This window comes from Anser brachyrhynchus, assembly GCF_964034855.1.
Source record: "Anser brachyrhynchus genome assembly, chromosome: Z".
NCBI lineage: Eukaryota > Metazoa > Chordata > Aves > Anseriformes > Anatidae > Anser > Anser brachyrhynchus.
The window spans coordinates 74,386,923-74,459,011 of NC_137697.1; the positions used below are offsets into that span (position 1 = coordinate 74,386,923).

Genomic DNA, 72,089 nt, shown 5'->3' on the forward strand with positions numbered 1-72,089 from the left:
AATTCAAGCCTATCAAATCATTGGGAGAGACATTAAGGCACATCCTTTTATTTATTTTTAATTATGATTCAACGAGGGTGGGTGCATTCTCTCCCACTCCTTCGAGCAAAGACAACCTGAGGCCAAAAATCAAAGTGTTATGAAACCAAGAGAGGACCCACCACCACTCAGTAGGTGAGGAATTGGCTGGATGGTCATCCTTAAAGAGTTGTGGTCAAGAGCTCAATATTCAAGTGGAGATCAGTAACAAATGGTGTTCCTAAGGGACTGGTACTGGAACCAGTGCTGCTTAACATCTCTGTCAGTGACATGGACAGTGGGGTTGAGTGCACACTCAGCAAGTCTGCTGATGGCACCGATCTGTGTGGTGCAGCCAACACGCTGGAGGGGAGGGATGCCATCCAGAGGGACCTGGGCAGGCCTGATAGGTGGGCCTGTGAGAACCTCATGGAGTTCAACAAGGCCATGTGAAAGGTCCTGAACCTGGGCCAGGGCAATCCCAAGCCCAAATACAGGCTGAGTGATGAGTAGCTTGGGAGCAGCCCTGCAGTGAAGGGCCTAGGGGTGTTGGTTGACAAGAAGCTCAACATGAGCCGGCAATGTATGCTTGCAGACCAGCAAGTCAACCATATCATGGACTGAACCAACAGCAGTGTGGGCAGCAGGGCAAGAGAGGGGATTTTTCCCCTTTGCTTTGCTCTTGTGAGACTCCACCTGAGTTCAGGTCTGAGTTCAGCACAAGGACGGGGACCTGCCAGAGTGAATCCAGAGGAGACCACGAGGATGACCAGAGGGCTGGAGCACCTCTCCTATGGAGACAGTCTGAGGGAGTTGGGGCTGTTCAGCCTCTGGGGAGACCTTATAGCTGCCTTCCTAAAGGGGGCTACATAAAAGCTGTAGGGACTCTTTGTCAGTTAGTGTAGGGATAGGACAAGGAGTTACAATTTTAAACTAAACAAGGGCAGATTTTGATTAGATATTCGGAAGAAATTCTTCCCTCTGAGGGCAGTGAGGCCCAGGCCCAGGCCCAGGCTGCCCGGAGAAGCTGTGGCTGCCCCATCCCTGGCAGTGCCCAAGGCCAGACTGGATGGGGCTGGGGGCAGCCTGGGCTGCTGGGAGGTGTCCCTGCCCATGGCAGGGGGTGGCGCTGGGTGGGCTTTAAGGTCCCTTCCAACCCAAACCATTCTATGATTCAAATAAAAACAAGCTGTACTGCAGCCCTGTAATTCACCTGGAAGAGGGACACTCTTTGTCCTGGCCATTGCCCATCATTATGAAATCCCCTTAAACGATTATAATCTCAATACACCTGCATATCCTCAGCATGAACTGCCTCTGTACAGTCTCTGTCTCCTGCAAGTCTAAACTTAAATAAGTGCACGTGTTCACAACATACATACACAAGAGCAGAAGCTGACATCTGATCATTAGGAGTGTTATTGCTATTTCAGTGACAGCAGCCAAAGGGTGTCACAAACTTCTGAGATGAGGGAATATTATCTAGCACAAAATTACCAAAGTAGTTCTTTGACACCTCTTTCATGTACCAAAAGCTGAAGCAATGATTTATTTATGTATTTATTAACAGAGAATATAAGATTTGTTTACTAATGTGTACGGAACTTTCCTCAAAGATAACCTGCAGCTACTGATGTCATACAAGGAAAAACATGTAAGTCTTTTTTATTCTCTTCCTTTGTCTCTTCACTTTACAACAGGGGAAAAACAAAACAAACAAACCAAAAAAAAAAAAAAAAGGAAAGAAACAAAAAAACACCACCATTCTGTAGCAGACTTCACCTCCCTTTCATTTCATTGCTTCTTTAATATCCAGTGGAGATTATGCATACCCAGCTTGGTAATTTTTAGCTTTTGGGAGCATAAACATAAGACAGCTCTATACCCTGTTTCTGATTTATACAGGCAAATGCTATACATTTCCTCAGTACACATTAAAGGGTACGCAAGCTTCTTTGATAGGCAAGTTCAAAAGAAAAATAAGTTTAATATATCTTCTTTACCTGATAGACTACTATATGTACTTGGGTTAAATGGTTTAAATATACTGATTTGTCAGAAGATTTAAAATTGAGCAGAAAATTCAACCATATTATGAGAATATAACCAGGTTTTATATATAGTACTCTCCAATGTTAGGCAGCTGTAAAATAATGAATCATCTTTGGTGCCTTATAACTAATTAGCAAGCAGCAGCAGGGAGGCTTTTACAAGTCAGTAAGGTCCTTGCATCAGTTCTCAAGCAAATATGTAAGTAAACCTTTAAAATCTTTTAGACCTATTTAGATACTATTTATATGTGCATCAAGTTTGCTGGAGGTTTGCTTATTTCTTGGATTTTTTTCTGTTTTCAACAGTCCTTGAAGCAAATATCCTAACAAATAAATAAATAAATAAATAAGGGTTAAAAATTTACCTGATTTATTTTGTTGTTATTAAATATATTGTTGCACAACTCATTTAATCAGCAGTCAGATGAGCATGCAGGATGTCTGCTGGCTTTCACAAGACATTTAAAGTCTGTCAGCACCTCTGCTAGTTTACAAATTAACACAAGATTTTCAGTTTCTCAGGATACACCCATTTTGACATTTATTTATAAAGTTAACCTTAAAACCTGTCACCAAAGCGCAGTCCCTACGATTACATTTCACTGCAGAGATCCTCCTGACTGTTAAAGAACGAAGTAGCACTCTCCCCAAATGGTGGGGCAGTCACACATCTGTACCGTGGTCAGGACATCTCAGGTAAATAGTCCTGCAACTTCTACAGACTGAAGCAACAGGACACCTGCGGATGGTCATTGAATTACACTTGAACAGAAGCATTACTGACTTTCCCTGTATTGTACATGCCTGTCTCCTGGATGGAGCTTTGGGTCCATCATGTAACCACCTCTCCAGTTCTGTCTCTAGGCCTGGTTACTTGAGCTCCTGGCCAGAACCCATGCATGACCTTCAGGCCTGGTTCACCACCTTGCCTCATCTGGGACTGCTGATGGACCTTCTAACTTGCACCTGGCTCTGTGTGTTGTGCTCAGACACTGCAGATCTGTGCCGACGGCCCCAGCCCTTGGTGCTTCCTAGCTAAAAACAGCAGTCCAAACTGCTGCACAGTTATGTGCCACTATGCCAACAAAGTGCCTGTACTTAAGAACACAGCCCAAAGCATTAGATAGGCCAAATAAAAAATGTTGTTCAGGGTCTGTTTCTTTATATTAAAGCCATAGATGCTGATATTTAGCAATTGTAAATCTCTTCAAATATCTGTTTCACCCTGCAGCCTGAGAGGTCTGTGCAATATAAACACCTTTAGGATACCATTCATTTGTTTCACTGACATCTACAACAGATGGTAGACTTCACCCTGCAGAAATGCTCAGTGACCACAAAGGGAATCCACTGATATCTCAGAGTTAGGCATCTCCAGAGCTCTCACCTTTGGTGCATGTTAACTCAGTGTATGGGAGAATCAGTAGGAAATGCCTGGCTGGGCATAACGTTACACCACAGCTATGAACGTATTGGCTTCCCCAGGCATACAGGTCACATACAGAAATAATAGAGCAGTCCATATGTTCTGCTTTGAACATCAGATAAACTTTGTGCCATTGTTCTGATACATTCTAAAGAAACATGAAAAAAGTAATGATGGGAAGATATGATCACAAAGAAATGTCTGAGATGTTAGAAGCTCATAATCTATTATGCTTATAAAATCAAGCCCAGCTGCACATTTTCAAAGTCCTGCTCCTCCATGCCTTCCTGTCTGGAATTTTAAAGTGCTGTGAAAACACAGCCAGTTACACAATTCTGTTGATCAAGTAGCATAGACTTCGTCAAATCTGGCACTTTCAATATATTTCAGCCAAACTCAAATCTCTTTACTCCTTTATAAAAATGACTCAGATTTTTTTTTTCTTTTGTCTCTGTTAATGCATTGGGCAAGTGGTGGCCAGAGAAGAGAACGAACTGAATATTTCAGTGGAGGCTCTGTTCTAATGACTGTAATTGCCCAACCAAATTTAATGAAAGCTTTAATATGCTCTAAGTTGTATCTGGAAATGTATGCTGTACCCAGTGCTGTGTGCATGGGAACTGCATGTGCTGTGATCTATAGCTCCTTCCTCCTATCTTAATCATGACTGAAGCTAACGTACCTAAGAAACATTAAAAAGTGCTTGTCTGGTCAACAGGATGGTTTACAAAACCCTACTCTACAGATTCTTCACAGTCTTCTGCTTTCTTTAAAAAGTCAGCCATTGGGTCATGCTTTGAATGAATATGACAGAAGTAATATTCACCCTTAAAAACATATGACTTGACAATCTATTAAGCCACCATTGTATGCCCTGTTAAAATAAAGTGACACAAATATAGTGTTTTACCATAAAACTGTAAATATATATAGAGAAAGAAATTGTTGACAAAAATAATTGGTACATGTATTTCTGTAAAACATGGTTCTAATTAATGAAGACTTTGTTACAGAATTTTTACTCAGCTGGAATCAGATGCTTTTTTAATGGAAATTAGATGCAAATATAATGATTCAACTCTGAAAAATAAAATGTTCACCATCAAGACAGCAGGATACACAATGAAACTGTTCTGAAAAATAACCTACCACAGCCCTGTTCTCAATAAGAATCAATAATTTCATATTAACTTTATATGTACTATGGAAGTCCATGCACAAAGCACTGGAATTATTGAGTTGGTTGTATTATTAGGCACTTACTCATTATCAGGTAATTCGATGTGTTGTGGAACTAAATAATCTAACATGTTTGTGCAAACGCCTAAGCACAGGAATCAGGACAGATGGTTTATTTATTTTTTTTTATCTTCATTGAAATCTGGGGAACTTATAAACAACGAGATAAATAAAATGAAAATAAAATAAAACAAAATAAAATAAAATAAAATAAAAATATAATAAAAGTATAATATAAAATAAAAATATAATAAAATATAATATAAAATAAAATAAAAATATAAAATAAAATATAATATAAAATAAAATAAATCCCTTATAAAGATACTAGTTTCATTAGAAAAAAAAATGTGTATGTGCATATATATATATATATATATATACACAGAAGCATATATAAAAGTGTGTGCATGCTAGGGAGAGCACACTGTTAGAATACAGCACTCTTACAGACTCTCCAGATATCTCTAACATTCAGAATGTCAACAGCTGTAAAATGAAGATGTAAATCCATATAATCCACATAGCTGCGCATAAGTTGTAAAAAGGCTATAAACAAGACTCAGGAGACTGTTTAAAATTACAAAGCATCAACTCGAACATATGGATGGTGTTAAACATTGTTTTTCTTTCTTTTACTCATACTAGAGAAAGTGAAATAATGTAATAAGATGTACAGTGCTGACCATGAAAACTAAGACATAAGTTTCTTAGCCAAACTAGACACGACTTTATTTAGAAAAAGTAATTTATAACACAATTAAAGAACAAATTTATGTATCATGATAGATAAATAAAAGGGTAGCAATATTAAAATGTCTTACATTAAAATTTATTTTTGTTTTGTAGGTAAAGTTTATGAAACAGTTTCAGACATTCTTGAGTAAACTAAGAACAAATGTTATTAAGCCATTGAAATCATTTAAAGGTCAGTGTACAGACTGAAATTCATATTTACATTCAAGTTCTAAATTCAGGCACACAGGTACCTAGTCTCCCAACAGGGAAATGTTACACTATTGTTCTCCTTTGAATTGGACTCAAAAGTATTTGTGCTAAGCACTGCTGTTTCCAAATCCATTTGATGATTTATATGGTCTTACACAACTCTTGATGAAACATGAGAGCAGAACAATTTTCATTAAATTAAAGTTTTCAAAGCAATTTGGTTGTATAGCAGAAAGATAAAGGATGCAAAAAAAAAAAACCCCTTTTGTATGGAAAAATCCTGGCTTTCAAAAGCATTAATAGAGGCTGGGTGCTGTACAAATGAACACCTAAATCTGGTACTGTTCAGGGGAAAATGTAGGATTTTTTTTCTTTCCCATAAAATTATTTTGGAAATACATGGCTTTGTCTTGAAATAGTATATGCCAAAAGAAACTAAAGAGTAGGCTTAATTTGTGGAGAGGACATCCCTGGTAAAAGGTCTGCAAAAGTGTGAAGTACCTCTGTGTGGCCAGGAAGTCTCACTCTGAAGACACTAAGAGGTTGTGCTCTGATAACTTGCTAGCTAACAAGGTGAGGTTAGATGTACACCATTTTCTCAACTTCAGATGTCATGGCATGTGTTATTAAGAGATCAAGAATACAGAAACTGTAGTCACTTTCAACTGGGGCACCTATGGCTATGAAAATTACCCCAGGAGTAATGCACAGTCTAAGTGCGCTTTAGAGTATAAGTGTTGTTTAAAATTGTGTTAAACCATCCACCACAAGACTGAAATCTTGTGCTTCCCTTCTAAAGAAATGTTCTGCCTCAACATCTGGAGAACTTGCAGCAGTGGGGGTTTGTCTACTCTGATCCTTCTTCCAGTGCCATTCAGGAATGGCCAACAATCAGAGCAGTGGCATTAACACAATCCCACAAGCAAGCAGGGAAAACACAATACTGCGAATTAAGTTATCTTGTCTTTATATTCTTTTTTTTTCCCTTCCCTTCCCTTCCCTTCCCTTCCCTTCCCTTCCCTTCCCTTCCCTTCCCTTCCCTTCCCTTCCCTTCCCTTCCCTTCCCTTCCCTTCCCTTCCCTTCCCTTCCCTTCCCTTCCCTTCCCTTCCCTTCCCTTCCCTTCCCTTCCCTTCCCTTCCCTTCCCTTCCCTTCCCTTCCCTTCCCTTCCCTTCCCTTCCCTTCCCTTCCCTTCCCTTCCCTTCCCTTCCCTTCCCTTCCCTTCCCTTCCCTTCCCTTCCCTTCCCTTCCCTTCCCTTCCCTTCCCTTCCCTTCCCTTCCCTTCCCTTCCCCTCCCCTCCCTTCCCTTCCCTTCCCTTCCCTTCCCTTCCCTTCCCTTCCCTTCCCTCTCCAGTCCTTTTAATTTCATTTCATACCTGTTTTTGCCACTTCTGTATTATCTAGTTATTTTCATCATTGTGTTCATATCCAAATCCTAAACATGTGTTCATGAAGCTATACTTTCACCTGAATGGCCAACCTGAAATATTAAGATTTTTTGTTGGTAATAAGACTTTTTGGACATCTTACAGGAAAAATGTTTGTTCTAGTGAGAGTCTCAGACCACAATAATTCTGCTACATTAAGATATACATCCATCTAAATGTCACTTCTGAATGGTTTGAAATTATCACCATCCATCATTTTTGTACACTTACAGCAATTTCAAGTAAGTATTTTCATAGCAAATAATTTCTTGTATCATAAAAAAAATCTGTGTATTATACAATATTTTAAAATCAAGCTTACTGTTAAGTTCTGGAATGCATGAGAAAAAAAAAAACACTTTCTGGTCAACTTCAATTAATATCTTACTTAGAGAACACTTTTGAGGATCATTCTCTTTTACATTTTAATTCCTCCACTGGTCATTACCAGGTCATGAATTAAACTGTAATGAACAGAAAACATTGAATTCACTGATTCATATGTTCTATGCAAATTTTTGTGCAACAGACAACAATAAAGTTACATTTGATTGTTGAATAGCAGTAGTATATTGTTATCAAAGCATAAAGTGATAGATCACAAAAAATCTTCTAAAAATACTGTTTTTGCCCCATGGCTGATACAGCGTTCTCACTGTGATTGATCAAAAACTGAATATGTAGTGTTTTTTTCTTTCTCTAGTGACGGACTTGTTAATTTTTTTGAATAATTTCTTCACCAATCATAATCTACTGGTATCCTTATCATATACAGACACCTCAAACAGTATACAGCATACTTATATCACATTAAGTAAGTAAAGATACCTTTGCATGCTGTACAATGCGTTATAGAACATCTACGTTATAGAATATATGGACCCACCTACGTGGGTATTCATTGGTACGAAGGTTGACTCAATTTTGGACAAAGCCTTTTTTAAGTCAGAAGGCAGTTTAATTGGCAAAATGTATCCACTTCAAAAAATACAAGTTGGCAGAGAGAAGTTCATCTGTGCACATGTGAATGTGCATGTGTGTGTGTGCATAGGTGTGAGATTTCTTGCAAATGTGTTTTTCAGAAAAATGCCCATTAAAAGAATATAACTGTAGGTTTAAAGAAAACGAACGTAGCAACTTATAATGGAGGTTAATCCAAACCAGTATATTCTTTGTTGTTGCTGTTGTTTAGTTATTTTGTTGTTTTTTTGTTTGTTTGTTTTCCCCAAAAACATACTCTTTGATTAACTATGTCATAAAAGCATAAAACACTTAGCTACCGCACAACTGAGATTTCTAAGGGCATTCAAATTTAACTTCTCGGTTTACATATATCTATTGATAGTACTTAATTTTCCAAGTAGATTTAGCATCAGATTCCTCTTATCTATGTTTAACTATTTTGGCAAAGGTAGCTTACTGCTTCCTGCTTTCACTTGAGGTCTGAACTGGAATATATTTATGCACACTGAGTGGATGCAGGGGATAGGAAGATATCTATATAGAATCACAGAATCATAGAAAATCCTGAATTGAAAGGGACCCCCAAGCATCATCAAGTCCAACTTCCTGGCTCCATATAGGACCACCCAAAATCAGACCAGGTGTCTGCGAGCATGGTCCAAACGTTTCTTGACCACGTGCCTGGGGAGCCTGTCCCAGTGCCCGACCACCTCTGGGTGCAGAACCTTTCCCTGACACCCAGCCTGACCCTCCCCTGTCCCAGCTCCATGCCGTCCCCTCGGGTCCTGTCGCTGTCCCCAGAGAGCAGAGCTCAGCGCCTGCCCCTCCGCTCCCCTCGTGAGGGAGCTGCAGGCCGCCATGAGGCCTCCCCTCAGCCTCATTTTCTCCAGGTGAAGAAACCCAGGGACCTTAGCCACTCTTCATATGTCTTGACCTTTAGACCCTTTACCGTTTTGAAGCCCTCTTTAGGACATTCTCTAACTAATAGTTTCATGTCTTTTTTATATTGCGGTGCCCAAAACTGCACACAGTGCTCAAGGTGAGGCCTCACCAGCACAGAGCAGCACGGAACAATCCCTTCCCCTGACCGGCTAGCGATGCCTTTCCTGATGCACCCCAGGGTACAGCTGGCCTTCCTGGCTGTCAGGGCACAAGGTTGACTCACGTTAAGCTTGCTGTCAAGCAAACCCCCCAGACCCTTGTCTACTGGGTTGCTCTCCAGCCTCTCATCTCCAAGTCTGTACATATAACCAGTTGCTTTGTTAACTATACAGGTGAGTATAAAGAACAAGAGGGTTGTGATAGCACTAGTCTGCAACACTTCTCTAATGGCTCTACAATAAAAACAGGATTCTTCTATTAAAGGGCATCCATATTCTATATAATGAAGAAGAAGAAAAAAAAAAAAGGCTGGAAAAGAAGACAAGTTTAAAAGTTTCTCAGAAAATTTGGCTTTGAAAATACAGTTGCGCAATTTGAAAAAAAAAAAAAATCTTAGAATTTCCGTGTGAAAGTACAATGCTATTCTTAAAAATAAAAGAGGTGAAAAAGACCTTTACAAAACAGGATACCATAATCAGATGTGCTCAGAAGTAATTAGAAATAGTTAGAACTAGAAAATTACAAATAATTCCTGCTTTTTCAAACAGCAAAAATGAGCAAGATAAGCATAGAACACATCTTACTTCTCCTTCAGTCTTTTTTTGAAACTGTTGTCAAAACTTGGAAATCTTTATGTGCTGAAGTGTGAGAACAGCAGCCCCAATTCAAAGCACATACATGTAGTAACGTGCTAATTAACCATAATGGGATCTTGATGTACAGGAGTGCAATTAGTGATGCTTGATGTTGAAAAGCCCTTTAGAGATGCTTTTCACTGAAGTCAGGTGAAGCTGCCTCTGCCCTAATGATGGGCTTTGACTGCAGAATGTACTTTTGGGTCCTCACCTGATTAACTGCAGAATGTAGGTGGAAAGTTGTGGCAAACAGAAAAAAGGAACTGATTTTCCCCCAGAATGGAGCAAAATGCTTTTTATTCAAATCCAGTATTATAGGAAGGGCTTTATATTATCCTTACATGATGCTAGAAGTGAAAAACAGAGAATATTTATAGTATTAACATAAAGTATTATTTTGGTGACACTATTAAATGGCATACATATTCCACTATTTCAACGGATTTTCTATGGTGATAATTTCTAAGTAATCTGTAAGACTATATATTAATTCATATTGATTTATATCAATGTATCACTTAACATTTAACCATGAAGATTTATTTTAAAAAACTAAATGCTGATTACATAGATGTTATTTATTGCTATCAGTTTAATTTGAAAAGGAAAATATATGAAAAAATATGAGATACAACTTGCAAAAATTTTGCAAGCATCTTTAAAAAAATCATATTTTTACGTACATGTATAAGAATGTAAACACTTCAAGTACTATAAAATTCATAATCCTTAAAAAATTGACTTCGAGTTTATAAATCAAGCATTACAATTTTACCAATTTTTGTCTTCTTACAAGTACTGAAATAAATAATCCTAACCCTCTTTACCTTGATTCTAAGTATCTTCATGTTATGAAGATTTAATGGTTTTACTTTTATTAAATCCTTATTGCTTATCTCTCACCTAATCATTTTATTTCTCATAACTGCTTTTCACTAGAGATTATTATTTGTATGGTTTTCATACCATTTTAAGCTTTATAACAGGTTTACAATTAACTCTTCCCTTTATATATTATCTCTAGTAAATATGTCTATGTGCTTTTCTTACTGTTATTGATAATTTCATAAGCATTTCTTATTTTATTGAAAATTTCTTTCACTCAGCTTCATTTTTCTTTATTCTAAAAATTAGACACATAATATGGCACATATAATCTATTTTAAGCTGAAAATCTGTGAACCATTGCTTTGTGTTTTGCATTGCTTAAATCAGGCAGCTTTCACTTTAAAGGGGATTAAATTATTGCTAGTCCTATCAAAACACTGTTTCATGGGAATACCTAAATGGGTGTTATTTCTTGAGTATATTTCCAGGATATTTTCAACATATCTGTTTCTGATTGCCTGTTTACTTCAAAAGTTTCAAAGGCAAAACTAGATTATATTTTTTCTTCTCTGCCCATTGTTCCCATGAATCTATTTCAATGAATTTTTACCCTCTGCTTTTGCAGATATTTGGGGTTCAGAAGGACAAAGAACATCCCTTTTTGCATTCCAGATTATAGGTGGAAAAATTAGGAACAGTCAAAGGTTAAAAAGACTTTAAGATGATTGAGGCCACAGTAACTAAGCAGACATCCTAAATATTCAGGAACACAAAAAAAAAAAAAAAAAAGAAAATTAAAAAAAAAAGTATTTTAAAAATCATCCTAACTTCTGCTTTTTTTCTTTCTTTCTTTTAAAAATTGTGGGACTAGATCACATCTTAGTCTATGTGGCTTTCAATCTTTTCTGTTTTAATAAGTGAAATAATCTTTTCTCACAGAGGAGGATTAAGAAACTTTTCAATTTTTTATTTCTTTTTATTAAACTTTTCTAATCACTGCAAGAATAGTAAAGGGAACTTCAAATTCTCTGTCATTAGGGGAACTTTAATACTTCATAGTACAGAATAGTGATAGTTACTCCCACTAAGTAAACAGGCACTTATTAAGTACAAAATAGATAAGCAAACACTGAGAGCTGTTTTGCTGTTTCCCAGGGGTAAGTCTGGTTTTATGTTTCAAAAATTTCTCCACATAAAGAAAAACAAGACTTGCATTGATTTTGTATGCTCAAAACTGGGCTTTAAAGTAAGCAGGCAGCAAAGTTTGGATCTGAGAGTCTCGACAGCCTTTGTTCAAAAGAATAATGTCCTTAGTGCCAGCAAATAACAATATTTTAAGTAGAAAGCTGCTATATTTGACATTGCCTATCTCCACAAACACATTCTTCTAAAATAATTCTGCAGGCAATCTGGGAAATGCCACCACACTAAAGGTTAATTAAGCAGTAAGACACGACAAATCATGCTGTATTGCAAATCTGTATATACCTCGAGAAGACAATGAGGCAGAAGGTAAAGCAAAATGCCTCTGGTGTTCTAAAGCTATCTGTTTATTAAAACGAATACAAGCTGAATTTAAAAAAAAAAAAAAAAAAAGGTTTGAAATACCCATTTGCAGTTTTTAAATACATAAGTAAAATGCTGGATGAAAATTTGACCAAACATATCCAAAGGGTTAGAGTTCAATTCTGAGCCAAAATACCAAGGGCTATACAAGCAACAGGATGTTACTCAAAAGGACAATATATTATGGTGCAGAAATGCTTCTGCTAGTGGATAATGAACTTCAAAGTAATGACAAGTTTCAGTGGTTTTCCTTTCTCTAACAGCAGAGAAAGCTATCAGGTCTACCCATGGTCATATTAACTAGAGGTATTCACTGTAATAAACATTGGTTGAAGTCCCTAGAGGGGCTGAGACGTCACTGTCAAATCTAACTACAGGAAAGAAAAAAAAACACGGAAAACAAAACCACTTTCTGTATTTCAGACTGTATGTTCTATCTAGAAAATGTAGAACTACTAACCAGGACACAAAGTCTTCTGACACTTTACATCAAAAGTTTGTGTCACATTGATTTCATCCTTTCTCTTAACAGAGAATTTGTTTGCAATACTCGAAATATGCTTCTCTTTCTCCACTCTAAACAACTTTGTGTGATGTTTTAATTTTTATTATATATTCAATTACAATCATAGTCCACCACCTGAGGTTTCACACTAAGAAAAAAAAAAAAAAAAATTTATCAGTCAGAAAGAGCATGCTTCATCAGAAGTCCTGTGGTGAAGTTGCCAGATGCAGTTATTCTTAACGATTCTAAATTATTTCACTTTGCTTGTAACTAATTTAAAACTCTTTCTCAGTGTTAAGTCTATTTTATATGATTATACCACAACAAATCAATATATATTAAACGTTTCTTAATTCCAAAAGAGCTAAGCTGGTGTTTGCTCACCAATGTATGAATGTAGAGAAATAAATTTATCATTTTAAATATGAATACATGGGAAGCTCTTTGGAATGATGGACAAGTGTTGAAGACACCAGACAAAGGCTGCAAAAATTATGAATTTGTATTCATATATGAATATGTTGCCTCTGTCAATGGCTTTTTGTTTGAACTAGTGCAAATGATAAAACATATTTCCCCATCAGTGCACCATGAGTATAAACACATTTTTTAAAAAAATACCCTTTCATTATCTAGGTATCTGGACACTACTCAGAGAAGGAAATGGAAAGTATTTTTAGAGGGCATGCAGCACCACTCTTCACTGGGAGTTCTGATATCCAAAGTTTCTCCATTAATATTCGTGCTGTAGAAATTATCTTTTTGCCTTTCCATATCATCTCTCTCTAACTTTCCCCTTCCTTAATCGATTGACGTTAGGCTGCACCCTGTGAACCATCCTGGTTTCTGTGGATCTCCTTGGGGCTGCTCAACTTTCCCTAGGTCTTGCATGGGAATCCCAGTTGTCCAGGTTACAATTTCTGGATTCCATATTCCCCAAAATTAGATTCCACAGAGTTCCCTTCTAGGTCCAAGCATCTAATTTCTATTGAAGTCAAGAGCAATGGCAAAGTCCCATGTACCTTTTCAAGGCATGTCAGTTCAGGAGGTCATAGCCAGAGCAGCCTGCTACATCAACATGCTCCTCTGAACAAAGATAGCAGCATGGACAGTGCAGAGGCATGACAACTAGGAGACAGAAGCATTCATTAAACTGCTGTCAGTTTCGGTTTATGGTTTATAGCCAGAGCTGGCTAGTTAGAAAAGAGATCTCTGATTCAAAACTCCTTTCTGTTTTTTACTGCACTAGTTGAAGAGTTTACTGTATCAGAGCAAGGTCTGAACCCTATTCAGCTTTCCAAGTCAGATTAGAAAAATATGAGATATCAGGTTCATAAGTACATACAACTTGCTTATAGTCATTTAGAATAACTAAAAGCTAAGAAATTTAAATGTAGATATTCTGTAGTATAAATCGTTTGGTTTGTTTTTGTTTGTCTGCTAGTTTGTTTCCTTTAGTCGTAAATTTCAAAGTCTTTCAGCTTCTTCCTATTAAGAAACTGACCAAAAAAATAAGAAATCACATTCTTTAACAAAATAAAATATTTTTTTATGTTCACTGAATCTTTGTGTTTCTGTAAAACTCCAATGTTTAGTTGCAATTCAATAGTTCTACTTTTTGGAATATTAAAATATGTTTTGAGGAAGAAAAACTGTTCAAAACCAACCACAGATCTCCAATCTAATAACGTCAGCTGGGATGATACAGCATAAACCAAAAAAGGTCAGTTACAGGAAGGCCTGGAAGTTACTTTAAACAGAACTTAGAAAATAGATACTTTTCAAAATATATGCAACTGCAAGAATACTATTATATATGCACTTTAGAGGTATCCTAGATACCTCTAGGCTTGTAGTCTTATTTATTGCTTGCTTATTGTTGTTTCTCTTAGGCTAGTTTCCACAACATCATATAAATGCATAAAAATGTATGCTTATGAGTTAGTTGATGGGAGGAAATGAAAAGGGCTTGTGATCAAGAGGGTGATGAATGGAAATTGGAATACAAAAAAAAATGGGAAAACAGGAAAAGTATGCTGTGGCGGTGGCACAAGTACTAAGCAATAACTTCCAGTAGTAAACAGTTAGCAGCTGTCTTTATGCCTGCTCTTGATTGTTCCCAAGTAATACTAAACTCTTAAAATTTTCTTAGAAATCTGTGATGACAGAAAAGACTGAGAAGCCAGTATTCAGTGCTATGATTGTTAGTAAAAGGAAAGGCTGAGCTACTTTTGGATGAACGTCCCTGGCAGTTCTAGCCTTTAAAACCTTCCCAGTTCCTACCTGCACTTTTCTGAAAGTCTTCATTACACTTGTGTTTCCTTAGTCATTCATCTGCCTGGGCTAAATAAATAAATAAATAAATAAAAATAAGAATATTCTACAATACTTTGCTTGAACTTCTTAAAGTTCATTTTCAAAGACTGTGTCATCTTTAAACAAGTGGCAAGATGCTTGTTGGATTGTGTCTTTGTGCCTTTTATTAGTGCTTCTCACATAGTTAGCTTTCTTGCAGGTATTATCAATTAAGAAATTCTCATCAGCTAACTTACCCTTTGCAACCAGCAAGACTATTTCTTCTCATTTCAGTATATTCTAAGTAGTTGCTGAAGACAGTCACAGATGCATAGCTTATTACAATTTCTTTTCCACCATCTGTCATTTATTGTTTCCAAGTCTTAGAGTTTCCCTGAAGAGAACCACCTTCTACCTCCTCCTGCACTTTGCAACAATTTTTAGTAATGCTGATCATCTTTAATTTCATCCAGAAAATCTGCATCCTCTTCTACACATAACTGCAGTTTCCAGCCATCACCATTGTAGGATTCCTGATGCCCTTTGTGAGACACAGAGCAAGAATCTTCTTACTTCACAATGGGTCTTTAATATGATATCTTCACACACAAAAAACAGCTATGTGTTCAGTAAAAGAAGACATCCTACAACAGTATGAGTGAAAACAGTGCAAGAGGATTACTGTTCAATTTGCATACACTGTTTTTATAGTAAAACCAATGGTTATCTGTACACACACACACACACACACAACCACACTTTCTCTGATTCAATTTCCCTTTAATGTTAAACATTCATATTTAAGTTTGTAATCTGACACTCACTGGCATTGCTACACAATTTCTTATACCATTAAAATGGCTTAATTTTCAGGGATTGTGTCCTTTACTTCGGGAGAAAAAAAAAAAAAAAAAAAAAAAACAAGAAAAAAAGTTGTTTAAAAGAGAGAAAAGACTGCCCTAAGAAATTATTTACTAAAATTTGAATACACTTTTGGGGGATGTCAGGCAGGAGATGTCTTAAAAAGTAGTAAGCTGTATTCTCAAAATAAATGGGGAACAAGAAATAATTCTTAAACTTTCACCACACAAATATGTGCAATATCTGAGTTGTCTCCTTTGGCTATTGAAAAATATAGCAAATTACTTCCAGAGAAAGTGATCCAGTCTACTGGTATGAATCATTTTTTGGGAATACTACTTGATATTTCTGTAGGACCCTTGAATCAGAAGTTAGGTGCCCTAGTTTTACAAGTAGAATTAATCTTTATCACACAACCAGCCTGTGTGACAGATGAACATCATTGTCATTCTTACATTTCAGAGCAGGAATTTACACATATGCAAGTGAGAAAAGGAAGGTTAGAAGAGAAAAAAAAACAAGACAACCAAGATTAACATTTACTATAAGCTCTGATGCAGACACAAACCATTGAGTCTCCACACTGAAGTTTATTGCACAGGGTTCAGTTTTGATCCAAGCTAACAGAACTTGTGCCTATCGATATTTTCCGTGTGCCATTTCCAAGCATTTCAGAGACAGAAAGCTCTTGTAAACTAGTTTGATCTGCTTTACAGCATATGTCCTTGGACTCCCTCGTTGTTGTTCTTGTGTCATCTGGAGAATATCTTAGCTCCCGCCCATGCTCCCCCTTCTCCCCCCCACAAAAAATGAAATGCTTGAGAATATAGGACATAGAAGAGAAAAAGGATTTATACCTCTGATCTCCGTTCCTTTTCATTGCAAGGAATGTATAACATAAATAATTTCCTGAAAATATCAAGATTTAATATAATATAAAGATTTAATGTAATATAAAAAATATCTTGAACTGCTATTTCTTATTTCAAGTCAAATTTAAAAAGAACAGCTCCATTCTCCTACTAATCTTGGTTTTAGACTGAGACAAACCAAGATCTGTAAGTCCTTTTCTGTAAACTCCTTTCCTGTTCTGATTGCTCTAATACTTCCTCTCTCTAAGTGTTCCCCTCTGAACTTTTATTTCTGGGGTACATCATAAAAAGTTCCTAATCTGTTATTTTAAAACACAAACTAAACATATTTTAAGATATAAATTAAATTTTAACAATTAGGCCATGAAAACTGTGTACCATGATGAAGATGGTACATCTCTATAGCAAGAAAATTATTCAGAAATAACAAGAAAAAAAATATATATATATTGTTTTTAAGGAAGAGAAAAAGTTAGAAGACTTTATGACAAGCAGATGTATATGCCTCACAGGTATTCTGAAAATAGGATTTCACTGTTATCCAGAAACTCATTATAAAAACTGATGTGGAGAAGAAATTGTCAGTTGTCATCATCAACATTATACAAGCTGACTACAAAATTTGCAAAGGGATTTTAAGATTCTTGTTGGGTGATAAACAGAAAATTATATTCAATCTTGATAATACAAAATGAATTGCATAGGCAAAAAGCAAACTTCATACACATAGTGATTGGATCTGAACTACTTATTACTACTAATGAAGTAGATCTTGGATTTTAAGTAAATAATTCCATGAAAAATTCACCTCAATGCTCAGTAGATATTAAACGTGGAAACTGAGCATTAAGAATTAAGAATCAGAGAACAGGACAGAAATCAGAAATCTTTTTTCCCATTCCAGGTGGGACGTACATAAAATGAAGGCAGGAACTTGCTGAATGTCACTGAAGCGTGTGGTGGAATAGGGCAGCAATAAACTGATATAACGCAGATATATGCAGGTGGTGGTAACACGGTGCATCACATAGGGTAATTTATCTGCATCTTGTGCCTCAATAATAACTTTGCTGCTTGAAGTGAGTTAATACTCACTAGCCTATGGTTTCTTTCCAAACACAACTTTGTTGTTTATATTATACTTCTCAAACATGCATCATTACCTCTTCAGCTGCAGTATTGTCCTCCTTCCAAGTTATTTATGGAAAATAAAGACCAACAATCTGGAAGACTTTTTTCCTCTCATCATTAGGAAATATATACCTCCTTTTGAGTGGGAAAAACAAATTCTCCTTTGTGATTAACAAGTCTTATTTCTTTTTATGTGTTCACATTTTGTCTTGGAAACAGTTCTTACAGCTTTTGCTCAGCTATTTTGTCTGTTTGGAGTCAGAAGAAACTGTTGGTCTTTCTGTTAGATCAGGTTACGGTCAGAAAAAAAAAAAGTTTGTGTAGATCAAGAAGCATAAAAACATTTCTTTGTCCATGTGGTGTTGCATGAAGCACATACCATTAAATCATTAAAATGTATGAGGAAAGAAAAACATAAAACCTATTGTATACTCTTATTAATTGAAAATAAACAGAGTGAACAACTATTTGATGCTTCAGCCAGAATGGGCTAAAATCCTGTTTTCCTTAAGAGTATACAATAATAGATTGAAAGACAAACCAAAGAACAGGTGGGCTGGTGATTTGTCAAAAACAGCCAGCAGCAGAGTCACGAACAAGATCAAGACTCCTGATCCTCTGAAGAAATATTCTTGGATTACAACAGCTCCACTACCAGCCACAACGTGAGCCGGAGTTACTGCAGATAGATTTAAACTAACCAAAGCTCAGTGAGCAGGTTGTTTGTGCTTTCAGATCGGTATGCAACAACCAGCAACAACTGTGGAACACAGTTGTGGAGTCACAACTCCCTACTGTACCTGTATAATTGAGATTACAGGTAGGCCTTTTGTCTTTTCCATATAAGCTATGATGTTTTCTACGGGAAATAATACTTTCTGAAACTAAATGTTCAAATAAACTGCCTGCATATTTAAAATAAAAATAATTCACATTGCACTCTCTTCACTGTACACTGGGCACAGGAGGATTCATTACCCATGAGCAAATATATTTTTTCATTATGTATTCCCTTGGTAGTCTTAATGCGTAATCACACAGGATCACAGAATGTTCGGGATTGGAAGGGACCTTGAAAGATCATCTGGTTCAATCCCCAATGCTAACGTTAATGTTCTTTTAAATAGAATAATAGAATCATGGAATGGCTTGGGTTGGAAAGGACCCAAAAGACCATTTAGTGCCAATCCCCTCAGGTCTAGACACCTCCCAGCAGCCCAGGCTGCCCCCAGCCCCATCCAGCCTGGCCTTGGGCACTGCCAGGGATGGGGCAGCCACAGCTCCTCGGGGCAGCCTGGGCCTGGGCCTCACCGCCCTCTGAGGGAAGAATTTCTTCGGAATACCTAATCTAAATCTCCCCTCTTTCTGTTTAAAGCCATTCCCCCTTGCCCTATCCCTACACCCCCTGACACAGAGTCCCTCCCCAGCTTTCCTGCAGCCCCCTTTAGGCACTGGCAGGCCGCTGTGAGGTCTCCCCTGGGCCTTCTCTTCTCCAGGCTGAACAACCCCAGCTCCCTCAGCCTGGCTCCACAGGAGAGGTGCTCCAGCTCTCTGATCATTCTTATGGCCCTCCTCTGGACTCACTCTAACAGGTCCATGTCCTTCATGTGCTGGGGGCCCCAGAGCTGAGCGCAGGGCTCCAGGTGGGGTCTGACGAGAGCAGAGCAGAGGGGGACAATCCCCTCCCTCGCCCTGCTGCCCACGCTGCTGTTGGTGCAGCCCAGGGTACGGGTGGCTTTCTGGGCTGCAAGCACACATTGCTGGCTCACGTCGAGCTTCTCATCAACCACCACCCCCAAGAGTGATACTAGAGTGTTCTGAAATTCAGACAAAACATAAACACAACAGAGAAAGATGTTGCTTTCTTCCTAAGCAATTACAGGGTATTAGGTAATCTTATTTTCTAAAGGTAAGGGGTTCAACCGATGTTTCCAGCACTCCAGCAAAAACAAACAAGCAAGCTTGATACTGATATTTTCTTGTTCAATGAAACTCTAAATGTTAAGTTTGCTGCTGTTTGATCTGTTAAGAAAAGTAAATGTTTGTTCAAGGATAAATTTTAAGTTATGCTTTCTTAATACCCTATGGTTTTGTCCTCATGCTGTAGATAAAACTCAGCCAAAGGTTCCCTGAGATTTTTCACAAGATATCTCACAGATCATGGGGAAGATTTACAAAGAAGGTCTTTGCTAAGCAGGGGACTATATTCTGGGCAAAGGGAAAAAAGTCATGTTATTAGTGTTTTACTTTTCTGCTTAAAATAAATCCACTCTGCAAGTTTTCAAAAGAAACTAAAAACCTCTGAGATAATATAAATTAAATTGCTTTTCAAGATTAAGCTCTTAGGTGCCTATACTAACAGCAGAATTCTGCCACTTGCAGGGCTGATGTGCTAAGCAAAGTGTAATATTTTATTTTAATGCAGCTATTCTTAGCTTCATCCTACTGTAGAGTGACTCAAAAAAAAAAAAAAAACAAAAAACTCCACAATCAGAACCTACTTTTGATGTGAACATCTTTGACTAATCATTGTAAACGTATTTTACTTCTGAAAGATACCTGAAATGTATCTTATTTTCACATTTAAATCTATTATACTGTCTACAAAACAATGTGACAATGTATTCATGGAATCACTGTGGGGAAACCAATGACAGGACAAGGGGGAATGGCTTTAAACTAAAAGAGGAGGGATTTAGATTAGAGGTTAGGAGGAAAGTTTTCAATCAGAGGGTGGTGAAACACTGGAACAGGTTGCCCAGAGAGGCTGTGGATGCCCCATCCCTGGAGGTGTTCAAGGCCAGGCTGGATGGGGCCCTGAGCATTCTGATCTAGTGGGTGGCATCCCTTCCTACGGCAGGGGGATTGGGACTAGATGGTCTTTAAGGTCCCTTCCAAAGAATCACAGAATCACAGTCTGCTTTTGTTTGCCTTTAGGTATGACAGAGCTAAATTAGCTTTAAGACTTTTGGTCTGATACATTTCAAAATTCTTACTTGAGCTTTATGTCCCCAAAGTCAGGTTGTATCTCTCAGATTTTCATAGATTAACTTGAATTTATTTACTCAAATTAAAAAAAAAAAAAAAGCTGTTCAAAATCAACATTTAAAAAAATTCTTATAATTTATAATGTGTAACTTATAAAAAAATACAATTAAAAATAAAAAGAAATTAAAACAGAGTTAGAAGATTTGAAATTGCAAGCTAAATACAATATAGTAATCTGTCCATCTTTTCAAGGTTACTTGCTGCACAAAATCTATCTTCAATGTGGTGAAAGGTGAGAATGGCTTCCTCAGGTGCCATGGAAATACTACTGCAATACCTATACATGCTATAAAAGAACGGAAAGGAAAAAAAAAAGAAAAAAGCCTGATTATGAATTGGTCCTGCAGTCCTTTAAAGACCTAATGCTGCACAGAAATCACAGTGTTACTGTAAATTAGATCAGTAATACTAGATGAGATGACTGCCTAGTGCCCATGGTTAGGATTTCCCAGACTAGCCTCTCTTCTGCTGCTTCCCTGCTACCTTAGAGTGATTAAACAGATGATTAAACAGCAATACTTGTCATAAACAACATATGGGGGGAATTCACAATGAGAGTTTTGAGGGAGCTTTTAGAGTCATCATTGTTGTCTCTAACTAGACCAGTGCAGAAGGTGCTGCACCACGCAAAGTACTGTTAGCCTTATAATTATGACCTATGTGATAGTGTTGGTAAAAAGATGAAAACTTTCATTAGAATTGGTAACTGTTTACCATTGAAGATAAGCGCAGGGAAAACAGAGCAGCCAAATGATTTATAAAAAAAGAAATACAGCCTTGCCTTTCAGTTCTTCAATTCCTACACTTTTGCCACCTGTAAAAGTCTGAACAATGGAATGGTTTATCCTGGTTCTCAAAGCCTGAATGGATCAAGATCTGAAGTCTGGAAGAAGAACAAAACAGTAACACACAAAACTTAACTATTCTTTTAACTCATTAACAATGTGTTGGGTGGTTTTAGACATAAATAATATGGACTTGGTACTAATGAAGATGCTAAATATGAAAATATCAATATGTATCTTACAGAATCATTTATCCAGCTGTCATAAAAATGAAAAATTTACTTTAATTTCTCTTGTTGGTAAGGAAAATCTAAATGCTCTGTTCACATAGTATCAAACAGATTCAAAGTCCAAATCTTCATAGATTCTTTTTTGGCTGCTATTATTTTTTTTGGAGTGTAGTCCTTCCCACTGATATAATCAGGCTGAATAATTTGGCTACATTCACAATGTTGCCATGTGTTAGATCCAACTTCCTAATTCCTCCTTTTGTCACCTCTTGAACAAGCATTCACTCTTTTGACCTTAAGCTAAGTATGAAAATGCAAAACGAACTTCAACACCTAAATTGGATTTGAGTGGATTTGGGATACCCAGGACTAAACTTACAATTTTTAAAATCCCTGTTCAGCTCTAACACTAGCCATCTTTATTTTTTGACATGGAATTCTGTATGCAAATAAACATACAAATAAGCCACCTCTAAGCTAAACCTTGCATATATCCAGAAAGCAGGCAGCACCAGGTTGCCTGAAGGCTTAACCTACAAAGCCTGATATGCATAACAGCAATGAATTTAAAATAAAAAAAAAAAAGTACAGACTTCATGACCTCTATTGTTAAAAAAACTGTGGCGATGACTGTTTGATAGACTCATGAACAGAACACTCTCCTATGTAATACACTTTTTGATTCTAGGCTTGTAGCAGCCTGACATTACCTGTGCTCCTATCATTCAGAAAAGTCTTTAACCACTGAGTTACAGGCTACATTATATGTTAGGCACAGCCCTGTTATCTGGGTGAATTAACCCTGCCCCCTAAAAAACAGGGAATATTATCTTAATTTTAGAAAAGGAAGATTGAATACCAGAGAACTTAATGGCTTGTATGAATCAAACAGAAAATCTATAAATGGTGGAGAACTGAAGCCATATTTCCGGGGCTGTAGTCATAAGAATAGTCCTCATAATTGTCCAATGAGTCTAGGCTGAGACAACTCTTAAAATGGAAAGTCAGAAACTATCAGTGCACAATGGAGGGCAAGCAAACAAGCAAATAGTGTCTGTTGGCATGGTTAACACTAATACATTATCACGTCTAAAATGAAGCATGAGTCTAAAATTAAACTATGTTTTCTTATAGCTTAAAAGAAACCCACTGAAACTTTCCTATCCTTTCATTTTAACAAAACCAGCCACAGGAGATTTTGTGCTAGGCTATAAGAAGCTAACATACATTTCCTTGTATACTGGGTCTATAAATACTCCCTGAAGACCCATTTCTAAATGCTCACTAAATAGGTCCTGCATCTAGAAATACAGAAAATATTTCAAGCTTAAAAATAAAAATTAACAAGCTTGTAAAAGTCGACAAAGGTACACAGTACAGCAGCAAAATATGACTTTGTCTTATCACATTTCAAAATTAACTGCTTATCCAAAAATGTCTCCAAGATACCTACTGTATTATGGAGATCAATGTAAGCACAGACACAACCTGAAAGAGATAGCTGGGTTAATGTACAATTCTTCAATACATGCCAACACTAAAAGCAGAGATGATTTCTGATTTTATTTTTAAAAAGTTGTAAAGTTTTTGTTGTTGGGCCTCCTAGAAACAGTTTCCCACGTATAGAGACTGCACAGTCTGGTCCCTAGACCATGGGACCTACAGGAACATATCATGGTTCCCACTCCTTAGAGAAGAACTGGGACATGCAGGAAACAGCTCCACACCCATATCTCCTTCAGGACACATCCTGTAGATGTCAAGGCCAAGCCTGTGATGGCCTTATTCCCATTGTATAGTCACTGAGGACCCAGAATATTGATTCCAGTCCTGACTAAATGTCCCAGAACAACGAGTGTCCCGTAATAAAGGAGTTACAAATACCAAAAGCTTCAACAATTATAGTGTACTAGGGGCTCAAAAATAATAATATATTGTCAGTTGCTTCAATGTCTGTAGTAACATATAATTTGTTAGTGTTTTAGTATGATCATTCGATATTAACTTCAAGAAGCCTTGAATATCCTGACGTCATCTTAATTCATTGCTAAATATGTAGTGATTATTTACCATTCATATCAATGATATGTTTCTCAATTATTTCAGCACCAAATGTTACAGTGAGTGTGTTCAGTGTTTTCAAAATCATCCTAACAATTGAGATCTATACAACTGATCTGAGCAACAGCTCCAGGAGCTGTGAATTTTACTTACATATGGTTTACTTACATACTGTTTTTCACATCCCCAGCATCCTGAAATATGACAAAAACAGGAAAAAAATTGGACTTCAAATTATAGAGAATCTAGCATGATACTCATACTCAAAAGAAAACAGCAAATGAAACAAATTCAGGGATGTAAGTGTTACTTTTTGTAGTTAAGGTCTCTGTGTCAAAGTGGGGAAGAAAAAAAAAGATACACACTAACTAGAAAACTGATGTGAATTTGCAAAGAGAAATCACATTTAATGAGTGGGATGAAAATAACTCAAGAATAATGAAAGTTGACAGCAGTGATACTGACAAGTTTACTTAAGCTTCAGGAAGGTTCTGGGTGCACATTCTCCTAGAAGACTATTGCACATGGTTAAGAAGTGCTGCGTGACTGGTGATATATCCTACTGATAATAAAAAGATAAATAAAAATGGTGTGCTACTATCAGAATAAAGCTGACAGTGAAAGGAAGAACCAACTCTGAGGTACACTGCAAGAGGGGATGCAGGGTATCCAGCTTGCATCTTTTTCACAAGGCTTGATGTTGCAAAAGCACGTGGCAGGTTTCTCCTAAAACGTAAGTCTCTGTGTAGCTCTAAATCATGCCAGCAAATGAACTCAGGTAAAAAATGCTACTTGCAATTGTGTGATAGAGTTGGACAAAGAGATATACTTAAACAGCACTACTGACCTTTCCTTTCATATCAGCACTGATCATTCCTTGGCCACAGCTGAGAATTTTGGTCGTGAATATATGGCTTTCAAGCACAAATTTGGAAGTCTAATGTTCATTTTGAAACCAGGATTGCTACAGCTTGTTTGAGTCAAAATTGCTTTGTCGTATGGATGGAGAGCTCAAAGGAATATGTAGGTGTTCAAAAACAGGAAAGGAAACAAATCAAGGGGAAGAGTGATCATTAGGGAAGTAGACCTATTTCACAAGTATCTGTCCTAAACTAATTTCCCAAGCTGTGCATAGTTCAATCTTTACAATTATATATATAGTATATGTCTTGAATTCTTAAGTATTCCACGAGACAATTTCTTATGAAATGTGTTAGCTTAGTTCTTCTGGTCAAGTAACTTTGCCCTGAGGTTTTGGTGAAATGATCACTATATTCCACCCAAAATATCACATAATGTTTATATGTGGCATTAAAATAAAATATTTTGGAGACAAAACTTTCCATTTTGGTTGCACTGATCTCTGCATTCAGTCTATAAAGCTCTGGAGGCACTTTCCTGATGTAGAAGCTATATAAATGTAAATCACTTTAATCAATTCTGTTACAATATGAGCTTTTCACAATGCTCATAATAAACATTTTGGAATTATTTAGGTCTTACTTCCAACTTTATTCAGCAAAAGAATTTCCTAGTTTAACCTCAGGGTCAGAGTCTATCAAACAAACATGATGCAAGTAACTGATAAATTCTACAATGTTATTTGCAAGACATTTTTCACTCATATTAAAGTCGGAAAATGTTTTCATTTTCCAACCATTTATTCATTTCATAATATCACATATAGATTCATTCTTTGGTTTCCATTTGCCAGAAGAAACTCATATTTTAAATGCATTAATTCTACAACATTTCATTTGTAAAAATCATACACATGTTAAGACAAATGGCCTAGAGACTGAATCTCCATTTCAAATAGAAATACAAATGCTTTTTTTCAAAGAACAGCAGTTTCCACCAGATTCTTTATGTTTCTTTATCTATACAGCTCATAAAAAATCCATTTCCGAACAGTAGATATGGTGCTGAAAAAAAAGTCATCAGCCTCATTTAAGAATGCAGAGACATATCCTGAAATCTACTTTGCTATTTATCTGTACAACTTAACATCCGAAAGAGTAAGACAAATTTAAATTGCTCTTGTATCAAAGTAAGCATTACAAACAAGACTTGCATACAGGAATAGGTTGCTTCATGAGTACAGCACTGAATTTATATATGGCATGTATATGTTATTACCAATATGTAAGCTTTCAGCTGGGTCTAACTTTGTTTTTAATGGACTTTTCCTTAGAAGTAACCAATAAGATGACAGATAAGGCAATGGTTTCTTATGCAGAACAGAGAAAACTGGGAATGCCAGGAGCCTAGTAAGTAAAAGAATGACAGCAAAGTGAGTGGATGGGGAAGGGGAATCCTATGGGAAGAATTACCACAGTGGAGAAATTATTCTTTTCCTTCTTCTGAAGTAAGTCATCCCCTCCAATAATCTCGCAAGTTCCAGCCACTGCACTCCAAAGCAAACTTTGTATCTGAACTCACCATTACACTCAAAAGTAAACCTTACTTCTCAACTCCTTCAGTTCAGAAAACATGATGGATTTTTTATTTCTCTGCTGAGCCCCTTATGCTGACCATTAACAACGCTGTTAGCTAATTAGCACAGTCAAATACATCTGATTGTACTAGCCCAACATCTCCTGCTAAGCTTGTGGATGATGTCTTAGAAACAGCAGATCAGGAAGAGCTATAGTTATTGCTATGTTAGTGGAAGAGCTGCTCTGCTTGAGAGAAATGCTAACACATGAGAGACACCAGGGATAAAGTTGTTATAGTACAAACACTTCAGGGAAAGTGACATTATTTACAGCTGTTTACTAAATCATTCTAATAATGCCAAAAACGTGCAACCCTGAAGACTAAGCAGGGCTTGAAATATAGCATTTAACTGTAAATTCAACAAACTATTGCCAATTTGATTAAGAAAATAACATCTCCATAAGTCTCTTACATACACTAGTGAATTCTGATTCACTGTTTTGTGGGCTTTTTTGTTTTGTTTTGTTTTTTAATGCCACATATATGTAACCAAATTGCACAAGAACAACCAACATATCAGAAATTGTCACTGATAGATCTAAATAATTTATTAGTGTCATGTGCATCGTGTATACTAGAATACATAGGCATTTTCATTTGAAAAAATAAAAAAGAAAAAAGCAAGGGTAGGTAGTTCATTTTCCGTACTCTAAAATTCTAGAGGCGTCTTTTATGCTGTAATTTATCAATAGACCAAACGAGTTTAAGTTTATGTTATCCCATTGATTAATCAGACAAGGATAAAATGGATAGCATGACATTGGAAGAACACTGTAGGAAATCAGACCTACAGCATTTATTATGTAATTATTAGCATTCATTAAACCAGGCCTGTTAAGATACAACGTGTGAAACTCTGCTCAGCATGGAATGAAGCTTACTGCTTTGCTACATGACAATTTTTTCACACATTTGCTATATTTATGATCCCTTATTCAAGGAACCACTTGCCATTCTACCAGTTGTTCTCATGTGAAAACAAAATTTGGCCAAAAATTTGCAACAGATGTCGGACTGTGCTAGTAGCCCACAGAAAAGAATCAAGAACTTTTATCCAGAAAGGCATGTCTTAAAAAAAAACAAATGCAGAGAAAGAAAAAAAACTATAGTTTTCTGTAGTAGCTGTCAGCTTAGATCTGTTGACATTTTGCTGCTTGCATGCAGCTAACAAAAAAGTGACTATGGGCACTCAGTACTTTAATTTTCTAATTAAATATGGGTTGCTAACAACACCTACATACTCATGTTAGACAAGTTTTTGCCCACACACTTTGCTAATCATTTTTAAATCTTCACAACGTGCTGTAAGAATGTTGTAAGTGAAGAAAATTATACCCTGGATAGATTAACTTTAAAATAATTGAAATTTTGAGCTCACTTGGACTAGCTAGATTCTTTTTTCTCCTTCCCCTTTACAGTCATTGCTACCTTACTAATTAGGTATGTGGATTCTCTAATTAGTACAGTATCCACGATTCATTAAAATTACCTCCAATATTTCCCAGTGCCAGTTTAAAATATTCTTTATATTTTTTAATATAATATTTGACCCATTCTTGATGCTTATCAGTAATGATAAGCATCGGCTTACTAGCATAGCAGTAACTGGACCAAACCAATATATTTACTAGCAATAACCTACTGTTTAATTGTATTGATATTAAGGATTGTTATTGTTATCCAGTCATTCAAGAACCATATTCAAATACAAAGTAGCATTAGAAAATGCAATGTGGTTGTCAGTTTGCTTTTGTTTGTTTGTTCATTTGTTTCAAAATATATGAAAATTCATTATATTCATTCATTTTGTAAAGCATATGCTGCACATTTTGCACAAGGTTACCAAAAGGAAGAATGGATTTCCTGCTAAGGTAAACTGTTATAGTAACAATGAATTAATGATCTATGGCAAGCTAAAAATCTGACCCCAGGTGTCAAAAATGAAGTACTTCAATCTGCAATTAAGTCAAAGAAATCAATGGATTTGGTCTATATCCTTGTAACATAAGTCAGTGATTCTAGGTATTAAAGAAACTTTGGAAAATTACATCGTTAATGTACACATAAATACAGCTGGTTGAAAAATATTTTCTCATTCAGAAAATTTCCAAAATTTAAATGCATACATTCTGATTTTCACACAATTCTGTCTTTTCATCCCCAAAACTGCCCCACTCTATATGCTTCTTTGGATTTAATATCAACAACAATCCCCAAATAGTAATGATACATTTCACAAAAGAAGAAAAATCAAACAAGATTGCATTTGATTGAAATTTACCAGTGTAAGAAATAATATATTAAAAAAAAAAAAAAATCTATTAGACCTTTCTGATCTCTTGATCTTTTCTGGTTTGTTTTGTTTTGTTTTTTAGTGGAAACAACTTCTTTTTAGCATATGCAGCACAAGTAAGCTTAAAATACTTTTATACAGCATGGCATATGTAGGTAGCCAGAATCAGTATATTAGAGTCAACACAAATCTTTTGGTGGAAATGATAAACACTATTGTACAGTTAGATTCCACAAGAGCACTGGTCAGGAAGTATTGTTCATAAATAATGAACTTCATGATTTTGACAAGAAAATAGAATCATAAAATGGTTTGGATTAGAAGGGACCTTTAACATCTAGCTTCAACCTCTCTGCCATAGGCAGGGACATCTCTCACTAGATTAATCTGTGTTTCTGTTGTGTCTTGTTTATAACATCTTTGTAATGAAAGATCCTCAGACAATAACTGTTTCGAGTTTCCATTTGGCATTCATATGCTTTTTAAAAGTCAATGTCCTAGGGAGGCTTATTTCGATACATTTTACATAGCTTCCAGGCAGAAAGAAGTTAGAATTTCTTCTTCAAAGTGCAATTTTATTGAATCATAAGTAACTTCTTCCATATATATTAAGTTTAACAAGCTTTCAGTAAATGAAACGCAGGACTCCCATGATTCTTTGTTTGAATTCATGGTGATGTGCTTTATTGGACCAGAGCTCAGGGAATGCGCTGAAAGGCAAAAAGGAATAATAATAAAATAATAATAATAATTAAAAAAAAATGAATTGGAGTTCAGGGAAACAAAATCAAGAAAGCAAACAGAAAGGTATGGCAGATCAATACAGTTCACTAACTGGGCTGGGCAGACCTGCACCGGCATCTGCTCTGGGTTTAAATACTCTTTAGAAAAGATGAATCACAGAAAACTTACAGCGGGTAACAAAAAAAGAAAGAAAAAAAAACATAGAGGCTGTTTTTAGATACAAAATCTTCCTGATGTATATCTTCCTGATAGGCTACAGCTATCTTCTTGATGATCTATTTGACCTATGGAGGAACCGTAAGTCTTGCCTGCTTATGCATCAGTCATAGCGGACCTGCTAATTTTCAAATGTTTTGTAGGTACAAATGCAAACGTGCGTTGTAAATGGAAACATAAAAATACCTTCATGGTAACTGTATGCAAAAATTTAGAGCTTCAGACAGATCTGGAGAAAACACAGAAAAGTTTGATTAACAGTTTATCACGATTTGTCTGCTGGAAGAAAGGAATCTCTTCAACATATATACATGATTCTATGTATTTATATCACATGTGTCTAGGAAAGTAGTATCTTTTCTTCATAATAATTTGATAATTGAAGCCCAAGGCTCATGTGGTGTGACTCTTGAGCACTTCTTGAGCACTTACACTGTAACTCTTGAGCACTTCTTTCAAAGTAGGAAGTGCTTTTAAAATCAAAGTAACAGCTGATTTTAGACTCAATCATAGAACATCCTGAAATGCCATTTTCTTTACACTGGTTGAAGAGAATATCTCTGAATGTTAAACAACGCGGGGGGTAAAAAGGAAAGAAAAAAAAATGTTACCAAAAAGAGTAAGTCCACTGTGAAAGCTCTTGTTGTGTACTTGTATTTGCACTTGTGATGTGCTACTTGTATTATTTATGGCATGATGTGTCAACATACATCATGTGTGTGGGCATTACTAAATGCATGTTCTCCTGTGCTTGTAGTTTCAATTATCCAACCAGTGTATAGAAATAACAGCATAGTCACAGAAACAATACAAGCAATCATACAGCAGCAACAGCCAGTAAAGACCTGCTTTCTTTAAAAAATCCTGCTTCCAAGCAAATGACTAGAGGTGACTATAAAGATAGAGCAAATGTACCAAAGAGCTTTTTTTTTTTTTTTTTTTTTGCCAAAACTGTCTCCCACATGTTGTATTTCAAGCTCTTTCTGAGACAGAGGTGCTTTTCATGTAAGTAATAACTTTTCTTGAGCTTTTTTATCTATGATTTTATCCATTCTCATTTTGAACACAAATAGACCACTATCATTTATATAATTCTGCAGCAAGCACTACTGATTAAATACACATTATACATTTTTTCAGCCTGAAGAAAAGAACACTCTGGGGAGACCTCATTGCAGCTTTTCAGTGCTTAAATGGGGCTTATAAAAAAGATGGAGAACAACTTTTTGCTCAGTCAGATAATGAAATGGTAGGACAAGGGGGAATGGTTTTAAACTAAAAGAGGGGAGATTTAGATTAGCTATGCTATAAGGAAGAAATTACTCACTAGGAGGATGGTGAGGCCCCGGCACAGGCTGCCCAGAGAAGCTGTGGCTTCCCCATCCCTGAAAGTATTCAAGGTCAGGCTGGATGGGGCTGGGGGCAGCGTGGTCTAGTGGGAGGTTGGAACTAGATGGTCTTTAAGGTTGCTTCCAAGCCAAACCATTCTATAATTGTATGATTACTTGTTTGAGCCTGATTTCTGATAGCTGCATTGGGTGCCCTTTAGTTCTCCTTTTAGAAAAAAAGCAGTCAACCATTGACATGTTCCTGATCTCACTAATGGTTTCACAGACTTTTATCAGACCTCTCAGTCATTTACTTTAAAAAAAATAAGAGTAGAGTGCTAGTCTACTTTATTATTCCAGTACAAGATTTTTTATTATTAATCTTTATTTGTTAAGTACAGAGGTCCCTTTATAGTTTTTATTGTGTGTGGCATGGTTGTTGAGAAATCAGTGAATTCAGGTCCCATACTCCTTCAGAGATTTTAGAATATATTTTGCTTTATGCATGATTACGAGCAATCTTACGGCTTCATTAGGGCTACTCACACATTCTAAAGGTAAGCAGAAGAAGAAGATGAACACTTTCAGAACTGAAGCCAATCAATTGCTTGTCTGCAGGCTGGATAAAAAGGCTACATTAATTATGATGAAATTAACTCTGTTACACTTAACCAGAGCAGCTACCATGTGCAAAGCACTGTGAACCTGCTGCCAGTGACTGCTGGCATGATCTCATACTGATCAACAGTGCACTGAGGTTTTATTTTCCCCAAACTCCATTCCAGTGCTTGGCCTCAGGGCTTTCTGGAACAAGACAAATTTCTGTTTTAGCAACACTTGTTCATCCCCTACCTTCATTTCCAGCCACGCACACATTTCCTGGGGACAATCTAATCTGAATCTAGGAAATGAAAAGTCATGGAGCAAATTACAAACTGAGAAAACCTGATCTTATCTTGCCTAAGTTGCTTTGGTGTCTGACTTATCGCAGTACTCTTTCTTTGTGAACTCATTGGTTACTTTTCCATGAGCAGCTCAAGTTGCTTCTTTCGCTTTATTTGTCCTTAGCCAATTACAGCTTTTAATATTGTTATACAAGTTCATTTTAATTAGTTTCTTAGAAAGGTCTTAAATTAGTTAATATTTTGGTAAAACATTAACATCGTACTAAACACGTGTTGATATGTATCTCTTTCAGACACTGAGATTCAAGTAATTGCAGATTTGTGTTAGCTGCCTTCAAAATCAGCTCACAAAACATTAGGTTTTGTCAGATGGAAGTGGTCATCAGGCTTTGTGACTAGATAAAGGGAAATATCATTCCCATTTTTAAAAAGAGTAGAAAGGAGAGACCTGGTAAACTACAGACCAGTGAGCCTCACCTCTGTGCCTGGAAAGATCATGGAAAAATTCTTCTTGGGGTCGGAACTGGATGATGTTTAAGTCCCTTCCAACCCATGCCATTCTGTGATTCCATGTTTCTATGAAATTGCTGTTTGTAGTCACAAAGATGGCTTTTCTTTGCCAAAGGCTCAGCTGCTACACCGGATCATTCAGGTTTTTCAAGGCCTTTTGAGGTTGCCTCACTGCATCAAAACTGGAGGTGTGTCAGAGTGCCTTTTGGGTAATCACGTCCCAGTGAATGCAAAAGGCAGAAAGAAGAGTGAAGGTCAGAGTAACTTTAACAGCTTTTAACTACAATCCCGAACTCTTACTTCGTAAGATGCACAATTTGGATGGTTAGTGTTTTGATAAGGATACTTGTGGTCTGTAAAATGAAGATAGACTACAAGTAAACAAAAAGTTTACTCCCTGATAGCTGACTATGGTTGGAAACAATCAAGTTCCAATTATGCACTTATCATTGCCACAACAACAACAACAAAAACACACAAACTGAAAAGAAACAGACAACAAACTTATCTTCATCTCAAAGGCTGTCTCTCTGAGCCATGTAGAGTATTAGCTTCAAAGTATCACCGACTTTGTTACCATTCTTCGGGGAACAAACAGAATAATCTTATTTCTATATCTACCTATTTAATTCATCTCCGTCACCAACTTTATGCTGAGAAGCACATACAATAACTTCTCTCCTCTCCAGCCCTGAAGCAAATGGAGATGTTTAAAGATCCTGGCCCTCATCTCTGGTGGGATGGGATCTGAAAGATTTGGAAAATGTCTTAGCTCCTTTACACCAGAAGAGCTCCCATCAGCTTTCACCTAAATTTCTGAGGTACTTTTTTTTTTTTTTCCCCTATCTCACAGCACATGGTTGAGAGAAAATCAAAAATGGAGGGAAAAAAAAATCTGGTCTGGATCAATTATGTGAATCTGTATTTCTGATCTTTTCAAATTTACCTCTTACACTTTTCCTAAAATATTAAAATAAATGGGGGGTAGAGATAAATTAATTTGGTTTAATCTAGAAACATTATTTTTTAAAAGTCAAAAATTTCTGGAATGTTTCTAAGAGTGACAAAGGCATAGGATATATTTGGAAAAATTCTTATGGAAATTGAGAGCTATGGAAAAACGTAGAGAATTCCCCTGACTTGCTGTGGACTCAAAAAAAATAAAAATAAAAATAAAACCTGCCTCTGTGAGAATGCACCTTCTACAACAGGAAAACGATTCAGAAGTTTTCTGTTATTTTAAAAATGTGCACAACGTATAAAGTTCATAGTACTTGACATAAATATTGAATGTTAGAGTTAGTTGAAGGTCCCACTAGTTTGGGTAAAAAAGACTGAATTACAGAAAAAGGAAAGTAATTCTTTTTATTTTATTCTAAGTTCTAACAAATTATAACCAAACCCAGTAGCAAGTTTTTTTATGATTAATTAATGATGGGCTAATTTGCTTTAGGCCATGCAGTTTTCCAGCCACTCATTAATCTCAGGAAATGCCATGGGCTGCAATTGTTACTGTTTAATTAAAAAGTATGTCACAGTTGCAAAGCTACAGAAAGCTCTAAATGTTATCCTTTGCCAAGCATTTACATATCCAGAATAATCTGTAGTCAAAATGAGGAGTGCAAGAGAAAACAGCTAAACACTAGATGCTTTAGGCTAAGGTAACATATTTTTGTCAGTAAGATTAGATAACTTTAAATTTATACAGGGGAGCATCCTCTACAGGACCATTTTTCATCTCCAGTTTTAAAACTCTTCATGGCTGATTGTGCAGAATTATATTAGTCTCGAGGGAAGCCAAAGGAAAGACTTCGGCTACCTTTTAAGTGTTAGGTTGTGCCCAGGCACCCATGAACACAGGGCACAATTTCCACTCTAAAATTCAAGAGCAGAGGAGGTGTTGGGACATCTCTGAAGGAGGAGAGAGAGAAGGGGAGAGGGAGAGAGGGGTGAGAGGGGGAGAAGGGGAGGGGGAGCAATTTTAAGAGCAATTCTGCAATGTCTTTAACTCTTATAATGTTCTGGACAAATCAAGGAGAATGTAGTGCCACAACTAGAAAGTCAAACATTTATGTTCTTAATCACAAAATAAGTACAACACAAATACACACATTAAAATATTAAGGATGGTTTATCTTGCAAAGCCATGATAAAATATTTTTTTTTTTGTACTGAAAATATCAAAATACCAGACTGTAACAATATTCAAACTGGAGTGGAAAAAAAAAAAAAAAAAAAAACTTTCTTTTATTAGAAAGCAAAAATTCTGAGATGATATTCCTGCCAACTAAAAGAACATGTGATAGGTTTGTGTAGATCTTTGGTCAAAATACCATACGGCAAAGCTAGTTATTAAACACTCATTCACTTAGAAATAAAATTATAACCTAATATATGGTTTGTTTCAAATCAAGTTCTTTTAAGGAACAAAAAGTTCCAGGAAAACTGGAGTGGTTGTTAAATTTCATTTTATTTCTGTAAATCTTCGTTCTAATAGAGCAAAGGTATGTTTGGAAGCCATAAAGATAAAATGTGTTGTAGAAAAAATATTTTGTGTAGGAACCAATAAGTACTATCTACCTCATACAGCCTGGCACTCCATCACAAAACCCACTGTCACCATTGTTTCTTACTGGTAATTTTGTCAGAAAAGTGTCAGCATGACAGTGCTATCTACTTCATCATGCACTGCTGGTAAACTGTTTAGATCAAGGCTGAGACATATCAAACATGGTTTTCATTTATCCAAAGGCCACTTTATGACATCTCTTCAATGCTCTGGAGCCTTGAAATAACATTATATTACACAAGCATCTTGTTTACTGCCTCAGCAGTAGAAAGGGCTCTTAGTATCAGGTGGGCAGGAAAATGAAAGGGGAACGTGTTCGTGAGACTATATGCCAAAAGAAAGCCAAGCACAAAAAGAAGAGTGCAAAATTAGGCCTAAGAAGATATTTTCATTCTTTCCTGCAATTCACACAGGATAGTGAACTAGAAGAAAAATAATATTTTTATAATGTAACATTTATAAAAATTTATAATATAATATTTGTGTGTACCAATTTTTAAGAAGAGAGTACTGACAAAAGAAGATCAAAACCAAAGTCAGTCTGTAGGTAAACTCAAATGAAGAAATCAACACACAAAAACATATTGAAAAGAAAATCAGAAAATGTAATGACATTATCCAGAAGGAAAAAAAAGTGCTAATATATGGCCAGAAAAAAAAGCAGGATACGATGAGAGGAATAACAGAACAAAAATTAATCACAGAAACATGTAAAAAAAAATGTTCAACACAAAGGAAAGATCTTCACATAAATCAAAAAAAAAAAGTATAAACTAGTCACTAGAACTTATACACATACACACACACATATATACAAACAGAAAGTACAGAAAAATACAGTCCGATATATAGAAGAGAAAGATCAAAAGAGATTAAAAGGAAAATGGTTTGCTAAAGATAAGGATGCAGCAATCTGATCAAAGTAAAAAAAAAAAAAAAAAAACCACAAAGATAAGGAAAAATCAACACAGGAAAACAAACCAAAAAAAAAAAAACCAAACAAAAAACACAAAATGAAGTGCTAGAGATCACTAGGCAAACAACTAATCAGCGAGAAAAAGAGATTCTAAGAAAAAAATCAAAACAAAACTACAATATATAAGACGACAAAATGCCATTGTCTTCAAACATGCCGTATAGGCATCAGGAAAAGTTTAAAGATTAGATTTCTCTGTCCATCTGTCACTTGAACTCGCCGTGCATGATGTGCTTTACAGAAACACGAGAACCAGGCAACCTCAGTCTTGCAGGTAGAACCGGTGTCCTGGATGACCTGCAGGAACACCTCATCTTATGGGAGCTATTAGGTGTAAATGGTATCTATTTGCTGCATAGCTCATGAAGAATGATAAAAAAATAAAAACAGATTTAAATAAAAAGTGTTTTTCAGCATTAATCCAGCTAACTCTACGTAAAACCCATTCAAGTGAGCATAAGTGTGAAGTTTAGCCATACTTTCAACCTTTTTGCAGTTTCTTCACAGTTTATAGAAGTTTAATTAGTCTATTGGTCTATGTAAAGCAAAAGTAGCTGTTTGTAATGCTTTGCAGCAAAATGAAGACAACCTTTCAGTGTTACAGTTTTCCTGGTAGATTCTAACAGCTGTAAATTACCAAAATTAACAGCTTCCTAACATAATTTATCAACACAATGCTGGTATCTAGGTAGGACTAGTGAAATGAGCAATTTATTGCTTGTTGCCTCAGTTCTCAAAACCAAGTAGAGGCTGGAATTATCACCCTATAATGAGTAGTAACCCCACATATGCAATATATAAACTTAATGGGAAGCTGAGAACATAGCTGTGAAGGATGCTTTTGCTCTAACATCTGAGCTGTATTTGATAACACTGACACACCAATAACATTTCCTTTCTTTTTCCACTTCCCTTCTAGACAACACTTGACCACCTAAGAAAATTGCCAAAACTGTTACCCCAGCTTCAGCTAAGTACCTATAAACATTGCTTGACCTGAAGAAAAAGGCACAGGGATCTTCTCTGTGCTTGCCATATCCTGGCACACCTGCAGGCTAGAACCTCCTGGCAAATAAAATGGATACTGATGGATAAAAACAGAGATATTCTTGAAAACACCTCTCACTATAGTCTGAACAAGGAGTCTCACAGCAGCCACATATGGGCTATGGATAACCACACGATGCTATCTTTTGCTACAGCTGAACAGTGATCACAGCAGCCTCCACAGCTGTTCCTGCACAACACAATGGAGAAGAATTCACCACACAGAAGCAGGTGCCACTTGTTATCTCTGTGTCTCACACAGGGGACTACAGCCATACATGCAGTGGCATTACCTTATTTTAGAAGTAGAAGTGGTCCCGAGGCCAGGGAAAACAACTTTATCCTGACTTTCGATCAGTTGATTCAGTTCTAGGACGATGCTTCAGTTCTGCAGGCCAGAAAAGAACTGCAAGAAGCTTAGGGGTAGATGTTGTAAATTAGGCAGAAGAACACTAGACTTAACACTAGAAATGAAGTCTCTAGTGCTTACATGCAGTAGAAGTAGGAAATTTATCATAGGAGATGAGGGAAAATGCACGAGTGAGAGACAGTGCTAACAAATACCATATTTTGCAATACAAATGCCTTTGTTTTTCACAGCTCAGCAGAGAGATCACTAGGCACAACTGCTATACACGTTTACTTATAAATACAAAAGCTTATAAGAACAGCTTTTATAGACAACTAATGGGAAACAAGGTAAGCAATAATTTGTACAACGTTACTACTATTACGGGAGATTCACTTTTCACTATTTTGGGACGTGAAACTGCAAGTATAAAACACTTCCAGGTGCAGCTGGAACCTTCCGTGCTTGCATCATACACAACAACTCTTGTACTCAGATAGCAAGAACCAAAGGAAGCGTGGATTTGGATCCATAAGCTATGAGAGTGGGCCAAAGTTGCATGCTGACAGAGCAAAATGATAAGGTCAGAATTACAGAAGGAGAGGGAACTGGAAGAAATTCTAATCCCAAAGTAGTTCTTTTATCTTTTAGCATAGGTGTAAACAATTTGCTTTGAAGAAACATGTAATGACAGTGTTTACAATGGACTTCAACTAGCTACTTAGCTCACTGCACAAGAGTGGTACAGAAAAACTCATGTAGGGGAAAGGGATGCATTCTTCCTCCTTAAACTTCACCATTTTCTCTACAGAGAATACTGACGGATACATTTTTTTATATGTATATATTTCATTCTCTATAGCAAAAAGTAATAAAAAAATTTTAAAAAAAATAAAAAAAGTGACTGTTATCAATTGCAAATAACTGCCCTTGGAGAGTTTCACATGCTCACAATAAAGTGTGCCTATAGTTATAAATTGCATTTCTTTATGGGGAACATTTGGCTAAATCTAACCTACTTCATAATCTGATGTGTATAGAAAACGAAGCTGAAGCTTTTTCATCCTGACCTTTCTGATTTTCTCTGTGAAAGCCTTGGACTTTCATTATTTTAGTCATTCATGTCTTGCATAGTTATGGCAAAACTTGGCTGTCACCTACAGCAGTGCTGAACTAACACTATTTCCCAGTCAGTTAGGACAAAAATGTCACTGTTACCTTGACTAAGATCAGAATATCCAAGAGATAATCACAAAACCTAACCTCAGGCATCTACTTTAGGTAATTAAATTAGGTAGTTGGTCTTTCTACCCACATTATGTTCAACAGAGAGCAACAGATCAGGAGTGTTTAAGTCTGATTTTGCTCTCTTGCTATGAGTAACCTGTACAATGAAACTGGCTTCCCAGGCTAACAGCCTACACGGGTCTAAACATTTTCTGGCCCCACTACTGACCAGCAATAAGTTTGACGTCACGAAAAAAAAGAAAAAGAAAAAAGAAAACAAACAAAAAAAAGGGTTTCTTTTTCCCCTCCAAACTAAAATGCTGCCAGGTTTTTCATAAATCAAAATTATATTACCATTAAGACAAACCTCATGAGATAGCTCCATTCCTGCCTTAGAAAGCATGTGAAAGCTAACATTTTGAAAAAGCCTATTGAACTATCCTGAACTTTTTATTGTAGTGAGAATTATTTTGGTAATTATCAAGATCTGTTGAAACATTAATCAGCCTGCACAATGCTCCTCTTTGGATGTGCCAGTTATTTTCATGATGATGAATATAAAATCTATTTTCAATTAGCTTACTGCAAATCTGGTAGTGAAGTCTATAAAACTCTGAGTTTCCCATAAATTGACCAAAATAAGGCACTGGATTAGCATCAAATATGATCCAGCATGAATTTTGTCACTGATTTAGGGGGTGGAATGGTAGGTGCTACCTGTAAGCCATACCAAATGCATAGAAGCAGAAATGTAAAAGTATTAGAATGAAGGAAGATCTAATTTACAAAAATGCATTCAGTAATCAGAGAAAATGTAGAGGAGCAGGGGTAAAAAGTTAAAGGCCAGATTCACAGCACTAAAACTGGTCTACAACGTTAATAATCATTCGCAAGTGGGTTATTTTTTAAGGAGTCTTCTGGCTGGAAGATTAGGTGAGTTATTTCTGAATAAATATCAGGAAAGAATTATCGGTCTCCAGAGAAAAAGAAAACAACCAGCAAAATAAATATTGTGTCAGGGTAACTTTGTTCTAACTAACAGGCTAACAGGGCAAGAAGATGCAACTTTAAAACACACATTTTGAATATATGAATTGTAAGGACTGCCGTTACTGAACAAAACCACATCAGCATTTAAATTAAAACATTAGGTCCTATGAAAAGAATAATAATATAAAAAAAATAGGATCCAACAAAATTTCACATTGCTTTTGAGGTTGTTGCAACAGTTCTGACTCTACAGGCAGAACATTCATATTCCCAGTGGATCTCAAAAGCTTGAAATGAATGTTACATTACATATGCCACTCCATTACCATATCTATAGGGAAAAGTCTGAGTAATAGTTCTTTCCAACCTATTCTTTTTTACTCATGTATGAATGATGAAAGTGGTAGGGCTATGAAGTAGATGTAAATGGCAGAAAAAATGCAGAACTAGAGACAGAGAAACAATGGCAAAAAGAAAAGGCTTCATGAAAGACTTAAGTGCTAGCATCAGAGAAAGGCAAGTATGAGGAAATTAAAAAAAAAAAAAAGTAATAATAAATAAAAACTTTTAGCATACTGCGGTTTCATAGGATTTCTAGAGGCCTCTCCAAAACACGGTCTGAAAATGCTGGAGATCAAATCTGAATCCAGTCTGTGCTGAAGAAAGTTTCTAAAAATATTTTTTAAATTATCATCTATGTAATCGTGTAATCAGTCAGCAGGGAAGGAAAAAAAAAGGGGGGGGGGGAGGAGGGACTAGTAGCTAGTTACTTTCAGATTTCTAGGTGTGTTGTGTATTAGAAAAACTCCATGAAGTTCAAAAAGTTCTACAGCAGCCATCAAACTCTGCAGGCAGGAGGCATATTTATTTACATAAAAGTCAGACGATACATTAGACTGTGCATGCTTAGAAGCAGATAGATGTAATGGAGTTATAACTCCAAATGAATATTAATTCACTGCTATGGCTAATTTTAACAGCTTGAAAGTCAACAAACACATTTGTCTTAAGTCCGGAAGGAATAGATGTGCTTTTGAAGTGAAGTGATGAAATTATTGCAGGAAATAAAAAGCTAAATATTGTAGTGAGCGTTAGAAAAATGAAACACCAGCTTGTCAGGTATCTAAAGAGAAATGAATGTGGATAAATTATAATTAACTGTGAGCATTGCAACAATTTTTTATGCTTCAAAGCTATGCATTACACCTCATTTATCCTCACTCATTCACTGTTCTTAATGGGCAAAATTGGCTTTTACCAGCTATTACTTTCTAATGTCATGAAGATAGTGGGGGATTTTGTTTGTTTGTTTATTTCTGTGTGTATGTCAAAACACAGGTCTCAGAAATACTATCCCCTACCTGAAGATACCAGTGCTTGAATGGCTGAAGCCCAGAAAATGAAACGTAACAGGAACCAGTGAATAAGAAGCCTTCAGACCATTCAATTAGTGAAGTTTAATGCCAACACCTGTATGTTCTCGAATGTTACCCTCTGAACTCTAGGGAACCAATGTGTACCTCTGTTCTGCAAAAAAGATAGATATGTGTACACTCCACATGATCAACAGTAATGGCAACTTCAGATTTTTCAAGTTTTACTCAGCTCTAACAGTTATTTCTGAAGCCATATTTTTTTTTAAAAAAAAAAAACTCCCCAGGTCAGGTTTGTAACACTTCAGTATCTACCTCCTAGTTCACAGAATTTAAATTAATTGAGCACACATCACCAATAACAAATCTATCATTACCTGGGTCACAAAGCGCTGCATTTTGATAACGTTCTTATGTCCATATTTTTAATGAACTTTCACATCCCTTTCTAATTCAGAGGAGTTTATTCTGCACAGTCTCATCAGACCCCTTAAGACTCTGCCCATCCACACAGACATCTAATAATCTGCTTAGAAGATTATTCGTATATTAACAATCAAGACACAACTTACCTTTATTTTCAGTTCTGGGTCTTACTCATTCCTCCTTCCTCCACCTCCAGATCTGAGCTACCCAAGGGACACTGCTGTATGCACAACCTGAAGTCCTTTGGCAGCTGGCAGTTCCTCAGACAGTGGCAAGCCATTAGACAGATACTTTGGTGTCTCTTTTCTGATCCCTGGTGTTTCACACTTCTGTTAGATATTCTGCGAGTTCACACTATGATTCCCAGCCACTTGAATGAACCGATAGTACCTTATGAAAATGTGTTTTCATTCTTCCTCTATAACCTCGTCTTTTGGGAATCCTGACAACAAAACAGCAAATACTTTTTCAAACTTAGATCTCACCTTTCTGGACATAACCATTAAGGTGAGCTAACATTATTTCTCAACTTTACTTAAATTTACTATGCTTTTTATGGGGAGTTACAATAACTTTCTTCATTTATAAGAGTTGTTCAGGATCAGCAACAGCTCAGAAACAGATTTCACCTGAACAAAGTAAATGTACCCTGTCTGTAGTGACATTTCTCTTTCCAGAACAAGTTTTTTACATTGCAAGTGAAACACTTGGCTAAAAATGTAGACTTTAAAAAAAAAAAAAAAAAAAAAAACAAGATTTAGAACAGGTGAGGCAATTAATTAACCAATTAATCATGGATTTTTTTTCCCCTTTGGCATACTAAATTGTGGCTGTTGTTATCATTACATTTTAACATTCATTCTGGAGAAATGCTGCAGATCCCCAAGCACAATGATGGTCCCATTACACCATGTGCGGCACAGCACAGATGAAAATAAACTTACTAAAAGCAGTGTAAACCCAGAGGTATGTAAGATAACATCTCCACAGAACATCAGACACACTCAGGACTGCACAGCCCATGGCCAGGAGAAGCAGCATTCCCAGGAGATAAAACAGGTGCTTCAGCAACCACAGTGAAAAGAAGTAAGGACACTGCCACATTATTACCAGCTATTTGTCTGGAGTGTTGTGTCAAAGAAGGGTGAGTAACCCTGCAACCAAACCACGTGCAGATATTTCCACTTTCAGCAGATTGTGGACAGAGCCTGTATGCTAGGCTTCTTACTAGGTACAAGATCAGTGCCAGATGTAGAGTCTGTGCTGTCACTGTGACCTGGGAAGATTCACTCTGGTGCTTGCTTCACTGGCACCATTACCTTCAGCAGTGTCTTCTGGGATCCACTGACTGCTTTCTCCAGTTTATTTAAGGGGAAATAAACATAACTTCACCTGCTGCCACTTCTGAACCACCTTCAGTTCCCAAGAAGTCAGAACAAAAACATGTGTTGCATCCCCAGTGTTCCCAGGCTCCAAGCCAATGCTGTAGCTGGTGTCTCATATCACATTCACTTAAAGCTATAACAACTCTGGAAGAAAACAAACCTCACCTATTTTTTTAAAACCTCCAGAGAACTCTCCTTATTGTAGAGACGATGAAAATACATATTTTATGCTCATGTTTATTAAAACAACTCTGTGATCACTGTAACATTCTTTTAGACATGTGGCTTCTTTACCAACAAAAGTAGTTTCCAGTCTTTTAGAGTTTCTGTATTCAAATCTGTGAGACACATTTTAGAAAAAATAAAATAAAATAAAATAAAATAAAATAAAATAAAATAAAATAAAATAAAATAAAATAAAATAAATCAAATCTATGGATATTTTAATGACATTTTCTGTGAAAGTTTGGAGAAATTAATTTTATTATTATTATTAAATATTAATTCTAATTATTGTGCATGTGTTTCTAGAACAAGCAGCATACCATTAGTTCAGACTCTATTTTCAAAAATGTTTTTATGCTCTACATCAAAGTTAACCATGTCTTCTGTTTTTCACTTATTTACAGTTTCTAATACCATCAAAACCCAAAAATATAGATTTTTGTTTGTTTGTTTCTCTGTGGTGGTTTTACTCAAGTAGGCAGCCGAGCTCTACCACAACCGCTCTCTCACTCCCCTTCATCAAAGGAAAAGGGGGAGACAATATGATGGAAAGGGCTCAAGGGTTGAGATGAGAACAGGGTGATCACTCAACAATTATTGTCATGGGCAAAACAGACTCAGCATAGGGAGATTAATAAAATGTATAGCCTATTACTAACAAGCTAGAAAAGTGAGAATCAAAGGAAACAACCTAAATAAACTTACTGCACATCCAGTTTCCTCCACCTCCTCTCCCGAGCAGCGCAGGGGAACGGGGAATGGGGGCTGCGGTCAGTCCCTGACGCTTCGTCTCCATCGCTCCTTCACGGTCCCTCTCTGCCCCTGCTCCACGTGGGGTCCCTCCCACGTCCATGTCCTCCCATGTCCTTCCCGAACTGAGCCTGCGGGGGCTGCCCACAGGCAGCAGCTCTTCAGGAACTGCTCCCACACGGCTCCGTACCACGGGGTCCATCCATCCCCCAGGAGCAAACTGCTCCAGCACGGGTCCCCCACGGGCGGCAGCTCCCCCCAGACCCCCTGCTCCTGCGTGGGCTCCTCTCCACGGGCTGCAGCTCCGGCCCGGGGCCTGCTCCTGCGGGGGCTCTCCATGGGCCGCAGCCTCCTCCAGGCCACATCCACCTGCTCCACCGGGGGCTCCTCCACGGGCTGCAGCGTGGAGATCTGCTCCGTGTGGGACCCGTGGGTGCAGGGGGACAGCCTGCTCCACCAGGGGCCTCTCCACAGGCCGCAGGGGAACTGCTGCTGCCTGCCTGGAGCACCTCCTGCCCTCCTGCTGCACTGCCCGTGGGGGCTGCAGGGCTGCTTCTCACTTCTCACTCTCCCAGCTGTGTTCCCCAGCAGTTATTTTTCCATTTCTTAAGTCTGCTCTCACAGAGGTGCAAACAACATCGCTTATTGGCTGAGCACTGGTGGGTTCCTTTGGAGCAGGCCTTATTTACCATGGTGCAGCTTCTGGACTCTTCTCATAGAGGCCACTCTTGCAGCCACCCACTACCAAAACCTTGCCACGTAAACCCACTACACTCATCAAAGTATCAGCAACTTTGGTTGTGGAAATTGATTACTCAGCTAAATGGTAGCCCTCAAGTAATAATTTACCCACATGCACACACATATAGCTACCACTTTCATACACTTAATAACAAAGAAACATTTCCAGTATGGGTAGCCCCAAGTCATATTCTTCTCTGCTCCATTTAGCTGGGGAAATTCAACTGGATTCGATTAATTGGATTCAGCTTTGGTCTGTTCCCATGTAAGATTGAAGCTAAAGCTTACTTCAGATCTTGCAGTTACAATCAATGCTGAACTGACATCTGTCTTAGCTCCTGACCGGTCCCCTCCAGCCACATCTTGTCAACAGCTTCAACAGGCAGTTGTCTGTTTGTCACGATGCATACGCTACAGGAGCTGTCCCAGCTCCTCAGCCACCACTGGATCCTTCTGCTCTCTGTGCCTCAGATGATCTTGCCTTTTATTGTGCGGTTCAGAATGTTGAAGTAGATTGAAGTCCATATTTTAGGTAAAAAGTGTTGCTGTGTTTTTATGCTATTTAAGCCATATTTTGAGGTTCTAAGTGGAACTGAAGATACTGGCTTTCTTATGCTTCAGACTGAGTAGTATTTCTAGTTTTCACTCATGTATCCAGTAACTGTATACAGTAAAACACACAAAACAAGATCCCACTGCTTGTCTCTATGGTGACAAGTTAAACTTCTGTATTTTACCAGCTGAAGAAACTACGTGCTCAATATTGAGCACAGCTTTCATAAAACTGTGTAATTTCACTGTACTCAGCTATAAACAAGTCTCTGAGTTAACCGTACTACAACAATTAAAATCACACACACAAAAAACACTAGATAATTCAGTACTTTAAATGTGTAAATATAGAAATACCTCAAAAACAATAATTCAGCAATCCTTGAGATTATATTAAAATCTGATTAAATTTTACATATAAAAATCTGTATGCAGCAAAAATCTGGTACGTGAAGAAAACACAGGAGAGACTACAATATCTCACATTTCATACAAAACTGAGTTTGACAAGAATGGGCACCACTAGCCTGCTTGTTACTGTACCACTTAAAGATTTTTTTTTTTAAGTTCAGATGCTCGTTTTCCATATTTTATTCCATTTTCACACTGTAATAAAAAGTATGCAGTATTACGTTAAAGGAAAACCAATAGATTAGTAAAAGAATGGTGCTATTTACCTGTAAAATTCATTTATCAATAGAAGGAAAAAAATAGTAGATATCATATGAATATGAATCCTAACTCACTCTAGAAATGAACATCATTCACTGGAATCTGTTGTCAGAAATGTAGCTTTATATAACAGCCATGTCTATTGAGTTTATTAGGGAAAAAATAGTCTTTTGAAATAAAGCTACCAGATGATATGTGAATTCATGAAAATGGTTAGGCTTCCATTCGTTGCTTAATAAAAGAGATTTAGATATTCCATTTGTATCCAATTGGAAAGTATACAAAACTGTACTAATCTTGAGAGAAACAGGCATTTAATTGAAGTTTCATTCACAGACACTAACATTTCTTCTCTCTTTCCTGTCTCTCTGATTGTGTTATATACATGATGCAAAGCACGCAGGAATATTCCTCCAGCAAAGTCTATAACATGAGCATTATTGTAAGCCATGGTCAGCTATAATCGTAGAATTTAATTTCAGTCACTCTACTGTCTTTTCATTGTCAAAAGGTATATTAGCCCTTCAGTTCTCTCACTACTTAAAAGTATATTCGCAGATAAAGCAATATTATCTTTTAAGAACAATATTCCAACAGCATTTATTTGTTTGGATGTTTTTCTTCTCTCAGTTTGACAGCCCTGCTTATGCTTCCAGACAGAGAAATAATTCAAAGCTTCATTCATACAATAACAATTTTTGAAGCATAGGGTACTTTATAATTAAGTAGAAGTTACTGGTTTTGATTCAATACAAAAATGCACTTCTGGTTGGTAGCATCTATCAAGCTTGTAGCTACCTTCCAACATACCTTAACATCCTCAGTTGTACTTCAATAAATAGTTATCTTAGAAGGGCTGTACTTTTTCCATCTCTTTCTAATTTTATTCTAATAATAAGGAGGTAAGACACATGAAGTAATAGATTCTTGTTTGTAGATTGAAAAATATACTCAGTATGCTAAGCAAGATTTCTACTGGAATACTTATATGCAGGTGCCTTTGTTATTATAATCAAATACTGGGAAATCTGGTGGATTCTCATATGAGTGAAGAATTTAAAAAGGGTTAATTCTGAAAATTTACAAGAAATCCTGTTGCCAGTTGTTCAGGTTAAGTACCATGGGAGTGAGCAAAGTGTGGCTGCGTGATTTCACAGAATCACAGAATCATCTAGGTTGGAAGAGACTCTAATCTAAATCTAAACGTCTTTTAAAGACCTCCAGGGATGGTGACTCAACCACTTCCCTGGGCAGCCCATTCCAATGCCTAACAACCCTTTCAGTAATGGAGTTCCTCCTAATATCCAACCTAAACCTCCCCTGGCACAACTTTAGCCCATTCCCCCTCATCCTGTCACCAGGCACGTGGGAGAATAGACCAACCCCCACCTCTCTACAGCCTCCTTTAAGGTACCTGTAGAGAGCGATGAGGTCTCCCCTGAGCCTCCTCTTCTCCAGGCTGAGCAATCCCAGCTCCCTCAGCCGCTCCTCGTAAGACTTGTTCTCCAGACCCCTCACCAGCTTCGTTGCCCTTCTCTGGACTCTCTCGAGCACCTCCATGTCCTTCTTGTAGCGAGGAACCCAAAGCTGAACACAGTACTCGAGGTGCGGCCTCCCCAGACTTGAGTACAGGGGGACAATCACTTCCCTAGACCTGCTGGCCACACTGTTTCTTCTACAAGCCAGGAAGCTGTTGGCCTTCTTGGCCACCTGAGCACACTGCTGGCTCATATTCAGCTGACTATCAACCAATACTCCCAGGTCCTTCTCTGCCAGGCAGCTTTCCAACCACTCATCTCCCAGCCTATAGCGCTGCATGGGGTTGTTACACCCCAGGTGCAGGACCCGGCACTTGGCCTTGTTGAACTTCATACAGTTGGCCTCAGCCCATCGCTCCAGCCTATCCAGATCCTCCTGCAGAGCCTTCCTTCCCTCGAGCAGATCGACACACGCACCTAACTTGGTGTCATCTGCAAACTTACTGAGGGTGCACTCGATCCCCTTATCCAGATCATCGATAAAGATATTAAAGAGAACTGGCCCTAGTACTGAGTCCTGGGGGACTCCACTAGTGACCGGCCTCCAGCTGGATTTAACTCCATTCACCACAACTCTTTGGGCCCGGCTACCCAGCCAGTGTTTAACCCAAAGAAGTGTACGCCATTCCAAGCCAAGAGCAGCCAGTTTCTTGAGGAGAATGCTGTTGGAAACGGTGTCAAAAGCCTTACTGAGGTCAAGGTAGATCACATCCACAGCCTTCCCCTCATCCACCAAGCGCGTCACTTTGTCATAGAAGGAGATCAGGTTCGTCAAGCAGGACCTGCCTTTCATAAACCCATGCTGACTGGGCCTGATCGCCTGGTTGCCCTTCAAGTGCCGCTTGATGACACTTAAGATAATCTGCTCCATTAAGAATACAGCTGACAAATTAGGATGACAGAGTTTTATATCAAAACAGATTTCAGAATTTCAGATTAGCCAGAACTATCGTTAATAGAACAATGAAGTATTACTCTATTCAGGACAGTAAGGGTTATTAACCTGAGGACATGCCTTAGCTGACAATCAGGCAATACATTGAGGTGGTAATCCACCTCTCAAAGTCCAGAATTTACAGGAAAATTGTCAGTTACTACCTATGCTTGATGTAGACTAAAAAACTGTAATAGAGCACTTTATATAATAGAGCCTAAAACTCAGAAAGAGAGAATAGAAGAGGTGAAAAGGAAATTAAAGGCTGTATCAAAGCATATCCAAGAAATGAAGTAGTCTAACAGACTGAAGTAAATCATAGTAAAAAACAGATCCCTATCATGAAATATACCTCTGTAATGTGTTTGTAGATCATCAAGTGCTTATGCAAGTAACAGTAACAAGGAAGACCATGAACATATCATTGCTTTGAGTGATGAAAGGGGAAAAAAAAAAAAAAAAAAGCTGAAAGAAGACTAGAACACAGTTTTCAGAGTCAAGCGTTTGAAATAGATACTGGTCTTCAAAAGCAGAATATTAGCTTTTACTGCAGAGTCTCTGTAAATCGCCTTAACACATGTACTTTAATTTTACAAGTTGTCCATACCTATTAAGCTATGTGATCATATACACGATGATACTTTTTCTCTGATGATTGCAATTTTATCTTAGTCAGATAAGCTTTTTTTCAGGAGAGGTATGAAAATAATCTCAAAACTCAGAATGAAATTATCTTCTGGTCAGCAAATCAATACTACAGAAAACAAGATGTCCAGTTTTATACATCATTGCTTGTCTGTTTTCTCTTATCACTATCTTAAAGCTGAGAAAAAGATTATTCACGGTAAGGAGGTATCTATTTTTCTCTTTTCCAACTGGAGCACCACAAAAAGTCAACCCCCTGACTTTGTATCCACCTTCACCTTTAGCAGATTTCAAGAATTTAATGTACAATGAAAATTAGGAAAACACCCAATCCTTTATATGCTTATAAAGATTTTGCTAATGTTATGGTATGGTCCAGTAAATCTCACAGACATTAACAGTGTCTACTAACTGCTGGTGCTGCATCTACTACTAAATATACATATACATACATATATATATATATATATATATGAAAAAAAAAAAGTCTTCTCAAACAAAACCAAGTCTTTTAACATATGAACATCATGGGACTGTGACTTTTTTACTTAGCACTGAGAGCATATAAAGTAAAAGGCATATAAAGTAAAATACATTCCAACATTTCACATAAAAATAAAAACAAGAATTAGTTGACACCAGAGGAGGGGTAATTACTTTGTCACACTATGGTCTCACTTCCAAAAATTTATTCGTATTTAAAATAAAATGTAAGCTCTTTCAAAATAAAGATTGCCTAAGGTGCAAGCTTCTCCTTCTAGTTAGTACTTTTTTTCTTCATTTTGTGTAGAGATCTTCAACGTGACATGTCAAGATGATTTTTTTTTCTTCCTTGGAGAAAATCAATCAAAAGAATTCTGTCATTTTTGAAATAAAGCCTATGGAGTAATATGTTGCTTTGCCTATTACTTTATATCAGATGACCTTTGATATTTCCATCAGGAAGGAAACATCCATCATCTATCTTGGATTATAATGCAGGGTTTTTCCTAGATTTTCAGTGTTCTCCTTTAGCAAAAGTGTTTTATGTATGTAAAAATCATAGGCGTTCACAGGAGTTTAATTTAAGAAGATAAAATTAAAATGAACACAAGTTTCACTGGAGTATCATAAACAACCAGAATCTTGAAAGAAGACTGGAAATTCAGTTACTAAAGAAGACTAGGAAGTCTAAAATAAAAATAATAATAATAATAAAAAAATAAAAAATAATCAAAAATAAATGGCCATTTCAGATGGTTCTGAAACTAACCTCTTTTCCAAACTGTTGTTCAGCGTACCTCTGTGGATGCCTCGAACTGCAGCAGAGAGGGATTAACATACCAGTGCATGGTTAAGGGGCTGGCTTCTAGACCAGGCCACCTGAGGCTTTATTCAATAAAAGCTTAGAGGTCAGTTCAATATCAGACAGCTTTCTAAAGGCTGGTTTTCAGGGGAGGCCAAATCAACTGAGGAGGCTGTGAACTAATACATATCTGGGAATTTTTCTGAGATTTATCTTTGTCTTCTGTCAGGACTGATCTTGTTCACTTACCCTACCACTTCTAGAGTGTTTTTTATTTATTTATTTATTTTCCCCAGAGGGAACAGAGGTGTGAGTATATGCCTGGCTTGATGACCAGAAAGACACAAAACCTTTTTCTACCATGCTCCTTGTAGATGAGGCCAGAACTACAAAGTGGAGGAAATGGGACAAGGACTTGAAAAATTTTGCCCCATTTTTGGGTGTATGGATGTGAAAGCTGACAGCAGATAGAGCTGGTACTACTGCTGACACTGAAAATATGCCAAAATCTATATTTCAGGAAAGAGACTGAGGTGCCCAGACATAGGGATCCAGTTTTATTTTAGATTTTATAGTGTTTCATGCTTGAACTCTTCCTTCTATTCTTCAGTGGCATGCTTTCCCTGTAGGTTCTCCCTTTGATCCTTCCCTTTCAAGGTACTGAGATATTCCAGAGCAACTAAAACATTTAGATACCTAGATCTTTCCACTGAATTATTTCTTAAAAAAAAAAAAAAAAATCACAGTCCACACAACTGGAGCTATAAAAAATGCACTAAAAATCCTTTCTAAAACTGGTGAAGAGTGAAATCAAGCTTTCCTTTGAAATGAAGCTGCAGGCTTATGCAGAACATGCAGTCTGTAGGCAAAGGCACTGGGAATAAGAACAGAAGAGCTGCTCTCTGCATGACTGAGGAAACCAGATGATATGAATGCAAAGATAAACGTTTATCTTGGTAAGTGGCATGGGATTGAATTAAGCGCAGTTGGATAACAACCTTTTAGAATAATGAGATAGCATGTAGAGATGTTCCTTTATTTTTCTCCTTTTAATTATCTGCTGTAGGTCATTAAATCTTCTTATCACACTCCTACACGTCCAATTCCTAATGTAACTTGAATGTAATTGCCTGTTTTACAAAACCAGATTCAAAGTTAGTATTTCTTCAGCAATTTTTTATTGCAGGAGCAGAGGAACCAAACAATATGGTTTAGGGGTATGATTTTTGTGCATTAGATGGGAAGACATGTTTGGTTTACTGGGAAAAATGACAGAAATTGGACCTAGCTAGGGCCACTGATATGTGTCACTCCTGGAAGAAATATTGTCATATTTCCAACTGCATTCAGCTATGAGCATACATGGGGAAAAGTTGCCTTACAACTTATAGTTTTCATAAACATCACTCAGTACAGAAATATCTCTCTCAAACTTTCTTAATGTTCTCATTAAGCATTTAACTATTAACTTAATAACTAATATTAACTAATATTATTTAACTATTCTTCTGAAAGCAGCAGAGCAACATCCTAGGTCCAGACTGGAATTTCCTGCATCAGATGAATATTGACATCAACTTCTGAAAAACAAAAAGCTCTGAAATTTAATTTTTGAGAATAATGGATCATTGAATGATATGTGAGGTGTTTAAGAAAAGGTTGGAAGAGACATGGTTTAGTGGGTAATATTGGTGGTGGTAGGGGCATGGTAGGGGCAGTTCAAGGTTACTCAACTTGGGGGGGAGGAAGGGGGGTGGCAGAGGGGTTTGGGGAAGTAATGGAAGAAGTAATAATCAGAGGGATGTCCCTGCCCTAAATGAACAAGAACAAATGTTAAGAAGCAAAAGAATCAAGCAATAAAGGTAATAGCAGAACACAGGTGCATCTGATAGAGACAACATGAGAACAACAGATGAGGACAACAAATGAGGACAATAACAACATCAAAAAGCTAAGTGTATTCAGAGCCATTTTAGTTGCTTTCATCAATAAAATGTTTATTGTTAAGGTCTTTAAAATTGTTAAGGTCTTTAAAATAATTAAATAATATGTCAAGGAATAAATGGGTAGATTAAATGCATTCAGTTCAGAAGATCTGGTGGTAATTGTTTTGGTACAATTTCCGAATTAATACTGAATATATATGAGAAGTAATGGAGAATGGTTGAGAACCTAGAGAAATTAAAAAAGGGCATAGGTATTATTCATCTTCAAAATGTGAATAAAAAGAGGACAAGCTATCCTAACTTCAACACACAGATATCTGATCAAATTACTAAATGATCAAAATGTAAACAATCAATTAGAACATAGATTTGTCCACTGTACATGGTATCAAACCAATTTCATTTCTTTCAAAAGGTCATTTAATCCATTATATCCTTTCTTCATGCTCTTTATTCTACTTCTTCTGGGATTTATATGCTAATTAAGTTAGTTGATGTCTAAATATTTTCCTCATCAATATATTTCCTCATTGATAAATATATACCTAACTCTGAGGTAAAAACAGCAGCATCTAAGGAGACAATCTTTCTTCTTAAAGAAATCCCCAAAAGTACTTGCAACAATAGTATCAACATCCTTTTTATGTGGAAATATAACAAAATATATTTTCTTATATAAAAATAAAAGAAAATAATATAGTAAAATAATAATTTATACCAAATTTCATTTCTCCATTTCTTTCCTTTGTAGCCCTGCTTTGTATTTATACAAATATACAAATATATACAAAAATATATGTGGGGATCAAAATGAAAATGTATCATTTAGACCTTCCCTAATGCTTGTATCAGTATGATGGACTCCACATCTGAAGAAAGGTGAAATTTATGAAACCTTAAAATGTTCATTCTAACATTTACTTTGAATATTTGCATCAGTAGGATTCCAGTGATGCTATGAAAAAAAGAACTGATTATGAATAGATTTTTTTTCCCAGTTATTTTACCCTACTTCAGCAACATCAGAGTGGATTTGAGCAGGAATGTTCAGGAGCTCAAAAAATCTTGTACGATTCATGTATCATGATAAGCTGTTTTGCCTCCCACATGTGAACTGTTTTCAGTAATAAGAATTCAGACCTGGTTGCATAAATGTGTATAAAAAGCAAGGATGGAGTGAAGGTATTAGCAATATTTAATCAGCAGCTACCACCTGAAGTATCAGACTGAAAATGCGTTGCATCCTTTCCCATCTAAACCATCTGCTTGTCCTATGACTTTGAGGTCAGCAGCCCCACATTTGCCTTGTATTTCTTTTGCCAAAGTGGTTTTTTCAATATGATCTTTCTCTTCCACTTTTGAGCCTTCCCTACCAGGCTTCACCACCACCACCACCAATTATTCTCCGTAAGAAAAATTACAAGCAAGTCGATTTCCCTCCACTTACCCTTGACATGGTTTTAGTCCAAACTAGTCAGCCATAATTTCTACACCAATTAATTTCATCAAACTTGTATCTGAATGCATGTGACTGTTTAGTGGTGGAGTCTTTCCCCGAGTCATGGATAAGAATTGGTTGCACTCCCATATTTTTAGGGATTGAATAACTAATTATTTTACTTCCTGATTGAGAGCTTGGATAGCCCCACCATCATTTGTGCTCATGGTGAAAATTATACCTGTCAGTAGTAAAGTGATGGAATTACAGGGTGCTTTAAATGTGGAAAAAAAAATGGGTAGCTAAGGAATTCACACTGATTTGAATTGATTTGGGATATTCTCCAGTACTGATGGAGCAAAATAACAGTGTCACTTGTAAAACTGAGGGAAAAGTGTTTTTGGTTTTGTTTATTCCTGTTTCATAAAATGATATTTTCTTGCTCTCTTCTTTGCAGTGCCAACAACTAAAATGTACTTTCTCCTGTTCTTACGGTACACTGTACTGTAAAATGTTTTTATTTGTACGGCAAATGTTGGATTTTCCCCTAGAGATTCCAGTCACTCATAAACCAATTTCTGTTCACCAGGGAGTAAAAGCATTGATTTTATTTTACAATAATTTTTGAGATTTTGTTTCTCTTGCTTGGAAAAAAAAAAAAAAGTCTAAAAATAAATTCAAGAGGTAAAAAAAGGAGCAGATGGCAAATCATTTTGGCTGAACAACAACCAAGTATCTATTAGACTTAGATGAGAAAGTTCATTTATTCTTCAAAAATCTACATAAAAACAGTCCTACTAATCTGGAGGGAAGGCCTATTTACATCTTAGCAGTCCCTGGTGTTGTTAAAAATATGCTATTAGCTAAGAACTGTTTCTAGCTGAATTTCTGTAATTTCGCTGAATTGTGAGTTTGCAGAAGACTTTTGATTGCAGAAAATAGTTGTAAGACAAAGACATTCCTCTTCTTCCTCTCTGCAGAATTTTATTTCAGTAGTACTGCTTATCTTAGCCTCCACAGTAGTAAGTTGACTTGAATTCTATTTTGAAAATCACTTATAGCAACAGACTTTTGAAAGTCACTTACAGACACCTTGAGTGTTTGTGGATGAAAAGAAATTGGATACTTCTTAATATCAGTGGAGCTTTCAGCCTAAAATGAATGACAAAATAGAGCAATATGTTGATCGGTACTGGATAATATTTTCATTAGCCAATTGTTTGTAGCTAACATGCACTGAAGAGTGATAATACCTTTACTTGCAATACTTCTCTAAGGACTGGAGATATCTCAAAGAGCAGCAAAAGTAAGTGAAAACTCAACACTACACAGCAGCTGCAGTTAGTAATATGCAATGAATATAATGATCCAGAATTCTAATGCTTATTTCATGCATTTACAAGTGTACCTAACATATTAAATAGGTGTAAAAAAAGCCATAAGAAGTTGTGTACATGTTTTTCTCTTTACATGGTTCTTGTGCCAGCATTAAGAACTGAACAAGCCAACAATCTACAGATCATCTCCCTCTTCACAATCATCATCTTATCACAAACTGTTACCATCTTTTTTAAGTCAAGGGCAAAAAATGGACCATGGACTGCAGGGTCCTATAGGTTAAATAACCATATCACCAGAAATACAGAATCATTCCACTTGTGTTTCATAGATGGTCACAGAGTAATAATAATTTGAAAGGCCTTGGAATTGCTTCTTGCAAATTTTCTCTAAATAGCATTTGTTCATGGATTCTCTCTGCAAACCACAACAAAAGCTGATCTCAGAGGGTTTAATTAATTCTAAAAATAACTTTTACGAAGAATATGAGAGGAAAATATCTTTTCATGAAGGTACACACAGGTAAGCTGTAGGTCAGCAGGGACCGATGGAAAGAGTATACTGGAAAATAAACAATAAAAGAGTAAGCATGTGCCATGAGCTTCTGATTTTGATTAAGTTATCTGAAGGAAATATATTGCTTAGCTGTGGGAATAGATAACAACAAAACTTCCTTCAGATTGTTTTTCAGCTGGTTATGCCAAATAATTAAGGGAACCAATTTTCCTGAGTTTGACAACTGATGTAACAACAGTAGATTGCTGTTGCCAACTGGATTTGCAATTTATTTATATTAATGAAGGAAAAAAAATCCAGAAAGACAGAGTAATGGAAGAGAAGACAGTTATGATAATGGATATGTCTCCTTGCCCACGCTGCATTTAGATGCTTTGAGGCATTAATGGAAATGAATTCTGACATTCAATTTCTCCTTTTATATTGGGTTTACTTTAGTCTTACCAGCCTTGTTGCATTTCCTTGAAATTCACCTACCTCATGTGAGCAGGGTCTCTTCTTATTAAGGAATATATTCTTCTGGACAAATAAATCCTTGGATTACCTATATGAAGAGTGGCCTTAGATTACTGACCTGGAAAGATTCAGAAAACAAAATAAAAGGAAAAGAAAAGGAAAAGGAAAAGGAAAAGGAAAAGGAAAAGGAAAAGGAAAAGGAAAAGGAAAAGGAAAAGGAAAAGGAAAAGGAAAAGGAAAAGGAAAGGGAAAGGGAAAGGGAAAGGGAAAAGGAAAAGGAAAAGGAAAAGGAAAAGGAAAAGGAAAGGGAAAGGGAAAGGGAAAGGGAAAGGGAAAGGGAAAGGGAAAGGGAAAGGGAAAGGGAAAGGGAAAGGGAAAGGGAAAGGGAAAGGGAAAGGGAAAGGGAAAGGGAAAAGGGAAAAGGGAAAAACAAACAAACAAAAAAACCACCTAGTCTGGCATAGAACAAGGAGAGGAAAAGGGTGACTGGAACTCAGATAGCATGTGATGCTGTTTTAATTTGGTGTGATGGTTATCTAAGAATAACAGGGGAAGCCTCTTAGACCAGACCTAGCTTATGTATACTAAGAAATGGGGAAGGTGTATCTGTACAGTAGTAAAGAGCAGTGATCAGAGAAGCAACAGAGGAATTAGAAAGTAAAGCAGTACTACTTCTCCTTCTCTCATCTCTCCCATGCTATTTTGTCACTCTCTGACAGACTGCTGTCCATCTCTGAGAAATAAAAATCTGAGTAGCTTGTTTTTACTATGGGTTATAGAAAAAGTACTAATCACACACAGAGACTTCCATCCCAGGAAATATAATAATATTCTGGCAGGTTTTTTGATCTTGAAGTCTTAAAATGTTAACAGAACACATTCAGAAATGTTATAATTCTGTGTTCTGGAAATGTGACTTATTGAATTGTCAGAATGTGTTGCTGTTCAGAAATAATTTGCATTTCCTACAAAGGTATGGCACCATATCACATTTGTAATTTGAAAATCTCACCTCTGTTACTTTTAAAAGTCTCAGTTTCACAAACACACTAAATATTCTATGAAACATTGTGTCAGTTAGCTGAAGAGAGCTTTAAAATGTACAAGTCCAGCAAAAAAAGTCTGAAGAAATTATATGAATTTAAACATAAACTACAGTCCATACTAAACTCTGTGGAGTCTTAGAAAAATATAGCACTGAGAAAAATGTTTTCAGTTCTCCTCAAGCAAAATATTTAAGCTTTTCTAATGGAAAACTTGGACGCTATTGTCAAATTGAAATTTTATTATAGCAAGTTTTATATATGGAAGATTTTCAGCTGTCTCTAGAGGATAAAATTTCACAGGACATTTGAATTCTCTAGGAAGTTACGGCAGAGTGCTGTCATTTGTCTATTGTTAGTTCAATTTTGTCACTTTGTTTACTCTTATTTTCTTTCTTATTGAAGTCAAATTTAATTGTTTGAGTAAATTTAATTTATTTACCATTAATGTTGTTTTAGAGCGGGTTCATTTTAGTGAATGTGTATTTTTTTGTAAGTAAATACAGCAGGTGATGTGATTTTTGGAGATGGTATGTAAAGAATCTTGTATAAGTTAGCAAGTGGCTCCACACTGTTTGGGGGGGTTTCTTGTTATGTTCTTTGTAAATCTATTCATTGGAAATAAGCATTTGTGTTATAAATTTTAAAGTGCAACATGATGACAGCTATAAATCAAGCTTTTAAAGATTAGTATATCACATTTCTAAATAAGATGTCAGTACATGAAGGATATAAGGAAACAGTATTATTTACTGCAACTGTTTCAGAGCTTTTGGTTGGATCTAACATTATGGAGAGAAAACTTTATGCTTTCAGGGCTTCATTTCTTCTGTAATTTGTATATTCAGATCCTAACACAATGACCACCTGAACATAATTCACTATATCTTTCCTCTGCATTTGCATGTGTTATGTGTTGTTGGAGAAACAAGAATCAATGACTGAATTTGAAGGGAGAAAGATGACAGCTATGGAATAGGAAGTTTCTTATTTCACTGTGCCTTGTGTCAGGGAATCTTTGACACAATCAATTTTCAGGAACAGGCTGCTAAATTGCTTTCAAGTTGACAAAATGTAACCAATAAATCTTAAAGTAGAGTTTATAAGGACCTTAGTTTTTGAACCACACTGAAAAGCCAAGATATAAAAATATCACTGTAGAAGTAAAAGTTTACTGTCTTTATTAAAGTACATGTATCATCATTGAGTTGATCCTGGAACACCAAGAAGGATGTTTAGAAAAGCACTGCTAGTTACAAAGTATTCTGTTTATTCTCCACTTTTTTCAAAGACCCAAATTGTGGAGTACTGTTATTAAAAATAAACTTGCCTGTCAGTTAAATTATTCACTTTTATGTAGAAAAATCTAAAACAAAATGTTCAAAGATCAGTAGTGCTAAGTTATAATTTTCTTTTAGTCTCATTTCCTTTAAATACTTTTCATGATATGTGGGACTTTCCTTACTTTACATTTAGGGTGGCTAATAATGGTATGAAGATTAAATGTTATCCCTATGTCCAAACCGAAAACCAAATAAGATTCCTTTGAAGAATCTGGTGTAAGGCTATATCACCTAGAAATGTAAATGAAATGTGCTTGAAGCAATAAGAGATCTAACCAGGAATGTTTTTCAGACCATATTTGTCTTTCAGGGCATCTGAATTAGTTCTCTCCAAAATCAACAAACTTTCAAGAAGAAAAATCCTAGAGAGTACAGATCTCTTCCTCAGAAAACCTCAATGGAAATAACCCTGAAGGACTTCACCTAATTAATCTGAATCTCTTCTATAATTAAAAAAAAAAAAAAAAAAAAAAAACTACTAAGAGTTCTGGCATGTGCTTTAAAACTTTAAAACACCAGTTAGTCCCTTAAATGTTCAGAAGTGATATTGTAGTGAATTGGAATACACTTCAGCTAAAAATATTTTAAAAGGTTAACTATTTCAACTCATATTTGTTATATGAGGCACAAGATACATAAACAATTTGACAAGAACCAGGGAGACTCTGCATTGTAATGAAAAATGACAATCAAGAAGCAAATCTACCAGTACATAAGAGAAGCATACACAAATAGATTAAAAGAGTACTAGGGAGGTTGTGTAGACCACCCACTTCACCACAGATGTTACTCATCCTTGACAGAGGATCCAATATTTAAAGATCTTTGTAGCTGAAACCTAAAGAACATTCCTGATCAATGTGATACAATTTTTGCATTTTTCTTAATATCTGAATTAAACTCTCCTTCTCCATTTCAAACTTATTAGTTCTTTTCTTACTCACTAGAGACATGGAACACAAGCCGTTTCTTTTCCCTTTTGAGGAGCTTTTGATACGTATGAAATTCATTGCATCTCACCTCTAGCTTTCCTCACAAAACATTTTTCAGGAGTCCAATCATTTCCTTTGTTCCCTTTCAGACTCTCATTAGTTGGTTTCATCTCTTTCCTGAGGGCAGCACCAAAAATTGGAAATATACTCCAGGTGAGGTCTTCACAGATGTGAGTACAATATACAGATTCATTTGTGTGATCTATAGTCTGTAACAAAGTCAGAAAAGTTATCTTTTTTTATGGATCTTATTTAATAACAGCAGTAAAATAAAGGAGACCAGTGCACCTTTCAAAATTTTTCACAGAAACACCACTGGTGAACTCTATCCATAAGACACTGATATGTTCTTCTCATAGCATATCGTATTTATAAAGCTGCACAGATTTTATTGTCCCCTGTTCAACAGCTAACTGCACAGGAAACTTTCTTGTGTTTCATTACCTGCAAGGACTCATCTACACAGAATCAGTAGCAACTAAATGTCTTCATCTTTCTCTCTCTTTCTCCTTTCTTCATGTTTTATTTATCTTAATCTTTTAATTAGAAGTAAGCCTCTGTGATTATATCCTGTAAATGTTTGTCTTTCAGGATGTTGCGTATGTGAAGAACATTACAAACATTTGAGATTTTGCATCATATTTTCATAGCACATATATTTTCGACCATTTGAAATGAAGTTTCATTTACTTACAAGAAAAAAAAAATCATATCTAAAATAAAAAGGATTGGAGCTGTAATCTTTGTACTTTTAATAAAAAGGGAGATCTCTGGTTATCTAAATAGTGGGTGTATGAATGATGCTGTGCAGCTTGCAGCTATGTTTTAGGTATTTGATGAAATGATAATAAAGTAAATATGCATATTTCTATGTACTGAGGAATACGGGTAAGGTAACTGTGGATGACCTACAGTGAGATTTCTTTGCTGCAAATCAGACCCTAAATATAGGAGATTCCTCTAAGACATCAAATGTTTATAGGAAACTCAGAACACTGCTTCTTAGTTACATCATTCATAAGGTCACGAACACACAAATTCTAAGAGCCACCCAATATATGTGGGTAGTTTTACATGTATTCTGTTTTCTGACTAAAGTACACCAATAGTCACTGACTATGTGTCTAGACTATGTCAGTGTCAAACTGAAGGCCAGAAAGGAGAAAAGATCTACTGTATTGATCGCAGCAATTTATTCCATGAAAACTAGAAGCTGATATTTAATAGAAAAGCTGTTTTTACTAAAAGCAACTTTCATATTTGCTCTGAAAGAACCAAACAATTTGAAGGTTCTGAAGAACATTACCAAGCACATTTGAAGTTTTATAACACCTTTTTGTCCTTCAAGTTCAAGCCATACGGGAAGCATTTCCCAGGTCTACAATATAAAAAGGTTTGATCACTCTGAACCAAATTACATGTGTTGCAGATTCAGTAGTTATTTTACTAAATTATGCACATTTCAAAAACAAAAGAAATATCATATCCAATCTGTTCAGACATAGGGACTTGCTTTTCTCATTCTTTAATGTAATGCGAGTGAGTAAGTGCATCTTCTTTGGCCAAGTATTTGTCTGGTCATCTTTTCTTCTTTCTTTTTTTTTTTTCTTTTTTTTTCCCCTCCCATTCAATGTCTAAATACATCACCTTCTCAGAAAATGTTTAATGCTTAAATGTTTTATCCACCAAGATATCCACTTTCTTTGCAAGCTTCCTGGTACACAAAAATTTCTGTATTATATGTTAGAGCTGAGATATGAATTCACCAGACTTTCTCTTTGATCGGTCAATCCATCTTTACTGATAATTTTGCACCTTAGTTGAGAGTGCTTCTAACCCTCAGTATATTTCTTACCTGTCTGGGATTAACCGCAATATTTGAAGACAAAACCTAAAGCCTCCTTTCAGTAAAACTAATCAGAATACTTCTCTCTATGTAAAGGTCAGAGGATATTGTTAAATAAATATATTTAACCATATATCTTTGTGGCAAACATCTTTCCAAGTGAAATTGTAATGAATATATATTATTCGTATATATATATATACATATTATTTATGTATTTATATTACATATATTTATATTATTTTTATATTTTATATATTTATATTTATATATAATCATAGAATCATAGAATATCCTGAGTTGGAAGGGACCCATAAGGATCATCAAATCCAACTCCTGGCACCGCACAGGTCTACCCAGAATTTCAGACCATGTGACTGAGTGCACAGTCCAATTGCTTCTTAAATTCAGACAGGCTTGGTGCAGTGACTACTTCACTGGGGAGCCTGTTCCTGTGTGCAACCACCCTCTCAGTGAAGAACCTCTTATTTCCTGAGTACTTTGACACACATATATGTTCCTGCAGTAAAGAGGCCTTTCTCATATATGAAATGACATTCTTCTGTATTTTATTTTATTTTTTTTTAATTAAGGCAGGGCAACATGTTTTACTTACATAGTAGGGTCCTGATCCACAGTCAAAACCTTTTTTAATCACAGTACCATCCACCTGCTATGTTTTACTGTCTCTCCGATAGTTTCTGACTTGTAGTGCCATTCTTGCCACCTACCATCTTTGCCCATCTTCTTAGATTTACTCCTTCAGAATTTCTAACAGCTCTGCTATCTCTTCGTATTAATTTCTTCTGCATATTAAACTTCCAGCTTTTCTTGTAATAAATAACTAAATAAATAAATACCTTATTAGATTTTTTTGTCTCCTACAGTGTCTTGAACTACACAGATGTCACCCCTGGCTCCAGATATGAAGTCTCAGGTCTCTGGAGACTGCAAGCATTCACTGAAGAATTATGAGAGTATGTTTGCCATATTTTTGTGGTCTTTCCTGACAATATCCTATTTGTTCCTTTCAGGGACAAGACGGTAATACTTCCAATGGGCAGGAACAATCTAATCATATACAACATCTCCAGTAACACTCAGAGTTTTATAGATCTACAATATATCCCACTGCATTTATTTATTTTCTGGATTGGAGTATCACAGAATCACAGAATCACAGAAGGGCAGAAGTTGAAAGGGACCTCTGGAGATCACCTAATCCAACCCTCATGCCGAGCAGGATCACCTAGAGCACACCACACAGGATGGCATCCAGGCAGGTTTTGAATATCTACAGGTAACTCCACAACCTCTCTAGGCAACCTGTGCCAGTGCTCTGTCACCCTCACAGTAAAAAAGTGCCCTCTCATATCAGCCAGAATAGCTGCAGGCCTCCAACTAGACTCTGCACCACTAAGCACGGTCCTCTGAGTTCTGCCATCCCGCCAGTTCTCAATCCACCTCACTGTCCACTCATCCAGACCTCACTTCCTGAGCTTGTCTATGAGGATGTTATGAGAGACAGTGTCAAAAGCCTTGCTGAAGTCGAGGTAGACCACATCCACCACTCTCCCCCCATCTACCCAGCTGGTCATCTCACCATAGAAGGTGGAATAATTGGAATTAATCAATCTCACCAAGGAAATTGGTTAAGCATGATTTCCCCTTGGTGAATCCATTCTGACTACTCTTGATCACATCCACCCCTAGGCAGAGCTCCACACATTCCAGTTGCTCTCTCACATAAACAGCAGCCCTGCTAACTCCAGGGCAAAAATCCTTTTCCCCTCTGAGAAAGGTGCTTCCCATCAGAAGTCAGTAGGCCCAGTGTCATGTAGACCTTCCCACGGTCAAGAAACCTGAAACTGTCAGTGCCACCAGCCTCAGAGAAACTTATTGATCAGCTGGGTCTGCCTGTTCCTTTCAGTGTTGATCCCCACTACTGGAAGGATGGAGGAAAACACTACCCATGCACCTGATCCTTCAACCAATTGTCCCAGAGACCAAAAGTCCCATTTGATTGCTCTTGGGCTTCTCTTTGCCATATCACTGCCAACTTGAAAAACAATAAAGGATAATAATTAGAGGGATGTACCAGGTGAGTGACTTTCTGAGCAATGTCTCTTACCTGTGCCCGCAGGGAGACAGTACACTTCCCTATGGGTTGGGTCTGGACGACAAATGGGGCCCTCCATTCCCTTCAGAAAGGAGTCCCCAATGACTATAACCCTTCTTTCTTCTTGGTGAGGTTGTTGTCATGTGGGCTGTAGGTTGACTTGCCGTGGGTAACTCCCCCAGTGTGGATAGACCTTTATCCACACCATCATTTGCTTGCCCATCCAGTTCCAGAGCCTCATACCTGTTGTGTAGGGGCACCTGTGAAGGTGAGGTATGCAGCAGGGGAGTTTGCCTGCTGTGCTAAACAGGAATCTACTTCGATTCCCCCCCATCTCTTAGATCCCTTCCCTCTGCCTGCTGGAAAGGGGGTAGAGGAACCTTTGTTCCTTGTGCAGTGGCTGAGGCTGGCTGAGGAGCCTGCCTCTGGGGTGGCAGAGCTCTACCCCACCAGTCAAACTCCCTGATGCTCCTCAGCCTGCCCGCCTCCTCCTGAAGCTCTGAGACCATATGAAGCTGTTCTTCAACCTGGGCACACCTCCCACAGCCATGCTGTCTCCTGTCATCCTGTATAGGGCACACGCGGCATCCTGACACCTGGGTGGCAGTGTGTTCCCCCTAGAGATTTGTCTGGGAGGCTGCATTGGCTGTGGTGGGTGCCAAGCTCTGAGAGGCCACAGCCTTCTTCTGGGTGGTCACCATCGCTCCCTGGTTGCGCTGGCCAAGCTTCAGTGCCCTCCCTGCTCGCCCTGCCTGCTCAAACTGCCACGGCATGCTCCTGCTCACTCATGCTCACCAGGGGCTGCCCTTGTATGACAGAGGGGGGCACTCCTGCTGCCACCCAAGCCTTGTCAGCCACCCTCAAGAAGGCTGCTGGGTCCTGGTGGCTCCCTCGGCTGCCTCGAGTGACCTCAATGCAGTAAACCCTCTGCCCGCCTCAATCCCATGCTCTTCTGCGGAGTGCGTCTGCCACTGAGCAGATCACCTCAGCTAGAGTCCTGCATTACTTGGCTATTCCACGAATAGAAATATTTAGTCATTCTTCTTGCCATGGATTTAAACTTTTCAGCTTCTTCCATCTAGCTTCTTCTTCAGGATGTCTGTCTCAAAAATACACAGAAGTCCATGTGTATCCAGGTTGTAGGCCAACCACAGATTTCTGTAATGTGCGATGATCTTGGTTTGTTCTTTTCCTTTCCTAATATATCTTAGCACTAGATTTGTCTTTCTCCTTGTTACCCAAGATTGCTGAAGTTTTCATGGAGCTATCTGTCATAATCTCAAGATAATACCACTGAATGATAATGGACACCTTTTTGTCTGTGAAACGAGGTGTGTTTTCACCATCCACATTACTTTGTATTTATCCACACTGAATTACCAGCCACTTTACTACAAATCATACTGTTTCATAAGGTCTTCCTACAGTGTTTCTCACTCTGTCTTTAAATAACTCAGTATCATCAGAAAACTTTTTTCCTCACTGCTGATCTTCTTTTGCAGCTAATTTATGAAAAGATTAAAAATCTTCCAGTGTGGAACCCTGCAGAACTCAGATAGTCTCTTCCAAAAGAAATGATTGTCTCCTACACTGTGTTACTTACCATTTTAGCATTTACCTACTGCTCAGGGACCTTCTTTCTAATGCTGATGCTGCTTAATTTACCTAAAAGTCTTTGATCAGGGACTTTGTGTAAAGTCTTTTGGAAGTCCAAATAGGCTGTATCAATCAGATAATTCTCATCATCATTTCACATTCTTTTGCTTTTACATTGATTGAATATACTCTATTGCTGTTTCGAATTTCAATTTTCTTTTTCAGTTCAGTTTCTACCTGTAGAACATCTACCCATGTCTAAACTAATATCTTTTTACCTGCTCTTATTTTCAAGGCCTTCCACACTTTATTTTGTACTGATATTGATTATTGCCTACAATCTACTCTTGATAACAGATTTCAAGGCCAAAGTGAGATTGTTTGTTTGAAAATCTCCTCTTCACTTTCCTCCTAAATGTCTCTCCTGTGTACTCTAGAAACATTCAAGCTCCTTTAAATTCACCTTAAAATTCTCCTTTTCTATGACTGCTGAAACACTGACAATGGTGAGGCTGCTGCTAAGGCTGTTGCCTCTCATTTTACCAGTGTTGTCTCATTGACTTTTTGTGGTTCTCATCCTGCCTGTTTATAGCTACTTGCTACAGCTTGTGTCCTTGAATAGGCTGAAAATTTGTTGAGACAAAGTTCGCTTATCACAACCTAGTAGTGTGCCTTTACAGACCCCTAGTGTACTGTGAGCTTTTGATCCTTGACAAAGCAAATAACATTCATATTAATGCCTACAGGTCTCTAAAATCTGGGTAGTAAGGCTCAGGTAGGACCCCTAGATGCAATATTCAAATGTGGTTATATAGCACAGGCCTCTTTTTGTGACTTGACAGAGGTACTATGGCCAGCATATCTTACTCTGTTCAGCTCCTGTCAGAACAAAGTAAAGGTAATATATTCAATGCAGACTGAGGTAATTCTGGAGACACTACAGATGTCTTTGGGGTGGCTCTTGAGTTCACAAAATCCGCAAACTCAAAAAATCCTTGGCTCACAGGTAACTGAGGGCTGATTGTAATAATATTGTATTTTTTATGTATTTATTGTAGATCCTGTCACCTCAGAACCATAGCTGACCATCAGGAAAGACAATTTACAGTTGGAAAAGCAAACTCCTGATTATCTCCATAATACAGAAAATGAACAACTTGTAGACAAAAGCAACTTCTTACCACACCAAGCAGTTTAAATAAATAAATAAATAAATAAATAAATAAATAAATAAATAAATAAATAAATAAATAAAGTGCCTTGGGTAAACAGGGATGTGCAATATTTGAGGATCCAATAGAGTCAATAAACTCTATTGGAGTTTTAAGAGAGCTAACACTCTCCTTTCTTCTGTCTTCCATTTTTAATATGTCTGAGTCCAGCTGCTGGATTTTCAATACCAACTGCTGATGGTGTGCAGTAGAGCCATACACCAAGGTGCCTTATATGTCTTCATGTGTGAGAAGTGAAGGAGTACAGCATGAGGAAGAACTAATGTGTAATAAAGGATAAAAAGAAATTTTACAACAAGTTTACTATTCTGGATTAAAGCTAGATTATTGCTGGAATTGAAGTGCTTTTTTCTCTCACCTCAGCTGAAGCTGAAAGAAAGGAATCCAGTAGACACGCTGCTCTGTCACACGGCTAATCAATCTCCCCAGCTGTGCAACTCTTCCTGGTGGCTGCACCGGCACAGGTAAAACTGCTGACCTGACAAAATATATATACATCTTATAATAAATATAATCTATCAAATACACATTCACCTGTTGGATAGTCTACTACAGAGAATGAATTTTGAACATGAATTGCGTTCAAGAAAGAAGGTTTTGGTATTCAGACACGCTGTTATCTTCCAGAGCTGGAGGATGGAGAGGAGGGATACAGAGGAAATATAATTCATTCTCTAGCTTATTGAGGAAACTTACTGTGCTCACATGCTAGTAAGTAATAACATTATTACTGCTGCAATTTCATATCCTGACTAATACTGTACACAACCTGCTTGCCATTAGCCTGTCTTTGAATCATTTCCTTCCCTTGTAAATGGCTAAAGGGTTGTTCTTGATAATATGCATTTGACAGCACAACATTAGGCATGTAAGATATTGCACCTCTGTGCCTCCTACTCATGTATTTTTTCAGACTTAGCTATCATAAGGTAATTTTTAAGATCCAGAGAGCTTTCTTCAAATATAAATAATCAAAGGGAGATTTTGCTGACTTGTCTGAAAGCTTAAGGCTGTTTTTTTTTTCTTTTTTTTTTTTTAAAGTTTATTGAATTGTCAAATAAAATTATAAAATATTTACAACATATAAGACCTAGGCTCAGGAGTAATGAAATTCTACTCAAATGACACTTGAGCCTTAGTTGCATCAGTGTTTCTATACTTGTTCTTGGCTCACTCTGTGGAAGCTCTGGGTGTGATACAACCAAGTTTTGAACACTTCCTTCTTGCATACTCCCATCTCAGACACAGGCAGAGTTCAGGCTGTACCACACATGCTGAATGACAATGTCTGTATACCAAGACTCTTCACTGGGGAGGAAAGAATTTGTTAGGCAAATTTAGGCAAAATATCATCCAATTGTATGAATTATAAATCAGCATTTTTATGGAATTATATTATTTTATTAAATAAAAAGAGTTTGCACATGTGGTCCACTGAAGAGATAGCAGAAAATAAAAATAAGCGTAGACTGTTTATATTAAATGAGCCAGCAGTGTGCCCTGGTGGCCAAGAGGGCCCATGGGATCCATGGCGTGCATTAAAAGGAGTGTGGCCAACAGGTCAAGGGAGGTGATCCCCCCTCTACTCTGCACTGGTCAGGCCTCACCCGGAGTACTGTGTCCTGTTCTGGGCTCCCCGGTATAAAAAAGACAGGGATCTCCTGGAGAGTCCAGCGGAGGACCACAAAGATGATACGGGGCCTGAAGCATCTTCCCTATGAAGAAAGGCTGAGAGACCTGGGTCTGTTTAGCCTGGAGAAAAGAAGACTGAGAGGGGATCTTATCAATGTGTATAAATACCTGAGGTGTGGGAGACAGAGGGATTTGGCCAACCTCTTTTCAGTGGTTTGTGGGGACAGGACAAGGGGTAATGGCCACAAGATGGAGCACAGGAAGTTCCACACCAACATGCGAAAGAACTTCTTCACAGTGAGTGTGATGGAGCACTGGAACAGGCTGCCCAGGGAGGTTGTGGAGTCTCCTTCTCTGGAGATATTCAAGGCCCGTCTGGATGCCTACCTGGGCAGCCTGCTCTAGGGAACCTGCTTTGGCAGGGGGGGTGGACTCGGTGACCACTCGAGGTCCCTTCCAACCCCTACAATTCTGTGATTCTGTAAATAATAATAATAATAATAGTAATAACAATAACAACAACAAACTGATAACAAAATTAAATTATACAGGGTCCAATTAGACCTTGACTTGTTTTACTTGTCTCACACTAAAATCCTTAAAAGTAAGATTTCCTTTAGCAAAAATCAAAAGATAACACCATTAGGTTTCTTTAAATTTGATTGTTCTTGTTCATTTAGTAATGTTGCACTGCTAATCAACCTAGCAGAACTGTGAAAGCAGATGTTTAGAAACATCATATCTAAGATAGCCCTCGTGAAACAAACAAACAAACAAAATTAAATTGTATCTAGTTTCTCTATTTACTTGCTAAGCAGTTCTTTGAAACATTAATTAGTACATTAAAATTTAATTCTTTTTAACTATTCAAAACAGTTAGTGAAACCTATCTCAACAAGTATTATCACATTATCATGTTATCTGTTAATAGATTTCTGTTTACGTTATATATAAAAATATATAACACTTATTATATAATTATGTTAATTACTCTATGTTATTGCAATTTAATATCATTGTTTACCAAGAACATTATCATGTAACAAAACACTATGAATTTATTTCCCTTCTTTCGCCAATAAGCAACGTCATCAAAATATTTTAGGGTAATAGGACAGCTATCACTGTATCGTAGATAGTTCCTTTTTGTCAATGAAGTATTTTAAGCACAGATGTACATGCCTGTACATCTGCTAAGCTAAAATGTTTCAGTAGGGCCAGCATGGTCCAAACAAACTTCCTGGTATCAAAGACCCTTTTGATGCTAGACAGACAAGCAAGGCTAGTAAGAAGTTAAGGATCTCCAGCTCCATGAAAGAGAGTGGTATAACTTAAGTAACACCAATTGCAGATCCCAGCCTTGCTGGATGAGGGGAAAGACTTAACCCTAGAGAAAGGGTGGAGCTCATACCCCTAAGACAAAATTCCTTACTTCTTGTTCCTTAACACATTATAACTTCTGGAAACGCATAGCTAGACTTTCTAAAACTTAAACATTTTGGAAAGACTTGTATTAGCCTTACTTTTAACAAAAGCTCTCTTGTTCTGAGTAATGCTTTCATATAATTCTTTTTCTTTTCTTTTCTTTTTTTTTCCTAATATCTCATTAGCATACATATCAGATTTCCTAAATGGCTTCACTAGATTCTAGACAGAGCACTGTGGCGATGAAGTAAGTGGCTTATCACAACATTTATTTAAATCAGTCAAATGAGACTACAACAGCTGTCAGTAATACAGGAAGAATACAATCAGATTGTGATAGAAATGTGTTTTTTTTTTTTTTTATATTCCTGTAGACTTAATGAAGACTAGCAAATAAATGCAATACAATTTTTTTTTTGTACTGACTTTAATTCATGAACTACCAGATATTAACAAAAGTTTTAGTCATGATGTCTAATGACCATTTTAACAAAAAAAGTTTTCTCTAGTTTTCTCTCAAGTGCTTTGTCCTTGCAATCCACATAAAGGACAGAAGACAAGAAAAGAATCAAAATTCTCTCCTCAAAGCTGAATTCTTATAAACATCTAAGTATCACAAAATTTTCCCTTATACCTGCAGTAAAGGGTTTTAAGTACTACTTCAATGGATGCAAATGTTTAAGAAAATCACTGTAGGAGGAATGGATAAGTTTCTCTGAGTTCTCAGGAGTTCTGAAGCAGACTACCTTTAAACAAAATTGACATATGTGGGGCACTTCTTTGCAGAAGCTGGAAAAAAGAATCTTGTCCTGTTCATGATGATCCTGTCAAGGGGTTCTTTCTAATCCCTCTCCATTTCTTTTTTTGTTTTTGAAACCATTGTACAAATGAAATGAAGAAAAAGCAGAAATCTTGTAAAGGATTACAAGCATTCAGTGTAGAAATCACTATTAAACCTAATCATCATTATAAACTCTGTCCTGATAATTCAGAAAATGAAATGTTTGTTTAATGAAATCTATGTGCATTTCTTTAAAAACTAGTGGAGGTTAATAACTTCTTTGTGGTCATTAAAACTATTGATGAATAACTGGAGCAATAATTAATGGCCATTGGTTGCTATATTTGGTATCTCTTTTGTTTTGTTTTGTTTTGCCAGGGAGAAAAAGATTTGCATTACTGCTCCCTGGAATAAGTTTGTTGTTGTTGTTGTTGTTGTTGTTGTTGTTGTTTTTCCTTCTCCTTAAAGTGTAAAAAGATGTTGATTAAAACTATAAATGTAGTATTAGAAACTATTAACTTTATCATTCAGAAAGGGTTGTATTGTGATGTTATCAACTGAGGATATTTTGAGCATTAAAGATGAACAACATAAAAAGAAGCAGCAATGAAGTACATGAGAGAAGTAATTTGAACATGATCTGAAAAACACAACTGGATATTTAATATGGTAATTGTTAAATTGCAGTCACAGACACTAACAAGCACTTCTAATTTGTCTGTTTTTCTGAAGAAAAGAAGCAAACTTGAAATTTTGGAAAGAAAGGGCAGAAATTTGACTTTCTGATTTTATGAGCAAGTGACTGAATTAAGAAACAATATATATATTTTTATATATATTAATAAAAAACCTACTTATGAAGTGTATTCTTAAGCAACTATTAGGAATTATGATCACCTCTGTGGGTAGTCACTCCTTCAAGATCATCTCCAATTGTTTCATGCATAATTTAGTTCTTCTATATTCACCAGCATGTTTCAGAATGGTCTGGAGCAATACCTGCTAACAGAGGTAAGATTTACTGCAGTATTTCACTACTGGGTAGAATTTGATCCCCCCTACTCCCCACCCAGTAAGGCTGTATGTCACTTTTGTATAAGATACCTTTTTCTTACATAACACTAAAAAATATGGAGCTCAAAACTCACATATCATATCACTGCAGTACTGCTAATAGTAACAAGCACATAGCCACAGAACACAAATTTGGAACAGTATGTATCTGATAAAATAAATGCAGTTTTAAACAACTACCAAAGTCTTTTGTCTGTGATGAACACAAATACATTCAGTCTTCATATCCCATGAAAGAAATCCACAAGTGGAAAGTGTTCCAGGGCCCTGCAAATTGACATAGTCCTGCATGGAAGTGTTTCTCTTATTGGTAATGTTGAACATTTACTTAGCATCCAATGATGTCTGTTCTGCAGCCAAAAGGTATGCAGAAGATTTTGAGCAAGAAGAGAGAATATCAAAATGAAAACTCTAGAGGACAAATTCTACTCTGAATATTTTATGTATAGTTTGCTTACAGTTGAACTTTGAATTTTTAGAAGTACATTAAAATGTGCATATGCACTACTTTGGTTTGCAGGAAAATGGAAAAGCTTTCTCAAACTTAAAAGCTGTAAGAGAGAGGATTCCTCTTGACTCTGTACCTACCTTATATCATGCAAAAAAGAGAGAAGGATGAAAGATTCTTCTGACAAAGGCACCAGAATTTGGGTACTGCTATTAATCATATAGGAGCCATATATTTCTTCCTACAAGATTCCTTCACGTCGAGACAAATGAAGACTGTTTTCAGGCTGTAAAGAACACCTTGGCAAACCCATTAGAGTATTTGAATAGCCATTTACAGGTATCATATCTAATTTTATTCTATAGGAAATTAAAACTTGAATAGCTCTCAAACCATGTCTCATATGCCACTCTAAACTGATATTCTGAGCTTAAGTTTCTGAGTCCAGGCATAAAGTACATGTATGCTGATTATCTGTAATTTGTAAATACACAATCCTTTGTATTTCATTGCTCACAATGAGGTAATATTACCACACATAGCAAGCAAGTTTTGTTTCTTTTGTTGTTTTTATGTGTTTGTGGGGTTTTGTTTGTTTGTTTGTTTGTTTTTGTTTGTTTGGGGGAGGTGAGAGGGAGGTGTACAGGATAAACTTGTCAACCCAAATTCAGAAAAAAAAATATCTTCCTTTCCGGA

At 36.8% G+C, this 72,089-nt stretch overlaps 2 long non-coding RNA genes across 2 annotated transcripts; both read right to left on the reverse strand.

The window, feature by feature from the left end:
- Positions 1 to 20,958: 20,958 nt before the first annotated feature.
- LOC308185820 lies at positions 20,959 to 24,188 on the reverse strand. The gene is made up of 4 exons (XR_013943769.1): positions 24,158 to 24,188; positions 23,382 to 23,416; positions 21,695 to 21,796; positions 20,959 to 21,199 (listed from the first exon to the last, which is right to left on the reverse strand). It is a non-coding gene; the product is annotated as an uncharacterized lncRNA (long non-coding RNA).
- Positions 24,189 to 40,389: 16,201 nt separating this feature from the next.
- On the reverse strand, positions 40,390 to 42,813 carry LOC308185819. The gene is made up of 4 exons (XR_013943768.1): positions 42,071 to 42,813; positions 41,832 to 41,883; positions 41,588 to 41,754; positions 40,390 to 41,169 (listed from the first exon to the last, which is right to left on the reverse strand). It is a non-coding gene; the product is annotated as an uncharacterized lncRNA (long non-coding RNA).
- Between the last annotated feature and the right edge of the window lie 29,276 nt (positions 42,814 to 72,089).